Source organism: Lathyrus oleraceus, chromosome 5 (genome assembly GCF_024323335.1).
Source record: "Lathyrus oleraceus cultivar Zhongwan6 chromosome 5, CAAS_Psat_ZW6_1.0, whole genome shotgun sequence".
Taxonomy (NCBI): Eukaryota; Viridiplantae; Streptophyta; class Magnoliopsida; order Fabales; family Fabaceae; genus Lathyrus; species Lathyrus oleraceus.
In genome coordinates, this window is record NC_066583.1 from 461,514,154 (window position 1) to 461,586,242 (window position 72,089).

Below are 72,089 nucleotides of genomic sequence, written 5' to 3' on the forward strand. Positions count from 1 at the left end.
ATATTTTTTCTTGTGTCCATTGAGAAAAAAATAATTATGTAGCCAAATCCTTTGACCTATCTGAGAATCCTCTTGACTGCTGTCAAGTGAGACACCTTTGGTCTCTCCGTGAATCTACTCACAATACTGACACTAAACGCCAAATGTAGTCACATATTGCGCAAGTAATGCAAGGATCCAATTAGCCTCATATATTAAGTTGGATAAACATCTTGTTCATCCTTATTCTTCGAAAATTGCAGCCTCGGTTCATCCGGAGTAATGACAATATTATAATGCTCCATTTCAAACTTCTTCAGAATCTCAGGCGCATACCTTCTTTAATTTCGGGCTTTGATGAGGGTTGCTGCAACTTCCAACTTTGCATGAACTATTTTGACATTGATGTAACCGGTTACAACTTTCTAGTAACCGGCTACAGACTGCTGCAGCTTCTTAATTTCGTAAAAAAAATGGCGTCTTGGCTTATCATGGTTCTTTTATTTGCTGCATCATACAACTTGCAACCACTGGTAGAGTGATACTCTACAAGTATCATAAATTCTCCCTTATCATCCATCTTATTTCTAAGTTTTTCCAGAACATGTTGATATGCTACCGAACCAAAAACTCTCAAATGGTTCATATTTGATTTAAATTTAGACCTTGTTTCCTCCAGTTTTATCTTCTCAATCTTCTTTGTTGAACACCTATCAATAAATATGCAGTTGTGGACACCGCTTCTCCCCATAACTCTTTCGACAAGTTCTTCTCCTTCAACGTGATTCTCAACATGTTCAGGATCGATCGATTATTCCTTTCGGTAACACCATTTTTTTGCGGTGTATAAGGTGGTAAGACCTTATGTATTATCCTTTCTTGATCATAAAACCTCTCAAAGTCATTTGAGACATATTCTCATCCACCATATGTTTTGAGCACTTTGAGCTTGTGATTGCTTTGCCTTTCAACCATGCACTTGAACTTCTTAAACACTTTGAATACCTCATCCATTCTCTTGATTAGGTATGTCCATTTCTTTCTACTATGGTCAACAATGAATGTGACAAAATATTTACTGCCACCAATTGATTCAACTTGCATCGGTTCACACATCCGAATACACCACCTCAAGGTGATGCTTGGTTCTACAACATTCATCATTGTTTAATTTACCCTTATGTTGATTCTCTTGCACACATTCTTCACAAATTTTAGCTAGTATATTGATTAATGGTACCTCGTTACCATTTTATTATTTTGCAAGGCATTGAGATCTCTAAAGTTGAGATACCCAATATTATAGTGCCATATCTTGTTTTCTATCCTAGTCGTTGTATCATGACACCTATGCTCTATCCATGAAAGTTCTATTGGCAGCGATAGGATCTTTTCGGATCAAAACCCCTTTTGCATCCTTAACGTGTAACGTCTTGTTCTCCATGTGAATCTTGTAACCCTTCTCAAGAAATTGGCCAATACTTAGAAGGTTACACTTGATTCTTGGAATGTATAACACATATTTTTATCAAGGAATATCCACCATCCCTTCTTATGATCAAAACATCACCAATCCCATCGGCTGCTAAAGTGATATCATCCGCGAGCTTCACGTTGTTCTTTATGGAATGATTGATTATAACAAATGAATCTTTTCTCACCGTCATATGTGTTGAACATTCAAAGTCCAAATACCATTGCTTGTTGCACTGAATTTCCTCTTTCATAGTCACCATGTTGGATTCTTCTTCATGTAACCAGTTACAACGAATAAGTGATCGGTTACAGCCTGAAGTTTCAATTTTCTTCAAATTGTTGTTGCATTCACCTTGCAGCCTGTTACTATTATATTCCTCTTCTGTGATCATGACCAAGATAGTGTTATCCTCATCAAACCCTTGTCTTGTAACCTTGGCTTCATCCACTTGAGATTCCTTCTTGTTCGCATTGCACTCTCTTGCAAAATGACCAAACTTTTGACAAACAAAGCATCGTATCTTGCTCGTTGAAACAGGCTTGCAAAGCGATCTCCGCATTTGCCTTATCACAATTTCTATCCTCCATTCTTTGCTCATGTGTCTCAAGAGAGATTTAAAGCTCCTCCTTGCTTATGGTTGTAAGATTCTTCGATTCCTCGAGCGCTACGACTATATTCGAATCTTGTTTTCAAAGAACGTAATATTTTTGCAATAACATGCTGCTCTGTAACATTTTCTCCACACACCTTTACTTGATTTACCAATCAAGTAATTCTCGTCGTGAAATAGTTGATGGTCTCTTTCTCTTCCATTTGAATTAATTCAATATGTATTTAGTGAGTTTGTAACTTCGCAACCTTTTCCTTGTCATCCCCTTCGTATTTCTTCTCCAAGATTTCTCAGGCTTGCTTTGATGATTCCCAATCACCAACTTTCTCAAAGTTGTTCGTATCCACACAATTATGGATCAAAATCATGCCTTGAAATCTTTCTTCTTTTCTTCCTTATGTATTGCTTGTTGTTCATTTGTTGCACATTCGACAAGAGGACTCGCATCGTTCTTGATCACTTCAAGAACACCTTGGTAGTCAAACAACACATTCATTTGCTTGCACCATTTGTCGTAATTCTTCGCATTAAGGATGAGTAAGTTTGCAGGAATTTATTCATTGGAGACTAAATTTATATTGCACACTGGATGTTTGGTGGATTGAACCAGACTCTTGATGCCAAATGTTAAAACTTGGAACTAAAAGGTTGATAAAAATAAAGTAACTAATTGAGTGTGGAGAGAGAGATAAAGAGAGTATAATTGAGAGTGAGAATGCACATTAACATTAATTGAGATATGTTAGACTATGGCACGGATCTAGAAGGGGGGGTTGAATAGATCCCAATTAAAAACTTTAGTCGGCGCTACCAATTTAAAAGAAAAATTGGTTTTAAAAATGTTTTTAGGTGCGGAAGCGGCCGAGGAAAATTAGTCTACAAACGAACCGTTATTGGAAAACCGGATATGCGTTAAGCTAATGGATATTTGATTCAAAGAGATACAATTCACTACACACAATGCACAATCAATTTTATAGTTCACTTATTTGCAAGCCTAGTTTCAATGAATCAAAATACCAAATTGAAACACAATGCAAACTTAAGGCAACTTTAGCTTAGGCAATTTTACAAACACTTGGTGTGCACAAACACTCCAAGTGATTTTTGAGTTGAGTAAGTGTTTCGATTTATCCTAGTACAATATGTTCTTGTACTTATTATTCCAACAACAGTTTGCAACACTTTCTCAACTTAAATCAATGTTTGTCAGAAAATTGCTTAAACTAAAATCACTTAAATTTTAAGCTGAAAATTAACTTGTGCAGAAAATTAAAGAAGACAGAGATTTGATGAGGCAGTTCCCCCGCCGTCCTCGCTTCGGGGTACGTCTGCCCTCAATTCTAAAATTAGAATTGAGATGATCAATAGATATAACCTGTGATGTTTAATCGTTTTTACAAGGAGTGCAGAGTATGTAAACAACAGAATTTCGCAATATGTTGAATGATACTTCTTCTCCTTGCCCCTTGATTCAAGATGAATCAAGACCTTTGATTGTTGATGTTTGACCTCCGTTTCCTGCCGCTCGTTGATGAACCTTCCGTTCTTCAACCCCTTGGCCCGGCTGATCACGAACACGAACGAATCAAACCCGGATTCTTCACTGCTCAATCACCGACTCCGCTACTAAACTGATGAAGACTTTCTCTTATCAGTTACCTTCGCTCAGCTGAATGATAATGAAGCAACCCGTCCAAAAACCCCCAAACGCAAACCGGTATTGGAGGATAAAACCCTAATGGTTTTATTCAAGAAAGAACCTGCCAAGACTTCAACTCGAACTCGATTCTTCAATCGCTACCTCGAACCTTATCACCTTCAAACTATCACAAATCGCATCAAAAGTTATTGTGTGCAGTTGATGAATTTTGGACTGTTGAAGATGAAGATGATGAATCTTTGACAACTATTTCACTCTTTCTTGTTTCCTTGAACACTTGTACTCAAAAATTCAAATGTTAGTTAATAGAAGTGTTTTTACTTCTATTTATAGTAACAGACAAAACCAAACAGACAGAACAGAAATTTAAACTTTGAAATAACTCAGAAAACTGAGTTTGCGCGCGAACGGTCGACCATAGGTCGGCGTGTGCTGACCCGAGGGGCATGCGTCGACCCTATGCGTCGACGCAAACGTTTTATGCGCTGACCCGTGAATGCCATCACTTGTCATGCGCCAACGTGTGGTCGACTCAAGGATTTTATGCGCCGACCCGTGAGTCTTGCGCTGACCCTATGCGTCGACGCATGCATCTTTGCGCTGACTCCCTCCAGTTTAGGCAGAGCCTTTGCGTCGACCCGTGAGCTTTGAGCTGACCCCTATGGTCGACTCAAAGCCTTCAAATCTGCAAAAAGGCTGTGATTAGTGATTTTCATGTATTTGGTCATGATCGCACTTTGTCTGTATGTTTTTAATGATTATAGTAGCTTTAGGATAACGTGAAAAAGGATATGGTGGGTAATGTGTTGCATTTGTTCGTAGACGTGCATGATGGTCTTTTGTCATCATCGAAACTTGATATTGTATGTTGTATGACACTTTGTCTTTACATACTCCCCCTTTTTGATGATGACAACCCGTATAACTCAGCGTGACGAACATCATGCAGTATTGACACATTTTGTACAACTCCCCCTTTCTTTTGTAATCTAAGGCCATTTGCAGTTTGTCATACTGTTAGTTTGCCAGCATGTCAGCATTTTTCTCCCCCTTTGACAACATCAAAAAGAGAGACAGAGTAATTATTCAAGATTGCAACGACAAATTCACAGGCAGTAGTAGAAATATAGATACTAACGAAATAATATCACACAAATATCATTTCTTAACAAAAGTCATTAATTAAGAAGGAGAAAATACATAATGAAGTTGTGGTGCATAAACAGGCAAAGCAACAACAAAATGCATGCAAAAACAACAAGCAACATGTAAAGTGCATATGAATGGCTATTGTCTTAAGTGACGGTGTCCAGGATGGTAGCATACGCCTGGATTTCTGCTGGGGTCAGCCAGAGTTTCTAGGTAATCAGTAACACCTTCCAGATGCCTAAGACTCCCGGTGACTTGCCGATCCAAATCTGCATACCGTTCATTTAGGCTTGTGGAGAGATTGTCGAGCCGCTCATTTTGGGCTTGAAGTTGACTGTTGATTTGAGCAAGTCGGTCATCTTGGGATTGCATGAAGGTTTGTTGGGCAAGTTGCATGCTTTGCATCATCTCCAACAACTCTGAAGAATCAGCTTGATGTGGAGGGGATGGAAGAGGTTCTTCCTCAACTTGGTGATATGGCTGGTAAAATTCACGTTGAGTTGTCCAACCTGAATGTTGCCATTCACCCCAGCCACCCCATTTTGGAGCATCGTCTTCATATGTATTCGGCTGATGTACCCAAGCAGAGCCGGAGTAGTCATTACCACCATTGTGCCCACCATCGTGCCTTGCTTCTTCCTCTTCTTCTTCATTTCCCTCTTCATCTTCTTGTTCTTCGCTTTCATCACTGTCATCCCTTATAGGAATATTTGCTCTTCTAACAAACTTATATTGCTTCCGCTCCTTGCACCATAGATATCCCATCATAGACATGGTTTTTGTGCTAAACTCTTTGTCGGGTGAGATTGATGTTAACGGGAAGGACGGATGGCTAACATTGGCCGTTGTAAGGACTTCTTGGATGAAGGATCCGTAGGCGAGAGCAGTTCCTCGTCCGGAATCCCTAAGATTATACATTCTACTAGCAATGTAGTATGGCCAGTTGATCTTTATCTTGTTTTTCAGAATGTAAATCAAATGAACTTCGGGCTGTTCGACTCTGGAGAGACCGCCCTTCTTGGGCCGCAGGATGCGTGAGACAACCCACTGAAGAATCCTTTCCCCGGCGTTCAGTTTGCCGGCAGTGACGGTTCGTGGGAACAGGTCACTCTGCACAAAATCATCAGAATATGGCCGTACCAACATGTCATTTAATGCACGCTTAAACTCATAGCCATCTATATGATGAGAATCAGTCACCTCAGGCAGGGGATTTCCAGCATCATCCACAGACAAATCAAAATATTTGTTCCAGAAATTTGATTTAACTGATACCTTTGTAGAGCCAACTTTGGAGGAAAGCTTGTGTCCCCGAAAGTTTTCATGAAGACCGGAGTAGAAGACTCGCACAAGGTCTTCACTATATTTAGTGTTGCACTCCAAGAAGTTTAGGAGACCTTGATGCTGCAGCAGAGACAGAACTTCCGGTAAGTGCATACGTTCAGCTTCAAGTCTGTAGAACGCATGTTGTTGCACAACTCCTCGTTTACCGATGTCTTTGTTGAAGATTTCGACACGAGTAGGTGGAACGAGTGATACAGCAGATACGGGAAGAGATGCACCGGATGATTCTCGGGGTCTTTTGCCGGAGGGTCTGCGTGATGAGGAGGCCATTTGAGTGGGTTTGAGACAGAGTGTTTGGATGTATAGAGAAGGTTTAATGAGGGTTTTAAGAGTGATTTTTCAAGAGGGGTTTTTCCCAATTTATAGTGGAAAGGTTTAGGGTTTTGGGAAGATGGAAGATCAAAAAGCAATAGCCACTAGGTAGATGCAAGTTACAAAGTAGTGGGTAGTTTGAAAGGTAATGGAATGTAATTGCACATTTAATGATGTGAATGCATGAGATGATTTAAAATTTTGCAGAAAAACGAAATCTGTGAGCGATGCGTCGACCATACCCCTGTATGCGTCGACGCATACTGTTTGATTTTTGAAAATATGCAGAAATTAATTGTCATGCGTCGACCATAACCCTGCTGCGGTCGACTCATACTGTACAAATTTTCATTTTCCACTATTTAGCACATGCAATGACCAGTTTGATGCATAAACAACAGTGCATATAGCAGTACACAACCAAGTGGATATATTAATAGTATACATATATAAAACACATCATTTTGAGATAAAATTTTGAAGTCATGAGTTTTAGCAGAGATATAGAGAAAGAGGAACAATATCACCTTAATGCTGAAGTGACTTAGTGAACATTAGACATGTGCTTGCAACAACAGAAATTTGTTAGAAGTACAGTATTAAGGCTTAAGATGGAAGAATGTAAACAGCAGTTTAGAGTGCCCGTTCCGAAATATCGAGGATGCCAAGTTCTCGGCGAATATGAAAGAAAGGTTCATTTGCTAGCGGCTTTGTGAAAATGTCCGCTAGTTGATTTTCAGTGTTTACGTGTTCAAACACGATGTCACCTTTCTCTACATGATCCCGAAGAAAGTGATGTCGAATTTCGATATGCTTAGTGCGAGAATGTAGCACAGGATTTTTGGTTAGGTTAATAGCACTCGTGTTGTCACAAAATATGGGAATACGTTCCAGTTTTAGGTTAAAATCCAATAGTTGTTGCTTGATCCATAAGATTTGGGCACAGCAACTACCGGCTGCAACGTATTCCGCTTCGGCGGTTGACAAAGCAACAGAAACTTGTTTCTTGCTATGCCAACTAACCAAAGAGTTTGAAAAAAGATGGCAAGTGCCACTTGTACTTTTCCTATCCGATTTGCAACCGGCAAAGTCGGAATCGGAAAAACCTACCAAAGAGCAATCATTACCTTTGGAATACCATAGTCCGTACTTGGGAGTACCTGATAAATATCGAAGTATCCGTTTAACGGCTTTTAAATGGGATTCCTTGGGACATGATTGGTACCTAGCACACATGCAAACGCTAAACATAATATCGGGACGAGAAGCAGTAAGATAAAGGAGTGAACCAATCATACCTCTATACCGTTTTACATCTACTTCCTTACCGTCTTCGTCTTTGTTCAAGTTGGTACACGTAGGCATGGGGGTGTCTATGGCCTTAGCTTTTGCCATGTCAAATCTCTTGATAAGGTCCAAACAATACTTTGTCTGGCTCACGAAAGTTCCTTCTTTGAGCTGTTTGATTTGTAGGCCGAGGAAGTATGTGAGCTCCCCCATCATACTCATCTCGAACTCACCCTGCATAAGGTCAGAAAACTCTCTCACAAGTTTCATGTTAGTAGATCCAAAAATGATATCATCCACATAAATTTGCACTAGTATCAAGTGCTTTCCTTGACGTTTAATGAAGAGGGTTGTGTCAACCTTTCCTCTTGAGTAACCTTGATCTAGTAGGAACTTGCTTAGTCTCTCATACCAAGCTCTAGGAGCTTGTTTGAGACCATACAAGGCCCTTTTTAGTTTATAAACATGATCAGGATGCTCATGGGATTCGAAACCCGGAGGTTGTGCGACATAAACTTCTTCATTAATGTGACCGTTAAGGAAAGCGCTCTTAACATCCATTTGGAATAGCTTAAAATCCTTTGCACAAGCGAAGGCAAGGAGAAGGCGTATAGCCTCGAGTCGGGCAACCGGCGCATAAGTTTCCTCATAGTCGATGCCTTCCTCTTGGTTATACCCTTGCGCGACTAAACGCGCCTTATTACGGGTTATTACCCCGTTTTCGTCCAGCTTGTTCCTAAACACCCATCGGGTGCCGATTACTCGATGATCTCGCGGAGGAGGGACAAGGTCCCAAACCTCATTTCTGGTGAACTGATTAAGTTCCTCCTGCATCGATAAAAACCAGTGTTCATCGAGTAGGGCTTCTTTAGGGTTTTTAGGTTCCATCTGCGAAACGAAAGCGAAGTGATAACAGAAATTACTTATCTTAGACCTAGTTGTTACACCCTTTGAGATATCTCCGATAATGTTGTCGATTGGATGGTCTTTGGAAGACTTCCAAGCTTGAGGAAGATCATCGTTTGAAAGCGGATGATCTGCTTCTGTTTCATCATGGAGTACATCTTTGTCCTCCTCAATTTTGATTGTGTCGGGTTGATCAATCCCCGGCTCGCCATCATTGAGTATGTCTTTGGTAGATGTACCTGCACCATGAAAAACACTATCCTTTCCGACGTTTCTCGGATTGGATTCATCAAAGGTAACATGCACAGACTCTTCTACTGTAAGTAATCGCTTGTTGTAAATTCTATATGCTTTGCTAGATTGAGAGTATCCGAGGAAGATACCTTCGTCGGCCTTGGAATCAAATTTCCCTAAGTTTTCCTTTCCATTGTTTAACACAAAGCATTTGCAACCAAAGACATGAAGGTGAGAAACATTTGGCTTTCGCCCTTTTAAAAGTTCATACGGTGTTTTGTTTAGAATGGGGCGAATGAGCACCCTATTCAAAACGTAACAAGCCGTACTAATGGCGTCGGCCCAAAAATATTTTGGTAAGCCACTTTCATTGATCATTGTTCTTCCCAATTCTTCCAAAATTCGATTTTTACGCTCCACAACCCCATTTTGTTGAGGAGTACGTGGAGCGGAGAAGTTATGATCAATGCCATGGTTACCGCAATATTCTTCAAATAGGTGATTTTCAAATTCACCTCCATGATCGCTTCTAATTGCAACAATGTTTGTGTTTAGTTTATTTTGAGAAAGCTTAGCAAATCGTTCAAAGGCGGCGAATGTGTCACTCTTACTTACTAAGAAAATAGTCCAACAAAATCGAGAAAAGTCGTCCACTATTACGAAACCGTAATAGTTTCCTCCTAGACTCTTAATCCTAGATGGCCCAAATAAATCCATATGGAGAAGCTCGAGAGGTCTCGTTGTTGAAACGATGTTTTTGGATTTAAAAGAGATCCTCGTTTGCTTCCCTTTTTGACAAGCATCACAAAGGTGATCCTTGGTGAATTTAATTTTGGGGAGACCTAGGACTAGATCTTTTGAGACTATTTTGTTAAGTAAGTCGAAATTAACATGTGCTAAACGTCTATGCCATAACCATGAATCTTCATTCATTGTTACAAGACATTTGTCACTTGTTAACGATACTTCGTTTAAGTCAAGCATATAGACATTGTTCACACGAAGACCATTAAACATGCTCTTCTTATCATCAGTATGCACAATTTTGCAACAATCTTTTGAAAATGATACATTGTATCCTTTGTCGCATAACTGACTGATGCTAAGTAGGTTATGTTTAAGACCTTCGACAAGTAATACGTCAGAAATAGTAGTGGAAGAGGGATTACCTACACTACCTTTACCAAGTATTGCTCCTCGGTTATTGTCACCATAAGTTACATATCCCTTCTTCTTAGCCACGAAGTCAATGAAGAGAGATATGTCTCCTGACATATGCCTTGAGCATCCACTATCGAGGACCCATCTTCTCTCGGTAGTCTCGAGGCATTGTACCTGTGATAAGATAATTAACAAAAGAAGGTACCCAATGGCTTATTGGGTCCTGAGTGGTGAGAGGCAAATTGGTTGCATTTGGGCATCCATTGATAAATGCCTTTAGGAACTAAAAATCTCCTAAATCTACACTTAGCAATGGAATGACCTTTCTTGCAACAATAAAGACAAGAGAACTTTTCATTTTGATTACTTTTGCTATCTTCATCCTTTATAACATATTTGAACTTTTGATATGGATTAACCATACTTGTTCGAAAATTAGATTTATCAATAGCAAAAGTAATCTTGGGCTCAAGAGCCTTGTTAAGTTTGGCTTTTAAGTTCCTTACTTCACTTTGCCAAATGTAACAAGTGTCACACCCAAAGTTCATCATTCTACTTTTAAGGTCCTCATAACTAGTTTTTGTGCTTTCCACTATAGAAGCCTTAAGTGCCTCAAGTTTCCTTTCGGATTCTTGAATTTTTTGTTCTAAATGAGAGAAAATTTTCTTATTTGAGGCAAGCCTTTTAAAGGCTTCTTTTGCTTCACAGTGTAGAGTTTCAAAAACAGTTTGCAGTTCATGATGAGACTTACTAGAGGAATTTTCATATTTAGCATGTCGTACCTGTTTCTTCTTATTCTTTTGATGAGCAGAGAGACATAGATTTGCATTTTCATCTTCATCACTTGAGCTTTCATCATCGGAGGAGTCGCTATCGCTTTCCCAAGCAATATATGCCCTCCTTGGCTTTGATGGTTTCTTATGCGATTTGTATGAATCTTTTTCTTTTGTCTTTTTATTCATCGGACAGTCCGGTTTGTAGTGACCCGGCTTTCCACACTTGTAGCACGACCCTCTAGTTGTTTTTCCTTTGAAGTCATCATTTTTGGAGAACCTAGATTGCTTCCGGAAGTTAACTAAGTTCTTCTCGGAATGTTGGATGCCGTTCTTTCTCACGTAACGGTTGTAGCGTTTGACGAACAGCCCCATATCTTCACTCTTGTCCTCTTCTTCTTCGTCACTCGTAGAATAATCACTTTGCTCTTTTGCTTGAGACTTTGAGGAGGAAGTCTTTAGAGCAATTGATTTCTTTTCGCTCACCTTGGCTTTGTCTTTCTTATCTTTCCTTTCATGTTGTTCCAAGCTTAATAGAACTTGTTCGTGCTCTTGTAGTTTGCCGAACAATGTTGTTAAGTCCAAAATGGTAAGATCGTTTGCCTCTTTGATGGCGGTCACTTTTGGCTGCCATTCCCTGTTAAGACATCTTAAGATTTTATTAGTAGCAACATCATTGGAAATAGGTTTACCTAGTGAATGTAATCGATTGATTAGATGAGTGAATCTCTTTTGCATGTCGGCAATGGTTTCCCCTTGCTCCATGAAAAAGAGATCAAACTCTTGCGTTAGTGTATTGATTCTAGCCAATTTAACATCGTTCGTCCCCTCATGGGCAATTTGAAGTGAATCCCACATGGCCTTAGCAGTAGGACAATGGGATACACGATAGTATTCGTCTACCCCTAATGAGGAGATTAAGATGTTTTTGGCTTTCCAATCATAGTTGTATTTCTTTTCATCATCATCGGTCCATTGTGCTTCAGGCTTAAGCACTATTTCATTATTCTCATTGGTCATGGTTATTTCAATTGGACCATTGAGAATAACATTCCATATTTTTCTATCTATGGAATTTATGTGCACCCGCATACAGTCTTTCCAATAACTATAATTTTCACCATTGAAAACGGGAGCTCTATTGTAAGCCCCTTTAGGTTCGTTAGCCATTTTCTATCAACGTTGTATTTTTGAAGCACGGAGTGAACCGGAGCTCCTGATACCACTTGTTAGACTATGGCACGGATCTAGAAGGGGGGGTTGAATAGATCCCAATTAAAAACTTTAGTCGGCGCTACCAATTTAAAAGAAAAATTGGTTTTAAAAATGTTTTTAGGTGCGGAAGCGGCCGAGGAAAATTAGTCTACAAACGAACCGTTATTGGAAAACCGGATATGCGTTAAGCTAATGGATATTTGATTGAAAGAGATACAATTCACTACACACAATGCACAATCAATTTTATAGTTCACTTATTTGCAAGCCTAGTTTCAATGAATCAAAATACCAAATTGAAACACAATGCAAACTTAAGGCAACTTTAGCTTAGGCAATTTTACAAACACTTGGTGTGCACAAACACTCCAAGTGATTTTTGAGTTGAGTAAGTGTTTCGATTTATCCTAGTACAATATGTTCTTGTACTTATTATTCCAACAACAGTTTGCAACACTTTCTCAACTTAAATCAATGTTTGTCAGAAAATTGCTTAAACTAAAATCACTTAAATTTTAAGCTGAAAATTAACTTGTGCAGAAAATTAAAGAAGACAGAGATTTGATGAGGCAGTTCCCCCGCCGTCCTCGCTTCGGGGTACGTCTGCCCTCAATTCTAAAATTAGAATTGAGATGATCAATAGATATAACCTGTGATGTTTAATCGTTTTTACAAGGAGTGCAGAGTATGTAAACAACAGAATTTCGCAATATGTTGAATGATACTTCTTCTCCTTGCCCCTTGATTCAAGATGAATCAAGACCTTTGATTGTTGATGTTTGACCTCCGTTTCCTGCCGCTCGTTGATGAACCTTCCGTTCTTCAACCCCTTGGCCCGGCTGATCACGAACACGAACGAATCAAACCCGGATTCTTCACTGCTCAATCACCGACTCCGCTACTAAACTGATGAAGACTTTCTCTTATCAGTTACCTTCGCTCAGCTGAATGATAATGAAGCAACCCGTCCAAAAACCCCCAAACGCAAACCGGTATTGGAGGATAAAACCCTAATGGTTTTATTCAAGAAAGAACCTGCCAAGACTTCAACTCGAACTCGATTCTTCAATCGCTACCTCGAACCTTATCACCTTCAAACTATCACAAATCGCATCAAAAGTTATTGTGTGCAGTTGATGAATTTTGGACTGTTGAAGATGAAGATGATGAATCTTTGACAACTATTTCACTCTTTCTTGTTTCCTTGAACACTTGTACTCAAAAATTCAAATGTTAGTTAATAGAAGTGTTTTTACTTCTATTTATAGTAACAGACAAAACCAAACAGACAGAACAGAAATTTAAACTTTGAAATAACTCAGAAAACTGAGTTTGCGCGCGAACGGTCGACCATAGGTCGGCGTGTGCTGACCCGAGGGGCATGCGTCGACCCTATGCGTCGACGCAAACGTTTTATGCGCTGACCCGTGAATGCCATCACTTGTCATGCGCCAACGTGTGGTCGACTCAAGGATTTTATGCGCCGACCCGTGAGTCTTGCGCTGACCCTATGCGTCGACGCATGCATCTTTGCGCTGACTCCCTCCAGTTTAGGCAGAGCCTTTGCGTCGACCCGTGAGCTTTGAGCTGACCCCTATGGTCGACTCAAAGCCTTCAAATCTGCAAAAAGGCTGTGATTAGTGATTTTCATGTATTTGGTCATGATCGCACTTTGTCTGTATGTTTTTAATGATTATAGTAGCTTTAGGATAACGTGAAAAAGGATATGGTGGGTAATGTGTTGCATTTGTTCGTAGACGTGCATGATGGTCTTTTGTCATCATCGAAACTTGATATTGTATGTTGTATGACACTTTGTCTTTACAAGATACCCATTGGGTATTTGTACAAACTATAATTGATTGGGACACAAGTAATCAAAATAGAAAAACTGAAACTAACTGTCAGTAACCGATAACGCCAAACATGTATTCGAATTCACCTGTTTCTAAAAACAATTTCAACTAAGTGGTAATCAGTTACCAAAATGCAGTAACCGGTTACACATGTTCTAACAGCTAAAAATACTACTCCCTGTAACTGGTTATAAAAATGCAGTAACCTGTTATAACACTTGAATTATTGATGTTTTCATAACATACGACACATGTTAGAAAACCCAAGCAAGTGTCCTAAAAATTATTTTTCTTTGCTTTGACACTTTTTGAGTCGGTGCCCAATACTCATATTACAATCATGTATCATGTATCGGACAATTCAAACAAAAAAAAACTATTTTTTTTACTTATCTCAATACATTTAATATATTTTTAGACAAATCTCAATCACATATAAAAGATTTAAATATGTGTTAAAATATTGTTGACCAATATTATTTTATTAAGATATTTTTAACTTTTATAATAGTATATAAATAAATGGTCAATTGATACTATCTCGGAAGCAGTGTCAGTCACTTTTAGTGTCATATATTTTTGAGATTATAGACGTGGAAGTGTATGTTTTAAGTCGTGGTGTCTATATCTGAAGTATGTGTTTCAGAGATCACTACCAATCTAGATTCAGATGCCCCCTCTTTGAAAAAACAAACAAACATGTTTGGGGATAACAAGGTGGCAAAACGTGTTGGAATTGACGGGTTGGCTCGTTTGACTCGCCATTTTTACGGGTGGGACCGAGATTTTCGATTCGGTGTTTTAAGTTGGTACGTCCCATCTAATCCGCTTTAAAAATGGGTCGATGCTGATTTTGGCCACGGGCTTTTTGTTAAACTTTTTAAATTTTTAATTAAAATTGAAAGTGTATCAAGGAGACTAATTTACTATTTTTTTTTGGATAAAAATTAGAATTTGAATATTTATGGAGACTAATCCACTAATTTTTTTCTTTATTGATAAAAATTTGAATTTGAATCCTTATATCTAACGTCACCATAAATTTTAGAACTTGTTTTAATGTTGTTTCGTTTACATGGATGGTGGATGCAAATTACAACTATGAAACTCAATAATTTATAGGATAGGAATTAAAAAATTAAGAGGTAATTAAATAGTTTTTTTATTATTGTTCAGTAAAATACTATAATATTTTATATTTTTATATATCTTAAAAGTGTATATTATTATTTGAAAGGTAATAACATATAAAATAAAAATCAATCACATATAAGTTTGTAAACAAGTAGTAAATCAAATTAAAAAAAAAATCATTAAAAAGTTATAATAAATTAGTAAACTAAACTAAAACAAAAAAAAAAAATTTGACGGATCGGTCCACAAATCCGTCAACTCGGTAGTAAAGAGACAAACTTAAACACTTAAATTGGGTTTCCACTTTTGGACAGACTTCAAAAGAGCTAGTCTAAACAGGGTGGACAATATTTGTCGTAAACCTCCCACCAGACTTCAATAGAGCTAGTCTAAACAGGGTGGACAATATTTGTCGTAAATCTCCCACCGTGTAATATGTGCGGAAAATATTGCAATTTTCAAACTCAAATGAATCACAAAGGTAATATTAAAAAGTAATTACGAAAATAATCATAATTATTGTATAATTTTCAATTTATAAACTTTATTTTTTTTATAAGCAACTTTATTTGTAGGAGACCAGTGTTTCCAATCAAGTGTCTTCTCTTGAACTTTCTTACTCCCTCTAGTTGAGAATAAGCAAGACATGAGTATTTATAGCTATGTTTCAATATCATATTTCATTTTGAAAATTATAACATGGTTTCAGATCAACATTTCCCTACACGATACAAAACAATGGTTGAAATCACCTACTTTGATACATAATAATCATCACATTTACAATTTTTTTAAAAAAACTATTTTAAAAATATTGTCATTTTTAGTTTTAAATGCATCATTAATTATTATTTTGTTTTCAACGGTATCCTCTAATTAATAGTCTAAATATCATCATTTCTCACTTTACATTTATATGAACAAAAATACATCAATAGTTAAAATAACTTCATTTCGCAAAATTACTCCTGTTTCACATCTATCACTATCTATCACTTTCTTAATCTATGTAAAATTTTCAAAATCAACTACTATATGATACATAATAATTATCACATTTACAACAAAAAAAAATTATTTTAAAAATAGTCATTTTTAGTTTTAAATGCATAATTAATTATTATTCCTTTTCAATCACATCCTCTAATTAATAGTCTAAACAATCATTTCTCACAGCAATAGTTAAAATGACTTTATTTGGTAAATTTACACTTCCCTTTCACATTTATCATATTTTTAATCTATGTAAAATAATGTTTAACATGGATGACCCCAAAGTGTGCCACTACACTGCCATAGTCATCTTAATCTCAGGCTTAAAGGCTTAAGGGCCTTATCTAAATTTACATCATGGTTGCTGCTGGCTTTCCAACTAGGCAAACCACCACTCTTCAAAAGAATTTCCTCAAGGAATCTGCTTGTTAGGCTGCTCAGTCAAAATGGAACGTTCTGTCGCAATAAAATAAGGATGAACAATAAGGATGATCTTGCTAAGAACGCTATACCATGGACAACCACTTCCAGGTTGTTAAAATTGCACCATGTGATGCTGGCTATCACCGATTTTTACAACAAACTCGGCTGAACGATAAAGATCTTCAGTAGCTGTCCTTGGTTCTTAACAGGCTGCATCTCCGCTTTCTTGATAATTTGCTACCGCATAAGCACTTCCAGGAACCTGGACTAAAATATCATCCTCATGCATATTTTCTTGTTCCCCGTGAAGCAGTTGGTCCTGAGTTTTATACAGGAAGTGATGTGAATAAATACCATTTTGAACAATTTTAGCTTCGCTAAGTTGACATCAAACCATATGATTGACCAAAATTACTTCCCAATGCATGAATGCTTGACAAAGTGTCATACAAACATGCCATCCAAAACATATGGCAGACTGAAATGCTGCACACCATCAGGGAATGTGTCTAAGCATCAGCAGAAATTATTACATACCTCAATATTAGTCCCAGCAGCACCCTTCATATTATTTTTCATGGTATCCATCAATGCTTTTAGTTGTTTCCGGGCATCTGCTCTTATAATGCGCCGTTCAGCACATTGTTCGGCAGTAACATCATGATGGCAGGCCACACAAAGAGTTCTCAAATTCTCAAGTTTGCATTCACCTAAAGAAATTATTAAATAAGGTATAAAACTCAAACAGCTAAAAACAAGTTTTTTCCTACATGCAGAGGAAACTACAGGGACACAACCATCAGAGAAGGAAGAGGACTCTATAAATGAAATATTCTATTTTTTATTTTGTAATTTATGCAAATAGTCCAGAAGTTAATATCCAAACATTGTAAAACTTTGAAAGTTAATAACACTATAAAATTCTGAAAGTAATTGTTAAGAGTCCCACATCGGATAATATATGGCCTGAACATGTGTTTATAAGTGGGGGGTAGTGCTCACTCTACCAACCGATTTTGTAGGGTTGAGTTAGGCCCAACCACATTTCTGAACGTGGTATCAGAACCTGGTTTAAAATTTGGTGGGCCATCTATTATGGTTCCAAAAGCAGGTAGGATTAGACTTCAAGAGAAATAATACCTCCGCCTTTATATACTGGAACAATGTGATCAGCATGCCATGCATTTCCTTCACTTGGATCTTTGGCAAGCTTTTCAAACCTGCAGACAATCAACTAGTGTTTCAGAAGAATGCTTCAGAAATAAGCAAGTTTATTAACACTTTTGTACAGTCAGTCTTTTTACAAATGTTATAAGCCTGTACTGTTGTTTTCTAACATCATAACAAAATTGACTTTAGGTATTTCACTATCATAATCTCACATCTTCCTTCGCTTTGCAATATTTGGTGCTGATTTTTCAATGTACCCCCGTCGTTTTTCCAAGGACAGAGGTCTTATGTGCACGACAAGCTTATGACAGTCCAATTGGCAATTTGTGCATACACCTTGCTCAATATTGAAAAGTTCCTGAAAATTTCATCTCAATCAATTACTTTAAAACCTAGCTCAAAGACATGAAAACTCCACAATGATATTTCAAGCAAAGAACATTGAAATCTGAAACAAGAAACAAAAATTAGACAAATACATTCTAATTTGAATATGATAAATGTTCTAACCTGACGGATGAATCTGTTGCTAGTTCTCATGCGATACTCTTGATAGCAGACAAGGTTACAAAAAAGATCTTCAAAATATTCAGGTGTCTTGGCATTATTACCCCTGAAACTATAATTATTAATTGTATGTACTATAAAAAATTTAAAGCAACACAAGAGTTGTATGGGACATACATGCATTGCTTTTGACAAAGCTTACAAAGAGGCTCGTCTTTCGGACTCCAGCCTTGAGTGTATTCTTTTTCCTTCTTACCACAACCGCTTCGAAGACAAACCTGTTTCCAAACAGCATCTGATGGTAAGGGATAGCTGATGTCAACTAAAGGAGTCATGCGCCGTTTGCTTCCACCATTTATTAATCCCTGTCAATCATAGACTTTTGTTGCATTATTTATATATAAAGAAACAAATTAATATTAGAGGGGGTTAGACAATTGTATGAAAAGATCATATCCACAAATACAGAGTTAAAGTGCATAGTGTGCCGACCTTCTTGTTGTGACTATTACTTTCATTTAAGCAGCACAGTTCGACAGCCAAAGGAAGTTGTAATGGTTTTCCAAGTAACTTATTGCGTTCAATTGATCTTAAACTCTTCCACTCATTTGCAAAATCCAGAAGAGCAGTCCTATACGCAGGGTTATCTTTGACAGATGCAAACTCTATACCCTTTTTCTCATCATCATCAGCAGGACTCAGCAGCTCAAGGTCTTCTGGTCGGAAATTTTCATAAAGTGGCTGTGGTCTTGCATCTTTACCCAAAACACAAGTATAGAGGTGGATCCTTCCGGTGTATGGGCTCACCTGAAGAGCAGACAAATTTAATTTTTGCACCAAGGGAGGCCATAAACACAATCCTATTCCATAGGCGATAACAAAGGTAATGGTACCAACATCTACTTGAATATTGGCAGTTTGCTCAAACCAAACACACCAAATAAAAGGATGAACCCCACAGAATACAAGCTCTTTTATTATTTCGTAAGCAAATATAAATAAACATAAATTCGTTTCAATAACTTTGCTTCCCGTACAATGAAAACAAAAAAAAATGTATAAATGATTTTCACCTCAAACCGCAGAGAATTAACTTGATGAGAGCACTTTACTTCAGCTTCAACAGGATGAGAGGGCTGGTCATCATCTGCGTCTGTTGTTAAAGTTGATTTCTTATCCTGAAACAGAAAAATAAGACTTTTATTCTCTCACAAAATACAAATTAAAGTAGTTATTCCTTCCACTAGAGTAGCTTCATTGAAAATGCACCTCTATTACTTTATCTTTGTCCTCGGAACTCTCTTCAGAACATCTATCCTTAGCATTAAAAGCATCTACATCAAGATTTCCATCCAAAACTGAAGCGTTGCATAAATCTAGGAAGGAGACACTATCAACCTATTCTACCAAAAAAATGGAATAATTAGAAAGAAGCAACTAATAGAGCAAATATATTTGAAGCAGAGCAACTTAGAAGTATAAACTAAGCCATACCATAATATTAGCATCCTGAGATATGTTGTTTACAAGACCAGATTCATCTTCTTGATTTGCTTCTGTTTCATTTGACTTCACTGCAGAGGGTTGTCTATCTAAATGTGTTTCAGCTGATGCATCTTTGGATGCAGATTGTTTTTTAGGTCTGTCAATTTTCAAGGATGGGTCTAAATAAGAAACACCTTCAACCTGCTACCCAACATTCCCAAAAGGAAACCGATGTTAAACAAGAGAACCAAAAAAATGGAAAAAAGTAAAAGAAGTAAACTTGTAAAACATTGCAACTCTATGTTGAAAATTTGTATTTCATGATAATGGCCAAGACAAGAAGTGTATCTAACTAGGTAATCAGAAGTTAGGACTCGGGCAAAACCTTTCACAGGAAAAGTTACACAGTATTGAAACCCAAATTAGATCATAACAGGTCCAAGTATTACTTTGAAAACCGATGAGAAATAAATTATTCAACTGAACTAAATGCTAAACTTCTGATTCTGACAATGTTATCACTTGGAAAGACCACCAAACTGTTTCGTGCATCCCATAAGTTGGAAAGGGAATTCATCCGCATTAATAAAGATAAACATGGATAATGTCAGTGTTGTCAAATTTTTGGCATAAGGTCATTTGACGATCACGGCGAGGTGGCTTTTACAATGTGGCCAATATTTACATGGAGGAAATAGCAGTTCAGACAGTCATGCAAGAAGTAGTGCCTTTGTGAAAAGTAGAAAGGAAAAATATTTTCTTAATGTGCTTAAGTGAATGAGCACCATAGTGCTTAATTTATACGTATAAAAGATGAGTAAACCTCCATTGCAAGGAGTATCAGGCTATAATCCACACTACTTGTGAACTATTGTGGTCGAAACACCTCCAAGATTTGAATTTCGTGAATTATTAGGTCGTATGAGACTTATATCTTTCTTGAAACCATGTCTTTTATAAAAATGACTAAATCATTATGTCACACCGTTAGAGAAAGATCCTCCCGGCAATCATTAAAACCTCTTCAGGTCGAACCACAGGCGACGGCGCGAGAAACAGAGAAAGGAAGGGAAGGAGGCCCTGCCGCACGGGCAGCGGAAGGATGACGTTATGTCATAGTTATAGTCCTATGTGGACTAGATTTTTCTAAGAGAAACCCAACATGACTTTAAAAAAGCTCTGATGAACTTGCGATTCTACGTGCTGACAACGGTTTTTCCAATTTTGCTGTGATATTTAGCCATCTAATCACGGATAGGGGTATCTGGATCGCATGATTGTGTGATCCCACATGCATACCCGTGATCTTACCAACATTGCTCCCACTTGTAAACACCTTTTAAGCTATATTACATCGCATGACTATCAACACACCTCTCACACTCAGGTCTAGACATCTAGAGTGTGACCTAAGTGGTCCGATAATGAGTAATCCAATAGACCTTAGATAGACTCTGATACTATCTAGAATTTATGTTGGCCCTAACTTATAATTACTTTTCGAGCTATATCACATCCTTAGTAGAGCTTACAAACATGCTCCAACTTGAGGGAGGGTGTTAAATTTTATAAGGCTTATTTTCCATAGTGTTGGACTTTCAGCCTTAATTGTTGTCCGTCCCTAGTCGCCTTAATTGTTGTCCGTCCCTAGTCGCCTTAATTGCGGCACTTTGGTTTGTCTTCGTTGCAGACCCTAACACCTTCATTATGTTGGCTTTAAAGAGGTGAATTTAATCCCACATTACTAAGAGATATGACATGTGTTGTGTTTATAAGTGGGGACAATCCTCACCTTACAAGTCAGTTTTGTAGGGATGAGTTAGGCCCAACCCAAATTCTGAGATGGTATCAGAGCCTATCGTAGATCCATTGTTGGGTTTCCCGCATCGTCCACGCTTCGGGCTCATTGAGGCCAAGCGTGAGGGGGGGGGGGGGGGGGGGGGGGGGGGGGTGTTGGACTTTCAGCCTTAATTGCGGTCCGCCCCTAGTCACCTTAATTGCGGCACTTTGGCTTGCCTTCATTGCAGACCCCCAACACCTTCATTGTGTTGGCTTTGAAGGGGTGGATTTAGTCTCACATTGCTAAGAGATATGGCATGTGTTGTGTTTATATATGGGGGCAATCCTCACCTTACAAACCGGTTTTGTAGGGATGAGTTAGGCAACCCAAATTCTGAGACAGATTTATTACCATAAAAAATATTGTTTAGTACACATGCCATAATGATTTGAACTACACAATCCAGCAGAGTCAAGCCAAAACAAACCTTCCACAATAAAATGTATAAAATTGTCAATTTGTATGAGTATTACAACTATGGACAAGCTAAACACTTCATGTTACACAGACACTTACACGAAAACAACAAAAACCAACAGTAAAAAGCAAATAATAGAATTAAAGAAATTGAAGTGAGACCTCTATCTCCTTCACGGCATCATATTTGCCATCTGTTGTAGATGAAACGCGATGTAAACTTTTGTTCAAATATTTCCAATGTGATTCATCCGAAGTATCCTGCAGATAGTCGTTCAAACAAAAATGCTTGACAGAGGCATATCACAATAAACCCTAACCCCAAATCTTCATAACCAATGAAAACCTAATTACCTTTGCACAGAATATGTATATGTTAACTGCATTTGTTTGCCCCCGTCGATGAGCTCTGTCCTCAGCCTTCAAAACATGTTAACAATAAATATATTATTTATTTAAGACATTTTTTAAATATCAAGAATACCCCACACAATTTGCACTTCATCATCAACTACAGGTACACTACACCAAACAAACTGTATGAGATTTCCATGATTAAGAAAAAAACTTTACAGGGCCATCTCATAGCCCATAGGTAATATCTATTAACACTGCATCACTTTCATAGTAAACAAGACTGAACAAGTGCAACACCAGACATGATAATTATCAAAAGAAGGATGAAAGAAAGGTCCATTACAGGCCTAATGGTTCAGTATCTTTCAACCCACCATGTGCTATTCAAAGGAACCACCCCTGGTTCAACTTTTGCTTCACTTTTTCAATATGATTATCAAGTATATTTTACAGATAAGCATAAGTTTCCATTCCTATCGTTCCTTTATCAACAACCAACTTTAGATGCGTTTACGGTTCGTTATGATTGTGGCGTCCAGCACCAGACTAAGAGAGATTTGATGCATGATATGTACCTTTATTATTGTAAATTACACAAAAATGGGAGTATTTATTCCTTTTGCTACACTAGTCACTCTTCTGCAGAATCATTTGTAGAGCTATATTGATATTTCATTTCTACAAACTGTTCAAACCTTAATCATGTTTTCATAATCAATTGTCGAGACAAGATACAACACAAGTCACTGGAAAATGCAGCCTATCCTACAACCAAACAATAGTTATAAAAAACGTTTATGAAGTGATATTCCATCTAATGGGACCTGAAGCATCACTGTTGGGCACTGAGGTAGCTCCAAAAAGACAACATCCTGTGCTGTTGAGAAATCAACTCCAAAACCTGCTGCTAGAACACCTATTATCGCAATTTTAACCTGAAATGCACATGTAACTAATAAGTCAAAAGAAGCCTAATGACAAGGTCAAATACTCCAAACTCACGTCAACTAGACGATGACCCGCATGTTGCGTGGCTGGAATTTTTTTGCATTGGTGATATCTAATAATATAATGAGTTAGAATAAGTGTATGAAGCTTATGGACAATAAATTAAAACTATGTTACAAGATGACATTTCTCCGAAAGGAAAATCCTGAGTTGACTCTAAGAGTACAATATCTAATATATTACAACAACAACTAAGCCTTATTCCACTAAATGGGGTCGGCTGCATGGATAAACTTTCGCTATAATATTCTGCTAAGAAATGTGGCTGGACATAATTCAACCCTACAAAACCGGCTTGTAGGGTGAGGATTGTCCCCACTTATAAAGACATGTTCAATCCATATATTATCCAATGTGGGACTCTTAACACCCCCCCTCACGCCCAAGACTTGACATCTGGAGCGTCAAAATAAATTATGGGTGGCCCGATAGCGGAAACCGGACTGTAGGTGGCTCATCGAATCTTAAACGAGGCTCTGGTACCATGTTAAGAAATTTGGTTGGGCTTAATTCAACCCTACAAAATTGGCTTGTAGGGTAAGGATTGTGATGTGGGACTCTGAACATGTTCTATCTAGGACCATGTTTCTATCCAAATCATTAATCTCGAAATCTTTCTTAATCACTTCTCTTTCTAAATCTTCATTTTCTTCTATTTGTTTGACTTCTCTCCATCTGATCTACTCTCTTTACTACAAAAACTACCGGTCTTCTGTCTATATGCCCAAACCCACCTAAGTCTATTTTCCACCAACTTCTTTACTATAAGTGCTATGTTGTTAAACTCGGTCATTCTAACTGTTATCTCGGCATGGAACAGCAAAATCAAGAAAATCGCGTCAGGTCGTGCCGTTCCATCACATATGGATGACCCTGATAAAACGACCATAATAATGGGATTGGATTCAGAACGACACCGTGGCAAAGCGGTCACGTCAGAGCCGTAAATGATATTACCCTTACATTTTTAAGGATAACAAGGTTATTTTATTGAACTTTATTTGCGTGTTTTACTCAAGACTTCTTACTTTTATTTCTAAATATGAATACTTCATGAATTTTGATTAATTTATTTTAGTTTTTAACAATTATGTGTTCATTAATATATTAGTATTCTATATTAATATGAATACTAATATAGTTTTTAACTATATTAGTATCCGCGTTACTAAAATATCGGCCGTTCCACTTTGCACTCACATTCTGTTCCATTTTTTAAGATAATTGTGTCGTGCCGCGATCCGAGATTGATAACATAGTATAAGTGCTACCCCAACACTCTCTAATATTTTCATTTGTAATCCTATCATGTCTAGGTCATACCACCCATCCAACACAACATCCTCATCTCTGCTACGCTAACTTTATTCTCGTGTTGATTCTAAATCGTCCAACATTTTGTCTCGTACAACATTGCGGGTCTTACCGCAGTCTGATAAAATTTTCCCTTCAACTTGAGCGGTACCTTTCACAACCCAATTTCAAGAAAAATTTTTAGCTATATCTAATCTCTTTCCTAAATAATGATTTTAGAATTTAAAAATATCATTGCAACAAAAACTGAGGTCTCCAAGGATCTGGTGCTATTTGCTAAATGGTATTTGTTTCTGCAGTTGGGACTGTGTTTTAATATATTATATTTGTTGATATTTGTAAATATAATGTTAAGAATATTTGTATATCGAATAGTCCCACATCGACTATATCATGTAATTAGTTGTAATCTCTCTCTATATAATAAAGTCTCTGTAGTGTTTTTCAAAACACACGGTTTATTCAAATGTCTCTTAGTCTCTTGTATTTCAACATGATATCTAGAGTCTGCTAAGAGGCAATTCTTTCTTTGTTGTACTTTACCCGGTTGACCCACTGTCTTCCGGTGAGAATTTTTTTTTTTTTGCAAACCGTGTCTTCACTCCGGTTTGCCTCTCATTTTTCAAAATTCTTCGGTAACCTACCAACAGAAGTGCCTCTTCTGATCCAGCTGTTCCCCACTTTTCACCGGCAGAAACCTCCGCACGTGACAGTACGCCCGACGATCGATCTCGACAATTTTTCCACCACTCCACTCTCCATAGGACAACTGTTTCAGATCAGATACTCATGGCTACTCCTCATAACTTTACGCCAAACTACGATGATTTCCTCCGGTGGTATCAGAATTATCAGAACTTAGATTCTACTGCTTTGATAGCACATACTGGTAATTCATCTGCTTGTCTCTCTCAATCATCTTCCCTTGGACCTTGAGTCCTTGATTCTGGTGCGTCTGATCATGTTACCGGTAATAAAAATCGTTTCTTTTTCCTCTCTACATTCGGTTTCTTACCTACTATAACTTCTGCTAATGGTTCTCAAACCCGACCCAAAGGGATCGGTACTGTTCAAATTCTACCTTCTCTCTCTGTTACTTTTGTCCTCTATGTACCTAATTGTCTATTTAATTTACTTTCAGTCATTCGTTTAACTCGTTCTCTTGATTGTAGTGTCACTTTCACTAACAATAATGTTACCCTGCAGGATCGGAGTTCGGGACGGACGATTGGTGTCGGATGTGAATCTCAAGGCCTTTATTACCTCTCAGTGTCATCTCACACATGCTCAGTCAAAGATTCTCCACTCACTATCCATGCTCAGTTAGGTCATCTCAGTCTTTTCAAACTACATAAGTTGGTGTCAAATCTATCGAAGGTATCTAATTTATATTGTGAGTCGTGTCAGCTAGGGAAACACACTCGTGGTCAGTTTCCCAATCGAGTCAATAAACGAGCTTCGTCCCCTTTTTCTTTAGTTCACACCGATGTTTGAGGTCCCTCGCGTATTGTCTCTACTCTTGAGTCTAGGTATTTTGTCACCTTTATGGATGATTTTTCACGTTGCACGTGGTTATTTTTAATGAAGAATAGATTTAAATTATTTTCTATTTTTGAACAATTTTATCAAGAAATAAGAACTCAATTCGGTGTGTTTATTCGTACCTTAAGAAGTGACAATGCCCGTGAATATTTATCCCACCAATTTCAGAATTTTATGTCACGCAATGGTTTTCTCCATCAAACATCTTGCCCTCACACACCTAAACAAAACGGGATAGCCGAATGTAAAATCAGCATCTTGTAGAAACCACTCGGACCCTACTTCTCCATGGTAATGTTCCACTTCGGTTTTGGGCTCCTGAAAGTACTCCCGCACCTTTTCCGACAGTTATTAATGTCCCGCCTACTATTATTCCCCATCGGTCTAGGGCTCCTGAGCCCCCCACCCACCCCACACACACACTTCTCGACCACTTCAAACATATCAACGTTGTCATCCAACGCCTGTCGTCCCTGTCCCTGAGGTCGTCCAGTCCCTAAGGTCTTCCCTGTCCCTGAGGTCATTGGAGACTCTCCTCCGACGCCTCCGCCATCATCGGGTCTGATCCTGCAACCTGAGTCTGATCTTTCGATTGCCCTTCGAAAAGGTATACGTCAAACACAAAATCCTTCTCCACATTATATTGATTTATGTTATCATCGTCTTTCCCCTTTGCAGTATACTTGTTTGTCTTCTTTGTCTTCTGTTTCTATTCCTAAAATTCCAGGAGAAGCATTATCTCACCCTGAGTGGAGGCAAGCAATGATTGATGAAATATGTGCTCTTCAAAGCAGTGGTACCTGGGAACCGGTTCCTCTATCCCATGGGAAATCTTCAGTAGGTTGTCGTTGGCTTTATACAGTGAAGGTTGGTCCAGATGGTAAGATTGATCGATTTAAAGCTCGCTTGGTAGCCAAAGGATACACTTAGATTTTTGGATTGGGTTATAGTGATACATTCTCGCCTGTAGCCAAGATGGCATCTGTTAGACTTCTTCTAGCCATTGCAGCCATTCGACATTGGCCTCTTCATCAACTTGACATCAAAAATGCTTTTTTACATGGTGATCTTGAAGATGAAGTATATATGGAGCAACCACCTGGATTTGTTGCTTAGGGGGAGTCATCGAATATGGTGTGTAGGTTACACGGGTCTCTTTATGGTCTTAAGCAATCTCCGAGAGCTTGGTTCGGCAGATTTAGCACTGTAGTACAACAGTTTGGTATGGTCCGTAGTGAAGCTGACCATTCTGTTTTTTATCGTCACTCAGCCCAAGGGTATATACTCTAGTTAAAGCAACATCTCTCGAATCAATTTCAGACAAAAGATCTTGATAAACTTCGTTATTTCTTGGGTATTGAGGTAGCCCGATCTAAAGATGGTTTGGTGATTTCTCAGCGGAAATATGCTATGGATATTTTGGAAGAAACGGGTTTGTTGGATGCTAAACCAGCTGATACTCCTATGGATCCAAGTGTCAAACTACTATCCAATCAGGGGGAGCCTCTATCTGACTCAGGAAGGTATAGAAGATTGGTTGGAAAGTTGAATTATCTGACAGTCACTCGTTCAGACATTTCTTTTGCAATTAGTGTGGTTAGTCAGTTCTTAAACTCCCCTTGTCAGGAACACATGGATGCTGTTATCCGGATTCTGAAATACATCGAATGTGCTTCAGGAAAAGGTTTAGTGTATGAAAATAAAGGATATACTTAGATAGTTGGATACTCCGATGCTGATTGGGCATGGTCACCTATTGATAGACGATCCACCTCTGGGTATTGTGTACTTGTTGTAGTCGCACATTTTTGCCACTATCAGACTTTCTATCTATGTGCCATATTGCATGTAAATCTTCTCATTTAATAATTTTGCAACAGATTTGATCTTGAATGAAACATGTTAATTTTAAGGACAATACATAAGCATCTAAGCATTCTAACAGCTAGATGAAACTACTACATCAATTTAACAAAAAAGAGCAGTGAAAATGAGACTGATCATCGGAAAAATGCAGTTTCAAAGTTAAACTACCTCTGGTCCTAATTATACGAGACAATTAGGTTACTTACTGGCCCTATTTAATTGTAGGTTTTCCTTTACTTAAAAATTCTTCTTCCCAACACAAGTGGGTTTCATTTAATGAATGCTGAAAGTATTTTTAGAAAATAATTAGCATTAAATCATTTGAATGTGCTTATTGGTCTTGGTGATTTAGTCTTTTGTTTCTTATAAACAGAATTGGAGAGAATTAGAAAGCATCAAAGTATTCCAAGTTAATATTCCAAATGCAATTGACTTTCAACAAAAAATAATATTAAAACTTACTAATATGGTGGAAAGGAAAGTGGCATGAAAAATATCAGTATCACAATAAAATCAGGAGAGAAGTAGCAAGTTTACAATACCTCTGGTGATGATCGAAATGAGATTACTGCAGACTGTCTATCTCTGGGTAGTGTAAGTCCATCTATTCGCACAAAACCTACTCCTTTCTCACATATAAACTCCTGAATGGTTCAGAATACAAGCTTTATACTAGAAATAAAACTTAAATGTTTGTGGGACATTAAAGCCCAAAGGCCAATGCTAATACAGTATGATGATTTACCCGTTCAAATGAAAGGACAAGAAATCAAAATAAACAAATGATTTAATCCAGTAGAGTTTTTAAAAGGACAAGAAATCAAAACCAACTCAATATTCATCAGTTCAATATAAGTACCAATTCAAACCCATTTATTTGTTAAACAATGTCATGTAGCTAAATAGTATTAACTTATAATGGTTTTATTGCTTTTTCTCCTACCAGTTGCAATTTTTAGGAACATGTTGGATGTTGTTGGGACTTGGGGGTTATATATTCAATTCATGTGATCATGTTATGTTGGGCCTTAATAGTTATAGTAAATTACCAACAACAATTAACAGTAAGGTTAGGCCCTATGGCTGATTAATGCCTTAGTTTTCTTGCATTATTAACAGCCATGGGAAAATTATGTTTCACATTAGAAAGATTTTATTTGTGGACTCAACTGGAGTGGTCCACCAGTAAGGCCACAAACAAATTCTGAACGTCCATAGACAAAACCTTTCTGAATGTAAAACCATAACCTTCGGAAGAACTTTTCTCACTCTAAGAGCATTGTTTTTATACTCTCCAAATGTGTATTTTCTGACAAACACAATTTTTAGAAAGACGGGTGAGAAAGAAAAGTTTTTCTTTAACTTCCCTATTCCCTGTTTGAAATTTCAATTGCTGATAACAATCAGATTATTAGCAGTGGTTTGTGGTCCTTCCTTTGTTCTCTCTCGTAAAATGGTGGAAAATTTCAATGGTGGGTACAATAAGCACTTTACGCGATGCTGTTCTTTCTCACATTCTCTCTTTTGTCAAAACCAAAAAAGCAGTTGCCACAAGCATTCTTTCGAACAGGTAGAAGCACCTCTAGCTATCAGTTTCTGTTCTGGATTTCAGCAATACTCGTGCAACAGACCAAGACGCTAATTTTCACTTTAACAACTATCTACTCCATTTTGATGTCGCGAGTTTCCACACTTCCCATTAAAATATTCTTCTTCTTCGAGAACGAAAGGACATTTACCCCACTGGAGTTAACTGAGTGTATGATATTTTATGGAAGTATAATCAAAAGATTTAGTGAGTATATTTTTATAGGGAATTGGTATTTATAGTGAACTCTGACAGAACTCTAACAAATAACTGACATCATTTGATCTACTGCTAGAGTAGTACTAGCAACACTTACTCAAACACTCTTATTGAGTCAAATTCACATGGGTCCCACCATATTGGAAATGGGCCCCATATAAAGTGGGGGCCCACGTGAGTTTCACACATTAAGAGAGTGGGTGTTAGAAAGAGTGTTAAAGTAAGTGTTGGAAAGATGGTTAAAGTGAGGGTTGCTAGCACTACCATGGTAGTCAAAATCGCGATCCTACTCGTAGGATCGTACGATTTTACGATCTTACAGCTATCCACCGTGCCAGAGGATGATCAGAATCGTTTTTTGGTAGGCACGGGCAGAATCGCCGTGATAACACGTGAAAACGGTAGAATCGTCGTTTCTAATGAAAAATTCCGTTTTTGTTTAAAGCCCCCTTTAAAAAATTATTTTTTAAATCTGAAACGATTCATTTCATTTTCAGCCTAATAACTAGGGTTTAAGAGTAATTAATATTCAGCCACCAAATAATTATGAATTTATTCCACTTCCCAAAATATACTTATTCATTCCAATTTATTCACATTAAACTATTTCATTTCACCTCTCTCCATTTAAATAAATCTGTTGTCTCACTCTATCTATCTTCTCTTTCACGGTAAAACAACCTTTCATTCTCTATTAAAAAAAATCCAACCTTTCTCCCATGACTTCAAGTTCTGCTGTTGGAACTTTAGTTGTTGGTGCTCTCACTGCTCCCCCTGCAATTGCACCACCACCACGCCAGAAAACACTACCAAAAAATGCTCCTGGTAACCGAACTGATATGGCATGGAAACATGGCATTGCTGATCCGGATAATCCAAGAAAAATCCAATGCAAGTATTGTCAAAAAAAGGTAACTGGAGGAGTCTACAGGCTAAAGCATCACTTGGCTGGAACTCAAAAAGATGTTGAAGCATGTAAGGCTGTCCCAGATGAAATCAAGAGAGAAATACTGCAGGTTTGTTCAAGATTACAAGAAAATTTGATTAAAAAAACAGAGGCAATGGTGGAGGAAGAGATGTCAGAGGCATGCTCAAAAAGAATGAGCAGTAACAACTCTGGAAACATATTTAAGAAAAGGTGTTTCAGCTCACAACCTAGCATCAATGCAGTTCTAAAGAAGGGTTTAAGAGATGATGCATGTCAAGCAATTGCAAGGTTTTTTTACAATAATGCCATACCATTCAATGTAGCAAGGAGTGAGGAGTTCACTATCATGTGTGATATGATTTCAAGACATGGTAATGGATTCAAACCACCATCTTATCATGACTTGAGAATTAAGTTGTTAAATCAAGAAATTAAGTTAACACATGAAGCTTTGGAAGAACATAGAAAGGAATGGAGGAATATTGGATGCACCATAATGACCGATGGATGGACTGATCGGAAGAGGAGGACAATTTTGAATTTTTTGGTTAATAGTCCAAAGGGTACTGTATTTTTGAAGTCTGTTGATGCATCTAACATATGCAAAACAGCCGACAAAATCTTTGAAATGATTGATGCTGTTGTTGAAGAGGTTGGAGAAGATAATGTTGCTGATGCGAAAGAGGAAAAAATTATATTGGACACCTTGTGCCGCACACTGTCTTGATTTGATGCTTGAAGATTTGGAGAAGAAGATATCGGTTCATGAAGAGACAATTTCAAAGGGTAAAAAAATTACAACTTTTATTTATTCAAGAACTTCTCTCATTTCTATTTTGCATCATCATACAAAAAACAAAGATTTGGTGAGGCCAGGCGCTACTCGATTTGCCACGTCTTACCTTACTTTAGGGTGCTTGTATGAGAACAAGGAAGCTTTGATAAGAACGTTCACTTCCAAAGAATGGAAATTGAGCAAATGTGCAAAGTTAAGAGATGGAAAAGCCATTGAAGATGTGGTTTTGGACAAAAGTTTTTGGAAGAATATTGTTGTTTGTTTGAGGGGTGCTACACCTCTCATTAAAGTGCTTCGTTTAGTTGATTCAGATCAAAAACCAGCCATGGGATTAATCTATGAGGCAATGGACCATGCAAAGGAGGAAATTCAAAAGAATTTTAATGGTGTAAAAAAAAGGTATCTTTGTTTTATTTAACTTTATTCACGTATTTGTGTCTGTACTTGATATCAAATGTTAAAAATAACTCAAATTATTATAATTTGTAGTTACAAGTCTATTTGGAATATCATTGATGATAGATGGGACAAAATGCTACATAGACCACTACATGCTGCAGCCTATTATCTCAACCCACAGATGCATTACGGCTCTAGATTCAAAGCTGATATTGAGGTTAGAAAAGGTTTAATGGACTGCTTAACTAAAATGGTGGATGATCCTGAAGAACAGGCTAAGATTGAAGTCCAAATGCATGACTTTAAGAAACAATTAGGGTATTTTGGCACAGAATTGGCCAGACGAACACTTGAAAAATCTACTCCGGCAGATTGGTGGGATTCAATTGGGTTTGAGTGTCCAGAACTGCAAAGATTTGCTATCCGCATACTCAGCTTGACATGCAGTTCATCGGGTTGTGAGCGAAACTGGAGTGCTTTTGAGATGGTAAGACTTTAAGAATTTATAATTAATTGTATAAGGCTTTCATCTTGCTTATGTTAATTTTTTTTCATTTACTGTAATTAAGGTCCATACAAAAAGAAGGAACCGCTTGAAACAAAAAATGATGAATGATGTTGTATTTGTCATGGCTAATTCAAGATTGTCCAAAAAAAAGAAAGGGAGAAGAACATTTGAGATAGAGTTAGATGACCTTGGATCTGATGATGATTGGCTTATGGACGAAGACGGCGACATTGAAATTTCGGATGAAGACTTTATTCAAATGAATCAAGAACAAATTCAAGAGGATGATATTTTTGTTCATGATTTGGAAGATGAACATGATAGAGGGATAGATGAAAATGAATTTGATGATGACTTTGAAGATGAAAATGAAGATGAAGGAGATAATGAAGACAACGATGATCCATTGAATGATTATGACCAACTCCAACATGACTTGTTTGGAAATTGAGTGAATTTTCATTAAGTTTTTCTTATAAGTTTTCAATTATTATTTGCTACTGTTTTGAATGTTGTGGTGTTTTGGAATTGTCTTGAATTAGTTTTAATGAATATTATCCTATGAAATTTCAGTTTTTAAAAGTAATTTTAGTGTTATTTGAATTTTATTTTTATATTATGTAGTGTCATATGTATATTATTAATCTATATGCAAAATATATGTGAATTTTTAAATTTGGTAGGATCTTACGATCCGTGTTACGATCCCCCGATTCACGATCTAATTACCCCAACCCGATCTTGCGTAGGATCTCGAGTTTGACTACCTTGAGCACTACTACTACTAATACTAAGTGACTCACAAACGAACAACTACAGAGCTGCGACAAACTCTGTCAGTTAATTACCAGCTGATAAGAAACGCACCTGTACTCCATCAAGAACTTTGTGGTGATGAGCAAAAATTATCATCTTTGGAGCATTATCTGATCCTGCAATGAGTGGATGGAAGGAAAGCCATTCACAAAACCCAGATAGCTTTGCAATTCCAAGTTCTTGATTAGTAAGCTTCCCTGACAATAGGTAGAATGAGGAAATTAAACATTTACAATGTTCTCCCACTTCGGTATAGTTAAAATTAGGCAACACAACTATTGTAGACGAAAGGATACGAGTAAAAGTAGCATGGCATTGGCATTTTCTTTGAACAACAGAAAACCAAGTGATAATTTATTTTTATGGAAGTATATTTAAAACATTTAATGAGTATATGATATTTTCCCCAGAATAAGTATGTTAATGTTAGTGGCATTACCGGGAATGAATTATTTTTTTGAAGCTTAGAGTCAATTTGGTTCAATATTCTATGATTCTCAATTCCAAAGTTGGTTGCTAATGTTATCAGATCACAAATGCTAGAATTGGACTTGTTTTTCTGACAACTTTTGGCCCTATTGAACTTTCTTGTGACCTTGGGTATTTGTTGTTGGAATTTTTGAAATAATGTAAATAGTTACCATTCTACAGTATCATATAAATAGTGTTTGAAAATGTGTTTAGGATTTTTGTAATCGTTGTATAGGCATATCATATTATGTAAATAGTTAAAGAATCTCCTATTTACTTTGTAATTATATAATCAACGCAATGTAAAATGGACTCTTGAATAGTTTAGGCACACGGTTCCAACATCACATGCATGTGTTCTCTGTCTTTCTTGAAAAGTAATTAAGGTGACATTAACCTTCGTATTTATCATGATATGCTCATGCATTTTCCTTTTCCTCAATATAGGATCAAGAGCCTAAGAAAACATCACCCTAATCAGTGAAATGTGGTGGATCCACAGCCCATTGATGAATTGTTTTGCCTAAAACTGCTTCATCTCCAGTTTCCTCCCTCAACCCTCTTGCTACATCACGTTCTTCTTTGCAAACACCTTAGATGCATATTGTTGCCCGCCATTACTGTCAATTCCAATTTAATTAGCCATTCTACCAGTGTCTCCCAGTCTTTCAGGCAGAATCCAGTAGCCATGTCGACACATCCACCACTCTAGCCAAAACCACCGCCATCAAACTCATCACTTGAGCCTCGGCGGCCAAACAACAGGTATCATATTACATTTGGTTGCTCCCCTTTGAGCAAAGCCACCAATCAAGAGCGAGGTCTTTCAAGAGTAAAACATTTGCAACCCTTGATATCTTCTACACATATATTCCAACTGTCTGAGTATACTGGTCCACATTGACTATTAATCAAGATGAAACATTGAAACCACATTTTCAAGATGCAGTATCAACAGCACCAACATTTGAAATTAGATATCAGTTGATAGAAACCCGCTGTTTTATTGGTTAAGACAGAATAGTGATATTGTCCCTTGAATACTTCTACAAACTTGCATAACTTCAAGGGTTTGCATACCTCACATGCCCAAAGGCTCCAATTCTCTCATAAATTCCTAGACTCATCCTTTCATATTATTTTAATGAAACACAGACTTATCCTAACTAATTCTAACCTCCTCAACTAACAGGACCTAAGAGATTAGAACTACAATTCAATTATTCATATTATAAACAATTCAAACTAATGCGTTATTTTTATGTTGTAATTGATTTCAAAGAATTTCTTGAGCTTCTCAGCTAAAAAGAGATTTCTTCCTAATGTTAGGCCTAATAAGACAATGTTGAACTGAAAAATATTATGCAAGTCATTAGCTGAAACACAGTAACTCAATAGTGTAAAGGTAAATCTTCACTAGCATTTTCAGAGTCATCAATTTTCATTACCATCATGTTCGTCAAAACTTTCCAAAGGCATATCTTCACTAGCATTTTCAGAGTCATCAATTTTCATTACTCCAACTGCAGTTTTCGCGGAAACTATATCTGATCTCTTTAGCGACATTCTTATAATCTGCCTTCGTTTTGGAGGTAACTGTTGCAACACTTGTTCCTTGAGGCGCCTTATCTGCAAGACATAGTAAGAGAATATCTTTACAATCATAGATTGGAGAAGTATCACAAAATTTTATTATACGCAATCAAGAAGGCATAATAAAATAAACATTGTACAAAGGGATGCACACTAAATCTACCTTACAGATAAAAAACTAGAGACCACACCATATCATGTGCCACAGTTTAAGAGTTTAAGAGTCGGTATGGTAAACTTCTCAGGAAATACTAAGGACAAATAAATATTAAAATAATTTCCCAACATTTTTTAAACAACAGTTAGTTTCTGGTATAAGTTAAAATTCACTTTTGGATCTCAATATCTTCAAAAGGCCTCATTTAATTTCTCTATATACTCTTAGAATTATGGTATGATCTAACTCAATACTACAAAACCGGTTTGAAAGGTGAGGATTGCCCCCACTTATAGATATGTGTCCAAGCCACATATTCTCTGATGTGGGGGATTGCCTCCACTTATAAAGATATGTTCAAGCCACATATTATCTAACGTGGAACTCTTAATATAAACATCTATAATAATAAGCTCATAAAACTACGTATGAGAAAGAAACTCCATATATTTATTTTATTTTATTTAATTTAGAAACACATATGAAGCAAGAAACTGATACATATTGGGCCTGAATATCTTTGATTCATCAAACAAAAGAACAAGAAATAAAAATTGAAGTAAACCACAAGGTTCAAGCAAACGTAACCGAACAACAACTCGGGTGTTAATTGAGATAGAAAACAAGCACATGTGCTTGCGGAATGAGTAAATAAGACTTGCAATGTTGTATGGGACTTAGTGTTGCACAGTAAAAATAAAAACTAACAACAAAATAATCTTAATTTTCCAGAGAAAAAAATGTTAAGAATGCCCACCATAACAGTTTGCTTTAGTAACACATTCAACTCCTCCAAGCGAATGCCCTTCGAATAATCCTGCAATGCCATCAACAAATTACTACCCAAATATATATATTATCACTTTTGCCTTGTCACAGAGAAAAGAACTAAATGGAAGATAATCTTGAAAAAGATGGGTACTTACTACACAGCATCTGAATGAGGCTAAAAAAGAAAAAAATGACTCAACCACAGATTTTTGAAAATTTAAGACCTTTAAGCAGGTCTTTTCTTTTTAATAAAAAAAAATCTATAACAGAAAACATCACAATTTTAGATCATTTTCTACAACAATATCTTATCCAACTTATTCAATATTTTTATAACATTCGTCATCAGCCTAAATTCCTAGTATAAATAATGCAAAAAGGTAATGCTCTTCTGTTGTAACTTGTAAGAAATAAACAGTAGCAGCTAGAAGAAACTCAACAAATATCCAAATAAAAGCATACAAATTACACACGCGCATAGACAGGATTACCGCAAAATATTTTCCTTGGACACCCTTGATATATTTGAGATTACAATAAGTTTTTGCAAACTCATATTTGGTTATCCCCAGCAAACCCGGCCTGTAAAAAAGAAGCATTTCATAGAAAACTGAATTAGTAGGCGGCTTAGTAGAAGAAAAAAATATGGAAAATGTTCAGGTTGAATATACTTGCCATAACATATTTATCTGATGAAATATGTCAAACGGTCTATCGGCACCTAGGAAGAAATGCACCATAAGATATAAGAAAACATTAACAAATTTGAAGTACCCAAATTACAACAAAGAACGGAAAGTTCTTAAACATGGAGCCACAACCAAAATCTTAAAATTAGATTTTTAAAATCCAATGATAACTCTTAACATTAAAGCATATGCAGCTAGCTTACTATGACCTATGCTACAACCTTGACAAAGAAGGTGTCCCTGATAGCAGAATTATACGCTTGACTTCCGAAGCCACGTCAAGAACAGCCTTTATCTGTTAAAACAAAACATATATGAAAAAATGTATAAATACCTCTTTAAGCTTTGGCCAAATAAAAGATGTACGTACATAAAGGATAACACGATATACTACAAGACGAGATAATACAAATTAAGAACATGAACCTTTCTTCTAAAAGAAGTTCTTCCAAAGGAAAAATAAACTTGAACCAAAAAGATTTTATTTGTGAGCGTTAAATGGTCATTTGACTTCCCAGCGCCTGCCAGATCTACTGATCCCACTAATCTAAATCACATTCCTCCATCCAAGTTCATATCAGTCCCTAAAGTTAAAATTAAGGCTCACAATTTTTGCCAATTTCAAAGCTTTAATAAGTGATGCTCATTTTCAGCTCACAATATGAACTTGCCTGCTTTTGATTACACTCTTTTCAAGAAAATTTAAATGCCCATTCAAAATTTGGGGGGAGGAGGACAAGATAGCTATGCTAATAATATTAGCAACGACACACATGATAATATCAGCATTTGCCAAATGTCTCTCTAACAAAGAGACGCCAAAATTTATATACATGTCAACTTTAACAACAAACATAAAGGAATTATATATCTATACAAAATGCAAACTTACGTTATGTGTTTTAAATTTTACAAACCAGAAAATGAGATGGAAACTGAGCATACCTCTCCGGGTTCTGAGGTTTTTTTTGAAGGACGCACGTGATGAGATTCATCAACAATCATAAGAGCCCACTTACGCTCAAGCATGCTCTTCCTTAGACGATGAAGCATGGTATAAGAAATAACCACAACTCTAGGGCATCTGGTTAGATATACAGGGTTGTCTTGGTGGCCAAAAACTGAATTAGAAGAAACACGTAAATGTTTACTAGCTAAAGAGAGAAAGTGAAGCTTTAACAGTGCTATGAATTAAAAACCATACAACAAAAAAGTTTACATTTAAATAATTAAAGCTTAGTTTACTTCAAAAAAGTCTACAAAAACCCTATAGATAAAAAAATATTGAGTATCATTGCCGTATTCAATTTTCATTTATGCATGTGACTAGTTGACTCCACGCATAGTGCATGAAGCAAACCAACATAGCATAGACCTTAGAGCGAACAGGATGATAGTAGAAAGATATGCTTAAATAGAATAGCAAACATTAACAAAATGATAATAAGATCCAAGAAATTAAAATCTTCTTGTAGGGCCTCAGAACAACCATTCCATTCATAGCCTTGGTGATACCTAGGCCAGACTTCTGAGCCATGAACATGAGGAAAGTGTTGAGTAAACTTATTTTAGTCTACTGTTATTTAGTGCCAACTCCCAAGAGTACTTGGGTAAGACCCCCCCCCCCCCCCTTACCCTCTCTTCCTACTACCACTCTGAAGTAATATCTGCAAAACACTCTTCAGTAACTAGCAATACAAGAAAACTCCCACCCATGCACTGTTGCTTTCATGGTAGAGTTCTGAAACCCTGTTAAAAATGTGTCTGACTCACCTTACCAATCCTACTGTGTAGCAAAAGTACAACATTCAATTTTAATACCATGTTTCTCAAAAATTTGAATTTCCAGTTCCCAAACCAACTCTAGTATGAGGCTATAGAAGCCAGCAATATCTGTGCATCCTAAGAAAAGATTCAGCGGTAAAAAAAATCATTACTTAAAGACAACACTGCATAGTTATGCAAATATGCGACATTCTTCTCAAGAACAAACAACACATCCACTTCTCAGTTTTCACCAACCTTGCGAACAAATACCAACAATTATACAGCACCATACACAACTCTAAAAGTAAAACATTACCGAGATGAATATCGGTAGGCAGGCAGGAAGGAAACCAGCGCTCAATTTCTTCAGCCCATGAATACCGCAAAACAGCAGGGCAAACAACAAGTATAGCTCCTTCATCCATGAAACATCCTGCAATAGCAATAGCCTGAAAAAACATGCAAACCATACACATTTCAAGTCACCATTATAGTTTTACTTTAGTGAGAACAATTCAAGCAATATAAAGTATACAACGACAAAAGTCTATCATAAATCATGCATAACAACAAACCACCCACAGACACATTTCATAATCAGCTTAAGTGCTTAACTAAGAGTTAATTCAACAAGCATACCTCATGAGAATTTATGTCATAATTCTTGTAGCATAAGCTTATTGAAACTAACTCAAAAGAGCTTATAGGCAATATTTTAGAAAAATCATTTGCGACGCGATTGTTGAGTCAACATCAATATTTTTATCTCTGCATCAATCGATATTTTTCACATAATCAAGGACGGGAATGCAACCACAACAGCAAAATAAGACCTCGCCTATAGGCAGTTCATAAGCTAAATGGTTTTATAAGTTTTTAACCAAACACAAGCTTAAATGTTCATGTCACAAAATAAACCTAGGAAACCTTCAAAATCTCTCTTCCGAAAGCCATCTAAATCTAAAACAATTCAAGCAAACTAAAAAAAACGACCGGAACCTGCAATGTCTTCCCAAGTCCCATTTCATCAGCAATGAGACAGCGACCACCTCTCCTAAGAGCAAACCTCAAACCATCCATTTGAAACGGCAACAACACATCAACTAAACTCTTAGGCAACTTCCTAATCAAATCATCAACTACCTCATCACTCAAATGCTCAGGCCTCACCGGAGTCCACCTCCCCACGGAACGAGAAAGCTTCTCAACAACATTAAAAGTGGTCCAAGGAATCTCCTCCACCTCAACCCCCGCCTTTAACTGCTTCAAAACAGTACGGTAGTCCGCCAATTTGAGCACGCAGGCTTTCCCGCCATCACTCGTCTGAGTAAAATGCGACGGATCCACATCCACCTGGAAACAAAATTGCAAAATCAAAATCAAAATCAATATCTGATTAAATACATACTAAATTCAATGAATAAGTGAAAATGTGTGTTGAATTTTGAATTTGAGATAGCGTACTTGGGAGAGAATGTTGTTGAGGATTTGGAAGCAAGTACCGAAGGTTGGAAAACGGAAATTGGGGAGAGGGAGAGGGGTAATTGTGAAGGAATCGGGAGAACAAACTTCGAGCCTTGCGAGGAATTTGATATCGGGTTGGGGATTAGGTTGAATGAGTTGGGGTTTGGGTTGAAGGGGTTGGGGTTGAGAGATTTTTTGGCATTTGAAAAGGTGCCAAGGGTTTCGTTGAGGTTGTTGAGAAGTGGATTCTAAGAAAGCTTTTCGTTTTGCTAATGCGGCAATGCGATTCGCTTCGATTTGTTTTAGTTGTTCTTCTGTGAGTTCCATTGATGCTGATGGACTCAACTGGTGTTTTTCGAATGCGAGGTGCAGTCTTTGTGTTTGAAAATTGTGTATGTACGATCGACTTGTAGCGCCTGTTTTTTAACGGATTATGGGTGAAAAGGAAGCACTTTTTGAAATGTTTTTTTTTTTAAATTAATTGACATCTCTATATTTGAATTTTAAAAAAATAATAATAATAAGTTGACTATCTACTATCAACCCTTAAAAAAAAATTGCATGCTTTAATTAATTAATCCTTTTAAATCTTTTAAATAAATCTAACTCAAACCTCTAACTTCTTGTCAACTTTCAAGTGTCCATCAACGGTTATCATCCTCAAACAAAATAGTTTTTCTCCTTCCCACCAAAAATAAATTCACACGCCTACACGGGCTGATGTGAACTCTCATATTAAACTCATGTGTCTCTTATTTCTTGCATCGTTTTCATTTTTCTCTCTGACCTATGTTCCACTAAAAAAGTCTGCCATTGGAAATAGATTCCGACGCGCAAAGACACCGCTCAAACACAACATCTCAGTTCGGTTTGTACTTTTAATCTGGTCGTATATTTTTTATCATCTGATGAAATCGCTTCCAAATCCTATTTTTTGATGTTGTTGGTTTTGTCTACTTTGTATAAATAATTGTGATTGTTGACATAACTTTCATCTAATGATATTTTTTACATACGTTTCAACAACTCCAATTTTTTTGTTGTTTGTATCCCTGACTATCATTTTGTGAATCTTTTTATTTATCGAGTTTCTGTAATGATATCTTTACACACTTAAGAAGTTGTTTTATGTCCAGAGTATGAAGTTTTTTTTAACAATGGTGTTTTTTAAACAATGATATTATTCAACTATTTTAAACAATTGTGTTTTTTAAAATATGATATCTTTTGATATTCAAAAGTTGTTTTATGTTCATATAATATATGTTGTTGGTTTTGCAAGCTATGCTACGAGAAAAAGATTTGTGTAGCTCTTCATACATAAACTCATGATTTGTATACCCTGCAAGTCGATTTTTTTTGCTCTGTCATTAGTTTTATATGTAATTGGTATGTTTTTTATGTACATGTTATTTTGTATTGTCAGAAGTTTTAGTTGTATAAATGGTTTTACTTTCATGTTACATGTCATATGATGAGTTCTCTCATGTTACCTGTATAACTTGTTTTACTGTTAGTGGTCATATATTTATCAATTATAAGTTCATCTTCATATGATATGTTCTTATCATTTTGCCAGATTTTTAAGCAACCATGTCAAGACCACTTATTCTCATCAAGGATTTTGTGAAAGGAAATCAGGTGTGGAAAATGCTAATTCGTATTGTTGACCTTTGGGTTGTTAAAGAGATTAGTGGACTGCAGCAACTCAAAATGGTCATACAGGATAAGAAGGTAACTGTTTGCAGTTATGTTTGTATATATTTTACGAATGCTTCCTTTAAATGAACATCCATATTATAAGGTGAGCAAATTCACGTAACAACTTGGAATCGAGGGTTTAAAGATTGGATTGAACAAAATATATTGTCTTTACAATGGAGAGCTTATGGTCAATGACGGCACTTTCAAAGTATGTCCTAACAAGCTGGAACTTGTATTCAATGGAGGAACGACTGTTTCAAAAATGGCAATATCCGAAATACCGCCACACCAATTCAAGTTTAAGCCAATAGTCGATTTTCTTACTAGAAAATTAAGCAATGATCTCTTATATGGTGAGCTTTTTTAATATGTTTATGTATCATGTGTTATACATTATTTGAAAGTTGGTACGTTCTCACCTAACTACAATTCAAATTTATGAATTCTTTACAACTTTAGACGCTATAGGTGTTCTACAAGATGTTTGTCAAGACGCAAATGGGCGGTGGTGGTAAGAAATTTTGTGTCAATATAACTATTGGAAAAAATAGGTAAAAGTTGTTATGTTTTATTCGTCAGCCTTAGGCTGGTTTATATAGTCAGAATACAATTATTACAATTGATTTTCTCCTTAATGGAGAATAAAGAAAAATAAAGGTAGTATTAAAGGCAATAATAAAATCGGAAAATAATATATTTTCCAACACCCCCCTCTCAAGTTGGTGCATAGATATCTATCATGCCCAACTTGTCTATCAAATACTCAAAAGTAAGTCTTGTCAAACTTTTGGTCAGGATTGTTAGCTCAAAATTTCGACGCCCATTAAAGAATTACCAAAAAGGAAATCCTATGTAGAGATGTTTTCGACCAGGAGGTGATGTTCGACCAGGTAGAGGTGTTTTCGACTGGATAAGGGTAATAAGAATCAGCATGCAGTTGAGACTTCAAAAATATCTCCTAAAGTGGTTGAAGACGGTTTTCGATTGGAGATTCAAAATTTAAATAAAGGAGGGAACTTTGCTCTTGTCTGAAACTGTTAAAAGTACACGTGTAGCATAATGGATAGTTACGTCCATGCAAGGCGCCATGTGTCTCGACGTGATTGAAGGGCCGTCAGAAATGGTTATTTCGATCCAGTATAAATAAAGGGTCTTAGTGTTAGGATGGGGTGTAAAAGTGTGTACAGAGTCTGTAAATTTACCAAGTATTCGTGTGAAGAAGAATCTTAAATCACAGAATGTATGTTTGTTTACACCATTGTTGGTTATTTTAAAGCAATACAAATTTATCTTTACTTTTCTTCCAAAAATACATTTCTTTATTCTTTCATTCTAAACACTCTTCTTTTACTTCTTCATTTTACAGTCTTAAGATTTCTTTGTTTTAAACACTTACTTTTGCCAGTTGGTTATTATCATAATCTTTTACAATTTCTCTCTTTAATCCATATTAGCCTTTTACTGTAAAGTTTTAATCACTAGTCCCATGAGTACTGTCGAAGTGCTCACGATTACTAAAACTCATTTTCAAAAACAATTAGCACATGTCCTAGGATCAATCTGATTGATCCTGTGCATAACCAAATTTAGAAATTTGGAAGATCAGCGGTTGTTTACCAATTTTCAAGGTAAACAAATTGGCACACCTGGTGGGACGGTGCTAGCGTTTTGAATTGTTTTTAGTTCTGGTTGTTACATCATTTTTTTTGGAAGAAAGGATTTGTTGTATGTTATTGAGAAGTGGTAAAGTATCCATAAACAACGAACAACGACCAAGGACGGAATCCCATACGAGGATGGCAAAAGTAAATGCGTCAGATAACCAAAACTCTTAAAATCCATCAACCAGTAACATAACCACCCCCTTCTTCTTTGATAGGGGCAAACACGGCCACAGTGCACGTGTCTGAAATAGTTCCATCTATGGTGAGTTCGGTGCCTACGCATTCGATCTCTCATACTTAACCAATTTTAACCTACATTGGGCCTAGGGGACCTCCTCATACTCCCCCACCAATTAGAGATATTCCAAATAGGCCTTTGATACCCCCTGGTTTCTCAATACCATTTGGTAGTCGAGAACAGACATATGGAATGCCGACTTTAGTGATGGCCAATTTACACAATGCTAGTTCTACTTTCTCAGAACTAGTGGTTACATAAATTCTCCAGTACAAGGGTCTGGAGTTAACATGGGTCGAACTAACCAATATTCAGGTTTGAGGCACCAGACACAACTACCTAGTCTTACCAATAACTCTACAGTAGCGTGGAGGTAACGGATGGACGAAAGTAACCATGAGATGGTCCAAATGTTAACCCAAACCTTGACCACCGTATTAAATCCTCTAATTCAAAATACGGCTCAGTCAAATCAACAGATGACAGCGCGGGTGGCGCGAATGTCTGAATTCCTGGGTGTACCACAACACTAGCGACACCCTTATAGGGATTGGGTAAGAGAAAATCAGGAGGCCACCTTTGAATAAGACCTTACTATCGACCAGATCCCAGAAAACCAAGGGGGGAGAAATACCCCCTAGGATCGAACCACAAATACCCAGGGAACCAGGGTAGTAATGGTAAATAGAAACAAAAATGTCGATGATATCATACGGCAAGTTCGACACGATGATTTGGCAGCAGATAATAATCTAGCAGCCATGGTCGAGAGGATTATGGTTCGAAATGGGGTAAATTTCGGCCTTCGAAGGCCAAATTATACATCACCTCTGTCAGAGTATATCTTACAGGCAAAAGCACCCCTAGAACCAAAATCCCCAAATTCACTAAGTTTGTTAGGGATATTATTGAATCCATTGTCGAGCACGTGGCTAGATATTTAATTGAGGCATGAGACATGTAAAATAATGAGAGCCTTAGGATAAAGTTTTTTCCAAGTTCACTCATAAAGAATGCATTTACATGGTTCACCACCTTGCCCCAAAGTTTGATCCACACTTGGAACCAACTGGAGAGAATGTTCCATGAGCAGTTTTACATGGGACAAACAAAGATAAGTATAAAGGAATTGGCTAGTATCAAACAAAAGTTTACTGAGCCAATTGATGGCTATCTGAATAGGTTTCGATTGCTTAAAGCTAGGTGTTTTACACAAATACCAGAGCATGAACTAGTCGAAATGGCCGCTGGGGGCCTTGACTATTCGATTAGGAAGAAATTAGATACCCAATATCTAAGAGATATGGCCCAATTGGCTGATATGGTTCGATATTTAGAACGTTTGAAGGAAGAAAAAGCTAGGGTGAATAAAGGTAAAAGGGTAGCCTATGTCGTTTTTAGAAATGATGATGAAGGTTCCTATCATGAACTTTCATATTTCGATGATAACGAGATCGACCTTACTGAACTGACGCAAGGGCCACCGTATGCGTGTAAAGTTTTGGCGCCTTCGAATGGAGAAAAACCATGTCGAACCAGAAAAGAGTGACAAATTTCCCAAGAAAACTTATACTTTCGACGTTACAAAATGTGACAAAATTTTCGACTTGTTAGTTAAGGATGGTCAAATGATAGTACCTCCGGGTGCTAAAGTACCTCCTTTAGAACAAAGAAAGAAAAGAGGGTTTTGCAAATACCATGGTTTTCTGGGTCATAAAACGTCCCAATGTTTTCTTTTCAGGGATCTTGTGCAAAATATCATCCAGGAAGGAAGACTCAAATTCGGAGACAAAACACGGAGCCAGATGAAGATCAACTCCGACCCTCTGCAAGTAGTTAAGGCCCATTACACGGAGCCAGAAGAAGTAAACCTTGTTGAAGTCACTAAGGATTCAACATGACTGAAGTCACTGAGGACTTTGTCAATGAACCTGTTATGGCAAAGGTTTCTGAATACTTCGAGCAGGAAACTCTTAATGATTTCATTCAAAAAGTCGTAGGAGATATCACCAACAAAAATGTTGATGTCTCTAACGCTGAGGACGTTGAAGGTTCCAAGTTGATGATGATCACCAAGGAAACTGCTGATGATTTCGTACAGATGGACAAGGCTACTAAGGGCCTTAAATTATAATTCCAAAAGTTGGACATCACTGAAGATGTCAACATGGAGGTCAATATGGTCGAAATATCCCAGAACACCTCCATGGAAGTTGACGATGAATGTCGACAGGAAGAATATAACAAAATCGCATTCCCTAAAGAGGATGAAAAGCTGTCTGATTTCCTTCGAAGGTGTCAAAAGAAGAAATCGGAAGTCATGTTGTGCCCTCGGTGCAGTGTTGTGTTCGACAAGAAGGCAGCTCAAAATCTCGAAGGGGTAAGGAGAGTGAATCACCAAGACGGCCACAAAGTTGTTCAAAATCATCAGGCTGTTCAGCCCATAAGGGCTTTCGACCCTAGGAGGTATCATGATCCAAGGCGGCCAATAGTGAAACTTGGTGAAGCCAAGCGAATAGGGTCGGCCACTAAACCCATTTCCTTCAAACCTAGTGTCGAAGGGTCGAATAGAAAGTGGGTTAAGCCAACTGATGGCAGGAAAAGCGGTCAAGGGAAATGGAAGAGCTTCGAAGTTGAAAGGGGTTCGTCATTAGCTTACTGTAAAGAGTTTCAGGCAGATAAAAGAACCTCCCATGTATATGAGAACTATAAAGGGAAAAACCCTATGACAAGGTCTCAATGGCGGAGGGAGCAAAGAAGAAGGAAAGCCCAAAGAGAAGCTGGTGAGAAGGACAGAGTTGAGTCAAGCACCAACGTGCCTGCGAAGCAAAGGGAAGACTCAAGTTTCGTGAAAAGAAAGCTCAATGATCCAGCAGAAGCGGCTAGCGAAAGGTATAATCAAGTGGTTGCTGAAGATGAAATGTTGATTGACAACTTCGACTCAGGGTTGGAAGCTTCGCTAGATATTCTAGTCGGGGTGGTGTCTGTGATGCCTAGGGAATTCGATCGGATTACTGAAGTCGAAGATACCGACAACATCACAGAGAGAAAAATGGTTGCTCATAAGCCAGTATCACTACGCCAAAAACTGGAATAGACAGCGCACCTTAGAGGGCGCTTTATTACAAAAGCGCACTCTAAAGTGAAGTGAAAAAATAAGGAGCGAACAACTGGAATAGACAGCGCACTTTAGAGGGCGCTTTTGTAATAAAGCGCCCTCTAAGGTGAAGCGAAAAAATAAGGAGGAGATAGAGGGACAACAATACAGGGCGCTTTTTAGAAAGCGCCCTCTAAGGTTACCCTTAGAGGGCGCTTTTAAAAAAGCGCTCTATAAGTCCATGTGCATTTCCAGTTTATAAAGCGCTTTTGGAAAGCCTTAGAGAGCGCTTTCATAAGCGCCCTCTTAGGCCCCCTTTAGAGGGCGCTTTTTTTCCACAAGCGCCATCTAAGGTCCCCTTTAGTAAACATTAAAATTATAACATACTGCGCGTTTTGTTATTTCACTCTCTGTTATTTTCGTTCTTTTTCACGTTAGGGTTCTCACTGCTACGATTTTCGCTAATTCTAAGGCGTTCTCCTTCCACCTCTGTTAGATCTACGACGTTTCCTCCTTCTATTAATTCGTTGTTAGCTGTTCGATTTTGACACCATAGGTATTTTTCTAATCTTCATATTACTTGGTTTCTCTTCTGACGTTCGCTATTGTTCATTTTTGGTTTCTCTTCTGACTTCGAAGAACTTAATTGGAGTTCTAGATATATACGGATTCGAGAGTTTCAAGACAAACAGGTTCTTAATCTTAACCACCCTCTTGCCTAATTTTATATGAAGTTTATAGACGTATGCACATTTGGCCAATCTCTGTGATCGAATTTTTTGTGTTCTCTATTTACATTTTTCGTATCTATTTACTTTTGAACCACAATTATTGTTCTAACAGTAACTAACTTTACATCGGCCCTGTTCAGCTTCGAGCAATTTTGTATCAATTTGACAAATGAGAAGTTACAGCAGCATTTCAACCAGGTTTGATTTTTCTACTATCTCCTGGTAAACAATTTCTATAGACTCAAATAACACTTCATTATTTCATTATGCAGCATGTCTTCAAAATGGAGCAAGAGGAATATACAAAGGAAGAAATTGATTGGAGTTATATAGAGTTCGTTGATAATCAAGATGTTCTCGATCTTATTGAGAAGGTGCAACTCACCCTTGCATTTTTGTCATTTTAGAAAATTTCTATCAGTTTGTCATCTCATTCTTGTTTATAACTTCAGAAACCTGGCGGCGTTATTGCTCTTCTGGACGAGGCCTGGTATGTATTAAATGACAATAGTTCAAATATTTGTATTATAGTTAATGGTTTGTTTATGTCATTTTACATAATGTAAAGTGGCGTTAGCGCATGCAAATATATATACTTTGAGCAATAACTATGTTTTATAAAACTAGCACTTACCAGTTGAGCTACCCTACCCACTCACTGGCCTAACAGAGGGTTTAATTAAACTTCTTGAACATCACCGTGGCCAGGATGGCGCATATATTGGATGCATGAAGTCAGGAGACGTGATATCAGAAGAGTACTTTCCTCTATCTGAATTAATTCTGATTATTTATTTATGATGATAGATCTGAGGAAATAGTTGCCAGTTTTTATGTGTAGATGGTCCCAGAAGATTTTGTTTTAAGATGTCTAAAATTGTTCATTTTTAAAAATTGAACATGTGTTGAATTTTATTCATTATTATCTGTTATCCATTTTTGTCGAGTTATTACTGTAGGTTTTTATTTTTCAGTAAATACTTTGAAGTTACCACATTTGTAGATGTAACTGATTATCTTAATTTTCATCCCTCTGCAAGTCTTTAGGCATGTCTCATTTTTGCCAATAAAATTTGCATTCCCTGGTGTTTAGATATTCCCAACCAGTATCTTAATTTCTAATGAGTAATGAAAGTTTCTATTTTGAATTGATATGTACTTAATCTTTTCTTAGTACAATTATATTTCTTTATCGCATGTTATTTTCTCCTTCATAACTACAATATCATTTTGTTTCATAATTTTTTTACAAATTTGACCTTTTCAATTGTGATTTTGTATTCAACTTATATGCTCTGTATTTTATCCTTTTTTTCCAGGGGAAAGCCTTGGTATGAACCTGATTGGTGGAAATTTGGGGATGAAAAATCGTAAGTAATAATACCATTTAGATGAGAAAATATTTGGTGATTATTATTTTTTTTGTTTATTCAGGAATGATCTTCAATGTGATTATGGCTTAATATATTATTTGTTGAAACCAAATCTTATTGAATGGGTAAATTAATGATCTTCAGTCTTCACAATATATCACATCAGTGCCAAGTACTAACATATATTAGAGGCAACAAATAATTTTTAACTTCAGCATACTCATCTCTATGATATTATAAGTTATAACTCCTGATGGAAAATGCATGTTGGATACTTTTGACTGAAGTCTCTTTATGTATAAATATTGCACATGATTTTTTTTTTCTTTTTTAGTATGGATCTCCATATTGAACTGCTTTATTTTTACAATGTGTATCTCATCTCTATTGATTTATTTTGTTTTTAGGTATTTCTGACATGCATCTGGTTCACTTGTTATACTTTCAAAGAATTTGGCACAGTACACTAACATAAACAGGTTAGTCTTGATGGTATTAAATGTTGCTTTTTCTTTAACTCTGTTTCCTTTTGAAAGATACTTTCTCCTATTTTATCTTCCTATCTAGTAATATATCTTTGATTGATCCGAAAACAAAATGTAGTGTATCTTTGAAGACATATGCTTATAAAACTACCTATTCCAAAGTTGTTTGTATTCAAACCGGCATGCGAGGAATGGCTGCTAGAAATGAACTTCGATTCAGGAAGCGGACCCTAAGAAGACTGCGGCTAGCAAAAAAAACATACATCTCAGAGATGCTTTTGCTACTTAGTTTTATTTCTTTTTAAGTTATGAATTGGTTGTATATTTAGAATCTTTAGAAGTTAAACGATTATATATCAGTGGATTGTTGTATATGTATGGATTATTGTATATAAGGCTTGTTGAATGCAATGTGTGAAAAAGGGCTTCAAATTATACAGTTTTAGGTGTACTGCTTCAATATACAGGTTGTCTAAAATAAATAAAAAAATATAGCGTTTTTTAAAAAAAAAATTAAATAACCACCCACTTTAGAGGGCGCTTTCCAAAATAAGCGCCCTCTAAACCCTTTAAATTTCCACTTTAGAGGGCGCTTTCCAGTAAAAGCGCCATCTAAACCCTTAAAAGTTTCCACTTTAGAGGGCGCTTTCCAGTAAAAGCGCCCTCTAAACCCTTAAAAGTTTCCACTTTAGAGGGCGCTTTCTTTAAAAAGCGCCCTCTAAAGTGGCTCTTAAAGGGCTTAAAGAGCCACTTTAGAGAGCGCTTTCACCAGGAAAAAAAGCGCTGTCTTTACCTATGCCAGCGCCAGATTAGAGGGCGCTTTAAAGCGCTGTTATAGGCCAAAAAAAGCGCCCTCTTTTCCCTTATTTGGCGTAGTGTATGTTACTACGTGATGAATAATGGATGCATTGAAGAGCAAAATGTCTTCTTTGAGAGGCCCAGTGTGGACATGAGGAGCCATCTCAAACCCATCTTCATTACCGGAAAAGTCAAAGACGTCCCCATTAATAAAATAATGGTGGATTGTGGAGTGACTATGAATTTAATGCCTCGTCGCATGCTGAGGAAATTGGCAAGTATGATACTGATGTCAAACCTCATAATATGGTGTTTACCAACTATGAAGGTAAAATGGGTTCCACTCTTGGAGTCATTCAAGTCGAGTTAACATTAGGGACGGTCACAAGATCCACAATTTTTACGATTGTGGAAACGAAGGCTAACTATAATCTATTGCCTGGAAGGGAGTGGATACATGGGGTCGGCGTTGTCCCATCCTTAATACACCAGAGGATAATAATTTGGCGCCTAGATGGTATCGTGGAAAACATAGAGGCAGATCAGGGGTACTTTAAAAGCCCTATCAATCATACCGACAGACGCCAACTCAACAAGCATTTGGCCAACATAGCCCCCTGTGATTCAGCCGATTTTGCATTCACCCCTGATGACAACGCTTACTGTTCCCTGTCACTGCACCATTATGATGGTTTTCGCTGGGACAGAGAAGTAGTAGGCGAAGACGACTTTGGATATTTAGGAGCGTTTGGAATTGAACCCACATGTTAGGGAAGTGAATTCAATAATCAGAATATTTGGTACTATGGCCTCTCAACAGCAATTGCAAATAAGCATGTTCACAAGGAATAACACAATACGTCTCCAAATAAGATATGAGTTCAATACTACTAATCTACCCCGTGTTACATGACCAGAGCATTGACTCACTACCTAGTCTCCAAACTAGAATACGGAAGCTCTCTGGCTAAATCTCGAATGAGCTACCTTCCACTTACTTCAGCGATACTACTCCTGAGTATCTGCACGATACCCATGTAAAGGTAACATTCAAACAGAAAGGGTGAGAATTCAAATCATTATGAAGAAGTATAATCAGGCACAATGATTAAATCAACAATTAACGGAATTCATCACTCCTTGCATAACCATGTCAATAACATTAACCAACATTTATTTCACATGTTTCAACCATCCATCAAAACTCAAGGAGTACAATATTCAAATCCAATATTATATTCTCAAATATACACATAACTACAATTATCACATAATCACATATTTTCCAAATTATGTATCCAAACATCACCAAATTCAATTATCATATCTCATACACACATCACAATCACATCAAGTTATATACTCACACATCACCAAATTCAATTACCATATCTCATACACACATCACAATTACAACAATGCATACACTCAATTATCATATGACTCTAATGTGACTCAATGCAAGACATGTGACTCTATGCATGTGGTACCTCAATGTGAACCCAACGCTTCACCGCTTTCCGATTCAATATCTAGAATCCAAGCCACGCTTCCGATCCAGACAAGATCAAAGCCACTACCACGCCTATTTCCAATTAAGGATCAATGTGTGCTACGCCTATTTCCAATTAAGGATCAAGGTCTATGTGAACCCATAGTTTCACCGCTTTCCGATTCAGTATCTAGAATCCAAGCCACTATCCCGCCTATTTCCAATTAAGGATCAACGTGTGCTATGCCTCTTTCCAATTAAGGATCAACGTCTATGTGAACCCACAGTTTCACCGCTTTCCGATTCAATATCTAGAATCCAAGCCACTACCACGCCTATTTCCAATTAAGGATCAACGTGTGCTACGCCTATTTCCAATTAAGGATCAACGTCTATGTGAACCCACAGTTTCACCGCTTCCACTATGAAGCCGACCATGCCATGAATGAATGTAAAAATACTAAGACATATGTAATTAAGATCATCTCTACCATCTTAACATTCCACATATCACCATAATTCAACTCTATGAATTATCCACCAATGGTACATATACACATTCATAACAATATATCATTCACAATCCACCAATGGTACATATACACATTCATAACAATATATCATTCACAATCCACCAATGGTACATATACACATTCATAACAATATATCATTCACAATCCACCAATGGTACATATACACATTCATAACAATATATCATTCACAAATATAGGCTAATTATCAAATACGCACACTTAGATTTCATTCCAAACGAATACAGCATTTAAAATCTCAATTTTTCACTTTTCAAACAGTGTTAACCGGTTAACGCATATGGTTAACCTGTTAACGCGAAACAGAATACACTTCCTGGCAGATTTCAACAGTGTTAACCTGTTAACGCATTTAGTTAACCTGTTAACGCATTTGGTTAACCTGTTAACGCAAGACAGAATACAAATTTCTAACAGATTTTCAACAATGTTAACCTGTTAACGCGTTTGGTTAACCTGTTAACGCAAGACAGAATACAAATTTCTAACAGATTCTCAACAGTGTTAACCGGTTAACGCATTTGGTTAACCTGTTAACGCAAGACAGAATACAAATTTCTCACAGATTTTCAACAGTGTTAACCTGTTAACGCATTTGGTTAACCTGTTAACGCAAGACAGAATACAAATTTCTAACAGATTTTCAACAGTGTTAACCGGTTAACGCATTTGGTTAACCTGTTAACGCAAGACAGAATACAATTTCCAACAGATTTTCAACAGTGTTAACCTGTTAACGCATTTGGTTAACCTGTTAACGCAAGACAGAATACAAATTTCTAACAGATTTTCAACAGTGTTAACCTGTTAATGCATTTGGTTAACCTGTTAACGCAAGACAGAATACAAATTTCTAACAGATTTTCAACAGTGTTAACCGGTTAACGCATTTGGTTAACCTGTTAACGCAAGACAGAATACAATTGCCAACAGATTTTCAACAGTGTTAACCTGTTAACGCATTTGGTTAACCTGTTAACGCATTTGGTTAACTTGTTAACGCAAGACAGAATACAAATTTCTAACAGATTTTCAACAGTGTTAACCGGTTAACGCTTTTGGTTAACCGGTTAACGCAAAAACATAATGATATTCCTGCGCTAACACAAAACAGAATGCAGAATTTTCTCCATTTTTCATCGTTGGAGGATCTTCGGACCTCCGATTTCGATTCCGTAAAAAGTCAAACATTCAGAAAATTATAACTCATACAATACTCTAAGAATATAACGTTAATTTGCAGTTTAACACAATAAAATCACCACAAATCAAGAATACTCATCAAAATTGTTTGGTTTTAGGGAATTCAACGTAAACATATTTCTACCCATTGACCCAATCATACTAACCCATAATAATAAGGATTCCCCCCTTACCTCTTCAATTTTCTGGAAACCCTAGCTTCTCTCTTGTTCTTCCACTCTTCTCCTTACTTTTCCTCTTCTCTTTCTCTATTGTTGTCAAATGATCAAATGAATCCTAATTCTCACTCTCCTCACCTCTTATATACTAGTATTACATTTGGACTTAAAGAGTGATACCTCTAATTTAATTAATATGTCCAATAAGACCTAATATTTAAATATCTCTATTTAATTCAATTAAATTAAACTAACACAATATACACCAAGTTAATTAACATAATTAATTATTCAATTATATCTCATATCAACTAAATAATTAATTAACACACCAATTTAATTAATATAATCAATTATTATACTACCTAACAACCAATTACTTAATTAACACTCCACATAATTAAAATAAAATATAATAATAATAGTATAATAAATAAATACTAAAATTGGGTTGTTACAACTCTCCCCCACTTAAAAGATTTTCGGCCTCGAAAATTTACCTCAAACGAACAACTCCGGATACGATTCCTTCATCTTATCCTCGAGTTCCCAAGTAATATTTCCCTTGGTGACTCCGCCCCATATCACTTTCACCAAAGCAATCTCTTTACCACGAAGCTTCTTCACTTCTCGATCTTCATTTCGTATAGGTGATGTATCAATCGTTAAATTATCCCTCACTTGAACATCATCTAATGGAACAACACGCGATGGATCCGCAATGTACCTCCTCAGTTGAGACACATGGAACACATCATGAAGATTAGAAAGTGAAGGTGGTAATGCAATCTGATATGCCACTTCACCTATCCTCTCAGAAATCTGATAAGGACCAATGAAACGCGGCGTCAACTTACGCAACTTCAAATCTCTACCAACACCCGTTATTGGCGTAACTCGAAGAAACACATGCTCATCTTTCTCAAACTCAAGAGCTTTCCTCCTCTTATCATGATAACTCTTTTGACGACTCTGAGAAGCCTTCATCTTCTCTTGAATCATCTTAATCTTATCCGTAGTCTCTTGAATCAACTCGGGTACAACCACAACACTCTCTCCCGATTCGTACCAACATAAAGGAGTTCTAAACCTTCTACCATAAAGAGCCTCAAAAGGTGCCATTCCCATACTCGAATGGAAACTGTTGTTATACGTAAACTCGATCAAAGGCAAGAAACTATCCCAATTTCCTCCTTGTTCCAAAACACAAGACCTTAAAAGATCTTCAAGTGACTGAATAGTCCTCTCCGTTTGACCATCAGTTTGCGGATAATACGCCGAACGCAAACGCAACTTCGTACCCAAAGCACTTTGCAAACCTTCCCAAAATCTCGAAGTGAACCTCAGATCTCTATCCAAAACAATGCTCGACGGAATACCATGCAAACACTCAATCCTTTCGATGTGCAACTTAGCAAGTCTCTCCATCGAATAATCCATCCTCATCGAAATAAAATGAGCACATTTCGTCAACCTGTCCACAACGACCCAAATCGCCTCACAATTACTCGATGTTCTCGGCAAACCCGAAACAAAATCCAAAGAGATGCTATCCCACTTCCACTCGTGAATAGATAACAGTTGCATCAAACCAGACGGCTTTTGATGTTCAATCTTTGACTTTTGACAAGTCAAACATGAATACATAAATTCCGCTACATCCTTCTTCATACCCTGCCACCAAAACATATTCCTCCAGTCTTAATACATTTTAGTAGCACCAGGATGAATACTCAGACTAATTCAATGCCCTTCCTCAAGAATCCTCTTTCTCAAATCCGCAACATTCGGAACACAAACTCGATTACGACACCTCATGATATCATTCTCATCAATCCGAAAGTCACCACCTTTGCCTTGATTAATCAATGTCATAACATCGACTAATTTCAAATCTGACTTCTGACGTTCTCTAATCTCGTCAAGAATGCCACACGTAAGCTTCAACATACCCAGCTTAACACACGAAGACGTCGCTTCCCAAACCAAACTCAAATCTCTAAATTGCTCCAACAATTCAAACTCTCGAATCATCAACATAGACATGTGCAATGACTTCCTACTCAATGCATCGGCTACAACATTCGCCTTTCCAGGATGATAATTCAAATCAAAATCATAATCTTTCAAGAATTCCAACCATCTCCTTTGCCTCATATTCAATTCCTTCTGATCGAACAAGTACTTCAAACTCTTGTGATCACTAAACACGTCAAATCTCGATCCAAACAAATAATGTCTCCAAAGATTCAACACAAACACAACAGCGGCCAACTCTAAATCATGCGTCGGATAATTCCTCTCATGAATTTTAAGTTGCCTTGAAGCATAAGCTACCACTTGCCCTTTTTGCATCAAAACACCTCATAGACCCAACAAAGAAGCATCACAATACACAACGAAAGTTTCTAACGGATCCGGTAAAATCAAAATAGGAGCCGTAGTCAACCTTCTCTTACGCTCTTGAAAATTCACTTCACACTGCGAAGTCCAAATGAAAGCTTGACCTTTCCTAGTCAACTGCGTCAACGGTAACGACAACTTAGAAAATCCTTCAATGAGCTTCCTATAATAACCAGCCAAACCAAGGAAACTTCGAATCTCAGCAACAGACTTAGGAGCTTCCCATTGAGATACAACTTCAATCTTCGTAGGATCCACAGAAATACCACCACTCGAAATCACATGTCCAAGAAAACTTACTCCACTCAACCAAAACTCACATTTGGAGAGTTTAGCAAACAACTTCCTCTCTTTCAACACCGATAACACCACCTTCAAATGCTCGGCATGATCCTCTTTACTCTTGGAATAAATCAATATATCATCGATGAACACAACAACAAACTTATCCAGATAATCATGAAAAATTCTATTCATATACTCCATAAATACACCAGGTGCATTAGTCACACCAAAAGGCATCACGGAGTACTCGTAGTGACCGTACCTTATCCGAAAAGCAGTCTTTTGAATATCCTCGGCCTTTACACGAATCTGATGATACCCAGACCTCAAATCAATTTTGCTAAACACACAAGCTCCAACCAGCTGATCCATCAGATCATCAATCCTCGGAAGTGGATACTTGTTCTTAATCGTCACATAATCTCATAGAACCTTCTTTCTTCTTGACCAACAGAACAGGTGCACCCCACAGCGACACACTAGGACGAATAAACCTCTTCTCAAGCAATTCTTCAAGTTGACTCTTCAACTCTTTCAACTCAGAAGCAGACATTCTATAGGGAGTCATCGATACAGGATTAGTTCCAAGAACTAAATCAATCGAAAACTCAACCTCACGTTCCGGCGATAAATCGCTTATATCTTCCGGAAATACCTCCGCAAACTCACAAACTATTGGCAATTCTTCAATCGTCCTCTTCTCACAAATATCCAAGGTTGCCAACAACATAAACAACTCGGCACCACCTTATACCGATTCATCAACTTGCTTAGCAGACACAAACCAATCTTCCTTAGCACCAACCTCAGGAAAATAACCGTCTTCTCAAAACAGTTGATATACACCCGATTAAATTCTAACCAACACCATCCTCGAATCCAACCTCTCTTCGGGTTCAGGAAAGCACAACATTCTCAAAACAGGTTAACTAGCCAACACTGCACTCTTGCATGCAACCACATGATGTCCAAGCTCGATACAATTGGGACATCTAAGATAGGAAGACACTTCTCCCCCACTTATTTCATTCCCAACCTGCCAATGGAAAATAAAATAAGCATCGACAATGTTCTCACACACATGTCGCATACTAGGGAACAAACATAATTAAACAACCTGGCCGGACGGACCGACCTGCTCTGATACCACTAATGTAACACCCCTTTTCTACCCCAAAATACTTAACATATAATCAGAGTAAATAAGCACGCATATAAACAAAAGGGCGTCACATCAACGTTTTCAAAACTAAAAGCTTTCAAAAACCAACATCATTCATCATCAATATACAATACACATGGTCATTTAAAATAGCACATTTCAATTCTCATGAATATTCAAGAATATGCGTTCGCAGCAGAAAATAATGAATACTCATGCATTTCATCAAATGATCCATGTCCCATACCATGATCATCTCTCAATAATCTCTTTAAAATAAACTAAAACCATAATCAGAATATTTGGCACTATGGCCTCTCAACAGCAATTGCAAATAAGCATGTTCACAAGGAATAACATAATACGTATCCAAGTAAGATATGAGTTCAATACTACTAATCTACCCCGTGTTACATGACCAGAGCATTGACTCACTACCTAGTCTCCAAACTAGATACAGAAGCTCTCCGGCTAAATCTCGAATGAGCTACCTTCCACTTACTTCAGCGATACTACTCCTGAGTATCTGCACGATACCCATATAAAGGTAACATTCAAACAGAAAGGGTGAGAATTCAAATCATTATGAAGAAGTATAATCATGCACAATGATTAAATCAACAATTAACGGAATTCATCACTCCTTGCATAACCATGTCAATAACATTAACCAACATTTATTTCACATGTTTCAACCATCCATCAAAACTCAAGGAGTACAATATTCAAATCCAATATTATATTCTCAAATATACACATAACTACAATTATCACATAATCACATATTTTCCAAATTATGTATCCAAACATCACCAAATTCAATTATCATATCTCATACACACATCACAATCACATCAAGTTATGTACTCACACATCACCAAATTCAATTACCATATCTCATACACACATCACAATTACAACAATGCATACACTCAATTATCACATGACTCTAATGCGACTCAATGCAAGACATGTGACTCTATGCATGTGGTACCTCAATGTGAACCCAACGCTTCACCGCTTTCCGATTCAATATCTAGAATCCAAGCCACGCTTCCGATCCGGACAAGATCAAAGCCACTACCACGCCTATTTCCAATTAAGGATCAATGTGTGCTACGCCTATTTCCAATTAAGGATCAAGGTCTATGTGAACCCACAGTTTCACCGTTTTCCGATTCAATATCTAGAATCCAAGCCACTATCCCGTCTATTTCCAATTAAGGATCAACGTGTGCTATGCCTATTTCCAATTAAGGATCAACGTCTATGTGAACCCACAGTTTCACCGCTTTCCGATTCAATATCTAGAATCCAAGCCACTACCACGCCTATTTCCAATTAAGGATCAACGTGTGCTACGCCTATTTCCAATTAAGGATCAACGTCTATGTGAACCCACAGTTTCACCGCTTCCACTATGAAGCCGACCATGCCATGCCATGAATGTATAAATACCAATACATATGCAATTAAGATAATCTCTACCATCTTAACATTCCACATATCACCATAATTCAACTTTATGAATTATCCACCAATGGTACATATACACATTCATAACAATATATCATTCACAATCCACCAATGGTACATATACACATTCATAACAATATATCATTCACAATCCACCAGTGGTACATAAACACATTCATAACAATATATCATTCACAATCCATCAATGGTACATATACACATTCATAACAATATATCATTCACAAATATAGGCTAATTATCAAATACGCACACTTAGATTTCATTCCAAACAAATACAGCATTTAAAATCTCAAATTTCACTTTTTAAATAGTGTTAACCGGTTAACGCATATGGTTAACCTGTTAACGCGAAACAGAATACACTTCCTAGCAGATTTCAATAGTGTTAACCTGTTAACGCATTTGGTTAACCTGTTAACGCAAGACAGAATACAAATTTCTAACAGATTTTCAACAGTGTTAACCTGTTAACGTATTTGGTTAACCTGTTAACGCAAGACAAAATACAAATTTCTAACAGATTTTTAACAGTGTTAAGCGATTAACGCATTTGGTTAACCTGTTAACGCAAGACAGAATACAAATTTCTAACAGATTTTCAACAGTGTTAACCTGTTAACGCATTTGGTTAACCTGTTAACGCAAGACAGAATACAAATTTCTAACAGATTTTCAACAGTGTTAACCGGTTAACGCATTTGGTTAACCTGTTAACGCAAGATAGAATATAATTTCCAACAGATTTTCAACAGTGTTAACTTGTTAACGCATTTGGTTAACCTGTTAACGCATTTGGTTAACCTGTTAACGCATTTGGTTAACCTGTTAACGCAAGACAAAATACAAATTTCTAAGAGATTTTCAACAGTGTTAACCGGTTAACGCTTTTGGTTAACCGGTTAACGCAAAAACAGAATGCTATTCCTGCGCTAACACAAAACAGAATGCAAAATTTTCTGCGTTTTTCATCGTTGGAGGACCTTCGGACCACCGATTTCGATTCCGTAAAAAGCCAAACGTTCAGAAAATTATAACTCATACAATACTCTAAGAATATAACGTTAATTTGCAGTTTAACACAATTAAATCACCACAAATCAAGAATGTGGACAAGTTGAAGCTGCTAATAAAGTGATCATTAGTTTGATTAAAAAGCATGTGGAGAAGAAGCCTAAAAATTGGCACAAAACTCTAGATCAAATTTTGTGGGCACGTCGTACCTCTCCCTAAGAAGCCACTAAGTCGACCCCTTTTCGGCTAACTTTTTCCCATGATGTTGTTCTACCAGTAGAGATTCACTTACAATCTATAAGGATTCAAAGGCATCATGAACTTCCAACAGAGTCATATTGGAGCATGATGTTAGGTGAATTGGTTGACTTAGATAAAGAAAGGTTAAATGCCTTGGAGTTATTAAAACGGCAGAAGAAGAGAATAGAAATCTCTTATAACAAGAGGGTGAAAGTCAAAAGTTTTTCGCTTGAAGACTTGGTTTGGAAAGTGATCCGTCCAATGGATCGAAAGGATAGAGCCTTAGGAAAGTGGTCCTCGAAGTGGGAAGGCCCTTTTCAGATTTTGCAGGTATTTTCTAATGGTGCCTATGAAATCGAAGAGCTTAATGAATATAGGAGGATTCTAAGAGTAAATGGGAAATATTTTAAAAAATATAGACCAATACTCCAAGAGATAAAAATAAGAGACGAATAGTTATATATAAGTGAATCAAAGCCAATATGGTAAAAATGCCAAAATGGTTACATTAGATTCGAAGGGCCAAAAAGCCAATATTCATTACAATTAAAATTTCTCATTACATTAAAAATAAACAAAATGGAAAGGAGAAAAAACTAGAAAGGAAGGTTGGCCTTGATATGAAGGTACTTGGCTTTAAGAAGTTCCAGGCGTTTCTCGCATAAAGATCTCTTCGATCGGAGGAGTTTGAGGTCAGACTCAACTTGCCGAGCCTGTTCGACGAACTCCATGCCAAATTATAGCTCTTTAGCCATTAAGGCATCATCAAACTCTAAGAGTTGACTTTTGCTTCTTTCTACATCAGAAATCTTCACCTGAAGTTATTCTATTTGCTTCCTCCAAGAAGCAATGTCACGATCATGGCCTTCGATCTTTTCTTTGTTCTTTTGTTTAGTCTTCTCCATTTCCATCGCCTTACTGGTAGACTCGGTGGCAGCATCCCAGGCATCATCCTCAGAAGCAGACTTCTTCTCAATTTCTCTTGTAAGTTGAGGTACAACTTATGATTTGCGACAACTTAGTCGATCATAGTACCTATCTCCAATATAACACTGGAAACTTCAGGAGAAGTTTCCAGCAGGTCGACTTGGTTCAGAAGATCCTTTAGGGTCAAAGGGGCAGAAGGATCAGCCAACAACAGTAGGAACAAGTCGCCTTTGAAGACTTTGTCTTTAATCTTAGAAAGTACTTAATCTGCAGGAGTGCTCGAAGGTTGATCTTCAGACACCGAAGTAGTGCTAAGTCTTTTGTCAGAGGAACTTTTCCTACAACTTAAGATAGCCTTTAAATACTCAAGGGGTTGGCTTCGTTTCAGAGTAGCTAGTCTTTCTGCAAAAAGGCCCTCAGTACTACTTGTCGAAACTCCATCTGTTAGGACAACTGCAATAGTTAGAGTGATAAGAGTTTGATTTTGAGCCTGCCCTTCGCCTGTATCAGCCTCCCTCCCTTCAAAGCCTCCGTCATTGCCAGGGATTAGAATTTGGTTGCCTTCGTTTTCTTCCTCCATAACCGTATCCTTGACATTGCCACCTCCCCCTGGGGATTGATTGTTCCTCCGACATTGTATAAATCGTCTTCAGGAGTATCTCCATCTTCAACCAATTCATCCACAACCATGGGTTCTGGGTTCCCTCCAGCCTCACCTTTTTTGGTCGAAGCAGTTTCATGATCGGAGTCGCTAGTTGAGAATGTTTAGTAGCAGTTTTCGGTGGTGAATTATCAAGGCCCCCTGTCGCATCCGTGAAAAAACAACCGGCGGGCTAAAACAAAAAAAACAACACAGAGCCGCCACTGCGCGTTATTTATCCCAAAATAGGGAAAGGAAACGCTCAGAGAAACCTGGAAAGGAAATGGTCTCGCGACCAAAGAGAAAGGGTAAGGGAGTCGGTTACGCAAGGGGAAGGTATTAGCACCCCTCACGTCCGTCGTACTCGATGGGATCCACGCTCTAAGAAAAGAAAAGGTTGCTAAAACACCACACACACACACACGCACCGAAGACAACACAGGTGGGGTTAAGGGGGAGAGAGCTCGATAGGACGTCGCATCCTATGCCTACGTATCTCGTCTGGAACGAGAATCAGAGTTGCCGTAGTTCGGCTCACGCACGCCAAACAAGCAAATAAACACACCGGCAAACATGGAGCCTGAATGCCAATCACTGGGCTTACATCAGCATCCGAACCAAAACGCACACAAGAAGGCAAACATGGAGCCCGACCGCCAATCACTGGACTTACGTCGGCATCCGAACCAAACACACACAAGAAGATAACAAGTAAACACACCCAAAAAGAAAAAAAAGTGCCAGGAGAGACCTCGCACGGTCTCCTGCCTACATACCTCGTCTGGAACGAGGATCAGGGCGATGTAGTTCCCCTGAAAGGGAAAGAAAATCTAGCCAGAAACCAAGGGGAGACACACTACCAGGGAGCTGGACTCGAGCCTAGTGTTGTCATGCATCATTGCCCTACGTTGAGGTTTCTACCTACTTGCACAACTGCAAGCTAATCCTATCCAGGAAGAAAGCAAGCATGCAAGCATCAATCAAAAATAAAACAAACATTTCACATAGCACACACTATATCCAGTCAAGTGAGGCTCAAACAAGGGTGGACTGCCGAAGCAAGTCATCTGTACATGGGTAGTATTCGCTCTTAACCTTGCCATTGCGGGGCTAAGGTGAAGTAGATGAAAGGTGAGTGAAGATTAGACTTCACAGCTCTTATCCCTGACCAGGGAGAGCCTCAGACAAAGGAGCGTGGGTCCAGAATGGAGGGACCCTTCTACGCTCAAGACTCTGACTCGATTGTGCAACAACACAAGATCTTGGGTTTGTGTCCCAATGCATCAACACACAGCCGTGTGAGCAGAGGGACGACTCACAGAATAGCGGGGGATAGATTGCATATCCCTTGGATTCCGCCAATTGCCTCATAGAGGTCTTCACCTGCTTGGCACAAAAGTAAACAATCACAAACATCGCCTCTTAAGGAGGACTTCAGACAGTTGCCTGGCCAAGTAACAGGCCAGGTCTTCCAGACTACATGAAGTATAGAGATTCTACCTCAACTGGTTAAAAAAACCAAGCAACAGCAAGCAAGTTCTTAAAGAACTGTAAGCGACTAAATGTACCTGAAATCAATCAAGTATCATCAGTACTCAGACAAACCAACGATAAACAGCAAATGTTAATCTATACAGACAACACCAGTTAATGCACACAAGTGCAAGCTATGAGCTCAAGCTCAAGCATCAAACCTACAACACAAAATCAATGTTAGTTTACAACATCAAACAAAACTCAATTTAATCAACTTGCACTTTTTCCTTTAAGCCTTTTTGCATTTCAACCTGAAAATCCACACCAAATGTGAGAAACTAGACCACTAGGCCAAGCCTAGGGTCCAAAGGGATAAAAAAAATCGAAACAGCAAGCAAAACCAATCCAAAATCACATTCAAACAAATAGAAAGCAAATTCAATTGGTCTCATGCTCATATCATTCACCAATATCAATTCATGCACAATATACCACAAACTAGGTCAAATACAACACCAAAAGTCCAAACAGAATGACTTCAATCAAAGGCATACCAAAACAATTCCAAAAATCCTCAAATAATTCACACCTAAACAGGACACAATCAACAAGTAGCATGTCAATTTTCAGCTCAATTGGACAAAAGAAAGTAGGTCAATGAAAATCAAAAAGTCCAGACACAATTATGTAAGCCAATTCAAGACATCCAAGCAAGCATCCATTTCAATAATTCATAAAACAGTGACAACAATTAAGAAATGAATGGGACCAAAAGCATGATGTCCTATAATGTGTCTACAATCAACATATCAAATTTCATCTTCATCCAGTACCATATGAGAATTTCACAAGCAAAATGCCAACATGTGTCACATAAATTCACAAAATGAGCATACAGAGAAGAAAATTATCAATCAATTAGAAAATGACATCAAAAATTCCAGAAAAAATCACATGTTATCTTGACATATCAATGATCATTCATGCAAAAGATTGGAGCAATTCAACATTTCTAGGTCATGCAAATAAAATCAGAAAGTTGACCTAGCTTGGTGTGACACAAATTGTCACACCTTACTTCAAAAAATCATATCTCCATCACCAAGTATCCAAAAATCACAAACTCTACATGAAAATCACTATCAACATGTCCAGAATAAGCACAAAAATTTTCATTCATTTCTTTACAAGTATGAGCATTTCATGAAAGTTTTGGTTAAACATACAAAAATGTACACAAGTCAAAGATCAATAGGCCAAGTCAAAATTTCTCCAAGCACAACTTGAGTTATCATGCCTATAAAATTCTAGACAAAATTATGAATCCAACAAAAAAAGCCTCACTAATTTTGGACTAGAGATGAATTTTTTATGATTTTTTTAAGTTTGTTAAATTATGTGATAATTATTTAGAATGAATTAAAATGATTTATTAAGTCCAATGGCGATTTTGTAAATAACGATTCCAAGGCCAAAACGACACAGCCTCATTAATGTGTTGTCACGCTGTGGTTGGCTCAGCTTCCGCGGGAAACAGCTTTTGAACATTGCCCTGCGAATTGACGGATCAAACAGGAAACAAATCCAGCAAATTCATGTTCTTCGCGCCTTCAAATGTTCTTCATCTCCAGCCATGGCCATGAACGAAACTCAACGAAAATGGACGAGCGAGATACCGTTGGAACCGTCTCTCAACCTAGGTCACAAATATGCTAACGATTTTGCCTAACTCTCACTACATCTCACAGATCGAGCATTTAAAGAAACTACATCAAAACTTCAAATCGAAATAACTCAATCAATAACTAACCAAATCCAAAACCAAGCATAGCACTATGATCTACACTGAACACACTACAAAACACATATCTCAATTTAAGCAATAGCGAGATTCGGATTGGCACCTTAGATTGAAGACAGTGATGAATTTGTGTGTATTTGGATGTGATTCTTCAAAACAGATGAAGAAGAAGGTTGAGGAAGGTGAATAGAACTCGTAGCTAAGCTCAATGTTGATCCAAGTGAAAGCAATCTCAATTTGCATTGGTTATGCTCCCTTGCAACAGTCACGATTTTGATGGTTCCTTGCACCAAATCACCAAAACAGTCCAAGCTAATGATCCATGGAAGATGAAGCAAAAGGAATTTCGCAAAATGATTGAGAATTGATGAAGATTGATGAGAAAAAGTGATGAAGCTTTTTGGAGAATTTGAGAGGTTCTTGGTGAAATTCTGTTACAGACCTTGGTGAATGTGATTGTGGTTAACAAATTCTGTTACAATTATGATTAAATACTCCACTCTAATCACTCACTTAATCACCAATTAGCCAAAACACATGTAATTAGCATAATGTGCAATTTGAGTGAAAGGGCAAAAATGAATTTCCACATTAGGGCTCATGACAGCTATGTGACAGCTCAGACATCCTCTAAATACCATTTGGAATGTGTTGGCTTTGATCCCATGACAATTGGCATTGTATTTTTCATTTTCACTATGTTATGCCAAATTTTGCATTTTAAGTGCAAGTTCCAAAATGGCCTAGCCAAATATTGATCCTTGAAAACTCATGACAGTTCAAACCACTTCTATTTGGCATATGTGAGGTGTTGCAAAAACTCCCATTCCAAAATTCCCATTATTTCTCAACTTGGACCATTTTGCCCTTGGATTTTAATTAGTGCACTTGAAAATTGACCTTTTGCATTGACCATTTTTGATGAATTTTGATTATGCACCATGAAAGTACATGTCAAATGGAGTTTGCTCATAAAAAGATCACCCAATTTGGACCCTCCATGTGAAAGTTATGCCACTTTGATTATGGGTCTTTTTTGAAAATGAATGGACCACAACTTGTCAACCATACATGGGAATTTCAAGTTCTTGGACTTTTTGGAAAGGTGAGACCAAGATCTACAACTTTCATGTTGAACAAATTTTCATTTGAAGCTTCCTTGGACATGTAATTTTGTGATGAAAAACTTTCCATTTTTGGAAACTTCCATTACAAGTCACTTTCTATTTTTGGCAATTTTTGTTCTGACTTTATTTTCTCCATTCTTGAGCTTTGCAATGTAAAATAACACTTGTTCTGACATGAATGAAGTATATCCAACTCTCTCCCACCTCCAAATCCCTAAAATCAAGCACAGTTGACTACGGTTGACTTTTTCAACTGATAGATGAATTTGGCAATGCATTGATCAATCTGAGCCCCAATCTTCTGAGGAAATGGCTCAAGGATGAAACCCTAGCCTCAATAAGCTCAATACAAACATGAAATGATCCCTATATCCATCGTAGACCCCATCTCCTTGCTATGCCCTGATTGGCCCAATGCAACTGATTAGGGTTGACCAGTGGTCAAAACCCTAATCTCAAGGAATCCTGATCAAACTCCTGATGATGACAAATCATGATGATGATGATGAATCATTTCAAACAAGATGAAGACCAATCTCCTTGAGAATCACAAAACCCTAATTTGGACCTCCACATCCTCAGATGATTAATGACCAGTCCAAATGAAACCCTAGCTTGCACATGACCTCATATCTTCTGATCAAGACTTGTGAGGATGACTTGCACAATGTAACCACATGTTATGCAATATGCAATGCCTAATGACCTAAAAATGTTATGCAATATGTTATGCTAGTCCCAAGAGAGGAGGGCAAATTTTGAGGTGTTACAGCTGCCCCTATTCAATCCACTGTGAACCTGTCGATATGAATAGCCTCGGCTTTCAGATGATCAGGATGAAGAGTGATTGAATACCAAGAACAGACGAACAATTTGCACTCTGATGGGAAAATAATTAACAATGCCTGTCAGGATCGGCGAAGAAGCAAACTCGAAACCAAAATCCGTCTGGTACGGAGAAAGTTGGCCCGAATACCGAAGCAGTTAACATCGACCTGACCACCAAAATAAATGGTAATGCAGGGATAACCATGGCCTGAACACCACTCATCCACTCGGGATTATTATTCCTTTCCTTTTTTATGCTTTTCTCGAACCCCGAAATCTTCTTTTTCGCGAATGATCCCCGATCACTGCATTTGAACCCCGTTCTCCTGTTTGCCAAAATAATGAACCCCATTCTCCAGTTTGAACCCCAGAATCGCGCTGATCGCGTAACGCCCTCTGATTTTATTTCCATCTTTGCTCGATAGAAAAATTTCCTCCAATATCGCACTATTGGGGAACATTGCTGATCTGACGCCATGATGCTAAACTCCTCAGAGTAACATCTTCACCATCTGGTGAAACCAAACCTTCAAGCGGTAACCACGGCTTGAGTCGCGCTGATCGCGTCATGACGTTGAACTTATCCAAGTAACATCTTCACCATCCGGCGAAACCAAATATCAAGCGGTATCCACGGCTTGAATCGCGCTGAACGCGTCATGATGTTGAACTTATCCAAGTAACATCTTCACCATCCGGCGAAACCAAATATCAAGCGGTATCCACGGCTTGAATCGCGCTGAACGCGTCACATCTCCATCTCTGTCCGACGGAAAAAATCTCCTCCAGTATCGCACTACTGGAGAACATCAAATCTCAAGCGGTAATCACGGCCCGAGTAACTGATACTTGCAATACTGATGATTTTCCAACTAGTGAAACCACTCCTCAAACGGTAATCACGGCTCGAGTAGCATCTTCACCCACTGGCAGAACCATATCTCAAACGGTAACCACGGCTTGAGACTAGCCCATGCTTGCAATGATGCATGATTGATTTTTCTGCGTAATGCTCCATAATTATGGAAATGCTACGCGATTATTTATTTTTTCTATGCAATATGCTATGCTTATTTACATGATGAATGCATAAAAAATATCCCCCTCAAGGGACTCTTCTGGGAAGCACGAGACACTCTGCTGAGGAACTCGCCATTGCTCCAACTCCACCCTGCTGGGGAATAACACTGCTGCTGGGAAATAGGCAACCCTTGCTGAGGAAACCTCCTTTGCACCCAATCCGCTCGGGAATTGCTGGGGATAAGAACCACCAACACTCTGTGGGGATACCACGATCTTTGACTTGCTGGGGATGTACATCCTACCTCTGCTTGGAACCCTCACAGATACCCGTCGACTTTATTGGGGAAATGCTTACAGATAGCTCTGCTGGGAAACAGCAACCTCCAGGGCTGACGACTGGGGAAGCATTCGATCTGAAACCTGCTGGGGATAACCATCCTGACCCTGCTAGGGGAAATGAGTGCTACTCCGCTGGGAACGACCCATCCGATCCATAGGTAGAATACACTGCTGGGGATGCAGATATTCGTCTGCTACGGGAACCTGTCCAATCCACTGGTAGGATGAACACTGCTGGAGATATATTTCATTGAAACTCGCTCCACTCGGGGATAACAACCTTCGGACCTGACTGCTGAGGAAACACCATTTACCTGCCGGGGATAATCATCCCGACTCGGCTGGGAAAGTCACAGACCTTGGATCTGCAGGGGAGTTGGCCCTCTGATTCTGCTTGGGGACATAGCTGGGAAATGAGAAAAATTGGTACAGAACACCCGTCGACTCATCGAACCATGGTATCAACCTCCCAATCTCGTATCAGCTTTCCACTTTTGAGAATTCCCAGACTCGTCTGGACCTTTTCTGCTCCATCATCTTGTATTCCCAATCGCTCCGCGCTCGACGAAGAACGAACTCCTGGGACTTATACATACTTTTCAATCTTTCGACTTTGAAGAGTCTTCTTGATTATCATCAAGGATCGTCGTACGTCTCAACGTCTCTCCATCATCCCTTCATATTCTTTCGTCCGTCCCTCGTCCCTGATTGGACTCTGCGGGGAATTTCTACAGACTTTCCAATCTTCCGATTTTGAAGAGTCTTCTTGATTAAAATCAAGGATCGTCATGCGTCTCAACGTCACTTCGTCGTTTTTCATTCATTCGTCCCTGAGCGAACTCTCTGGGGATCTGTTACAAAGCTTCCACATCACAACCTGCAAGTGAGTGAAAAACATCTAACAACACCTGCAAAACAGACCGTTAGATAAAACCGTGCCCCAGGCGTGTCAAGATTTCAACACTTGGGTCACTCAATCCTTCCGAATAAGATTTCAAGTTTTCAACCTTATAAACATGCATTGGAAGGGACCTGTATGTCTTAAAATGCAACATTCTTTATCAAAAATATTGGATGTTTTTGCAATCAAAGCGGTAATGAAAGACAAAAACAAAATTATTTGACTGAATATGCATTTTATTTATTGAAAAAGTGTGGCTCAAATTGAGCAATACAAAAGGAAGCAATTCCTGAAAAGAGGTAATTGCGCACAAAAGGCAAAATCTATCCTAATGGCAATGTGAAACCCGTGATCTCATCGAGTTCCAACTCGGTTGCACCCCATATATCCTCAGACCCTCCATGCTTTCTACCTTCCGAACAAGACGATTCCAACTGATCCCTACCGGGTATTATCTATGATGCTTTAACCAAAGCGCAAACGATCATGCTAGACGCAGTTGTTCGTTTCAATCCCTCTTTTGCCTGGACCGCCCTTTCGGGTTTTCAGTCCACCGGGATACCCTTTTTTGCCCAAGTCGCCTTTTCAGGTTTTCGACTTGCCGGGTGTACATTTTTCATTTTTTATCCCTAATTTTTGCCCGAACCTTTCTTTCTGTTTTTCGGTTCGCCGGGATGCCCATTTTTGCCTGGACTATTTTCTTCTTTTCGTCGTCCAACGGGTCTCTTATACGAAGTATTTTTTAACTGCGTCCGTATTCACAGGGGATGGAAAATCCTCGCCATCCATGGTCGTTAGCAACAAGACTCCACCAGAGAAAACCTTCTTAACCACGAATGGACCTTCATAATTTGGTGTCCATTTGCCCCTACGATCATTTTGAGGAGGAAAGATCCTTTTCAGCACCATATCACCTACGTGATACACTCGAGGTCGTACCTTTCTGTTAAAAGCACGCTTCATCCTTTGCTGGTACAATTGCCCATGACAAATGGCTGCTAGCCTCTTTTCTTCAATTAGGCTCAACTCTTCATATCGGGTCCTTACCCATTCAGCCTCTTGCAACTTTACATCCATCAGGACTCTTAAAGAGGATTTGAACCTCAACCGGTAGCACGGCTTCATTCCATACACCAACGAGAAAGATGTTGCCCCAGTAGGCGCACCGAGGTTCGATACCCAGGATACAAGCTTCACACTTGCCCATACTGTCGGTGTATTCGAATGCTAACCGGGAAACGAAAGCTCATTCACCTTAACCTCCCCATCAGACATCAGAATCCGTTCGGATTCGGGGTCATGCCCCTCCTCCGGGATCGGTTACTCTCAATCTTTCGATTAGAGCACCTCGAGATATCCTCATCAGGGAACTCAAACTTCATCGGTTGATAATCCTCAATGGGTTGCGGGGCGATGTAATCAGACAATACCCCTTGATTGCTCTCTGAGAGCACCACAAATCAGTCAACATTCTTTTGCACTCTCGCAACCTGTCCGGCCGATGCTGGATTCTCAAACCCATACTTGATCGGATCCATCTCGGAAATCCACAAAGTGTTATGAACCTGCATACACTGTCTCAGTCGGCGAACAGCCTATGCCAAAGTACAGCAAGTTTTCTCGAACAGTGAATGCATTGTTTCACAGTCGGTAAACTTTTTGCTAAGGTAAATTGCATGCTCTTTTCGACAAGATGCGTCATGCTGACCCAATACACCTCGTAGACCCCTCGAAGGCCGTCAAGCACAGATTAACAATCGCTCCTTCCACGGAAGGTATCAGAATCAGAGGTTCCTGCAACTTATTCTTTATTCTTTCAATACCCTTTTGGCAATCATTATTTCACCTGACCGTTTGATCTTCTTTCTTGAATGGGTTGCCTCGTGGCTGTTAGATAAGATGTGAACCATGACATGTAGTTCCATCTACCTAAGGGACCACGAACCTCTTTCTCTATTCTCGGTTCAGGTATTATTATTATTTATTTTTTTTTTAGCAGGATCAACCTCGATTCCTCTCTTACAATAAACCCCAACAGCTTACCGGATCGCACTCTGATAGTGCACTCACTTGAATTCAACCCCAGTTTGAATTGTCTCCACTGGTCCATTCAGCTTGGCCAGATCTACCAGATGCCCCTCTCCTGTGTGGGACTTTGCTATCATGTCATAGCATAGCATTCATTTTCATGATGAATCACATCATGGAACAAAGTCACCATGGCTCTCTGATACAGGCACTGGCGTTCTGCTTCTTTAGAGGACAATCTTCTCTCTATGGCAGCTTGTGCACAACGACATTGGTATCCGACCCTGGCATATCCTGACACGACTAGGCGACGGTATCGACATGCTCTTTCCACAGGGCTACCATTCTGCTCTTGACTTGCCTCTGAAGCAGCCCCAATTTTTTTCTTCCTGACCTCGGCGGCGCTTGGAATAACAACCTCAACCCGCTCCTCGTGCGGCTGAATCACCTTCTCCTCTTGTTTCGACAACCTGGCTAATCTTCCAGCAGACCACAATCTTCTTCGCCTTCTTCTTCGGTATGATAGATCGGTTTGTCGAAGTCATATGAGGTGTAACCAAATTGTTATCAACGAGATCCGGAGAATTACTTTTCGAAGCCGGAACGAGATAAATCAAAAAAAGAAAAATGAAAACAAACATTGCCATTTTTATTTGTTTTTAAACTGCAAAAATAAATGAAAAACAGGGAACACCACTTTTTGACTGAAAAACATCCAT

General features: G+C 37.9%; 1 protein-coding gene and 1 pseudogene across 1 annotated transcript; one reads left to right on the plus strand and one right to left on the minus strand.

The window, feature by feature from the left end:
• Positions 1-16,247: 16,247 nt before the first annotated feature.
• LOC127085446 (uncharacterized) lies at positions 16,248-40,620 on the minus strand. The gene is made up of 24 exons (XM_051025959.1): positions 40,189-40,620; positions 39,724-40,077; positions 39,041-39,173; positions 37,903-38,078; positions 37,179-37,252; positions 36,944-36,979; positions 36,760-36,850; positions 36,255-36,314; positions 35,196-35,376; positions 33,328-33,473; positions 28,565-28,666; positions 23,117-23,227; positions 22,290-22,355; positions 22,098-22,196; positions 19,688-19,879; positions 19,463-19,591; positions 19,267-19,371; positions 18,686-19,000; positions 18,371-18,558; positions 18,197-18,299; positions 17,899-18,044; positions 17,657-17,736; positions 17,054-17,226; positions 16,248-16,835 (listed from the first exon to the last, which is right to left on the minus strand). The coding sequence occupies exons 1-24, from the start codon at positions 40,513-40,515 to the stop codon at positions 16,719-16,721; spliced, it is 3,504 nt and encodes a 1,167-aa protein (XP_050881916.1). The 5' UTR covers positions 40,516-40,620; the 3' UTR covers positions 16,248-16,718.
• Positions 30,549-32,911, plus strand: LOC127085447 (uncharacterized; annotated as a pseudogene).
• Positions 40,621-72,089: the final 31,469 nt, after the last annotated feature.

What these genes read in the sequence shown, in the direction of transcription:
- LOC127085446 (XM_051025959.1), bottom strand. Translation starts at nt 40,515, where the DNA reads ATGGAACTCACAGAAGAACAACTAAAACAAATCGAAGCGAATCGCATT. An exon ending in GCCTACCGATATTCATCTCG is followed by an intron (nt 38,079 to 39,040) that starts GTAATGTTTTAC and finishes CTTCTAATTCAG; the next exon opens with TTTTTGGCCACCAAGACAAC. An exon ending in AAGTTTTGACGAACATGATG is followed by an intron (nt 33,474 to 35,195) that starts GTAATGAAAATT and finishes ACCTATTGTCAG; the next exon opens with GGAAGCTTACTAATCAAGAA.